A 72,089-nucleotide genomic window follows, 5' to 3' on the forward strand; every position below is an offset into this window, starting at 1 on the left:
TGCGTTATAGGATCTACCGCCAGCAGTCGATTTTGATATTCTAGGTATTATCAACTGGCCAGAATTTCGAGATCGCAATAGACGTGAAGGACTATAATGCGTTAAGAGCTCGCTCAAGTACTGGGGAGCTAACCATTTAGTGCTTTGTAAGTAATTAGCAATATTTTAAAATGTATACGATGTTTAATATGGAGCCAATTGCAGTGTTGACAGAACCGGGGTAATATGGTCATACTTCTTGATTCTAATAAGAACTCGAGCTGCTGCATTTTGGACCAGCTGTAGTTTGTTCATGAGTATCATCAGCATAACAGTGAAAGATAATGCCATGCTTCCTAATGATATCTCCTAAGGGTAGCATGTACATGGTGAAAAGCAATGGTCCTAGTACTGAGACTTGTGGTACTCCATACTGAACTTGTGATCGATAAGATATCTCTTCATTTACTGCTACAAACTGATAACACTCAGATAACTATGATTTACACCATGCCAATGCAATTCTGCTAATGCCAATGAATCTTTTGAGTCTATTGAAAAGAATGTTGTGGTCGAAAGTATCAAAGATCCAGTAACACTAATAGAGGGAAACAACCATGATCAGATGAGCAAATCATTTGTAACTCTAATGAGAGCGGTCTCAGTTCTATGACATAGTCTAAATCCTGACTGGAAATCCTCACAGATATAATTTCTTTCTAAAAAGGAACATAGTTGTGAGGATACTGCCTTTTCTAGTATTTTTGACAGAAGGGGTAGATTTGAGATTGGCTTGTAGTTGACTAATTCTTTAGAATCAAGTTGTGTGTTTTTTTTATAGAAGGTTTAATAACAGCCAGCTTAAAAGTTTTTGATACATATCCTAATGACAACGACAAATTAATAATATTTAAAAGAGGATCTATGACCTCTGGAAGCATCTATGTTAGTAGCTTGGTTGGTAAAGGGTCTAACATACATGTTGTTGATTTTGATGATTTAACAAGTTTAGACAATTCTTCATCTCCTACAGCAATTGAATGGAATTTTTCCTCAGGGGTCTATAGCACGACATCTGATGCAATACTGTAGTAGACGGTTGCTTGGTTATAATTTTTCCCCATAATATTATCAATCTTGCAAGTAAAGAACTTCATAAGGTCATTACTGCTGTGCTGTTCGGAAACGTCCAAAGTTTAAGCTTTATTTGTTGTTAATTTAATCACTGTATCAAATAAATACCTAGGGTTGTGTTTGTTCTCTTCTAAGAGAGTCGAAAAGTAAGCAGATCTAGCAGTTTTTAAGGCCTTTCTGTATGCAGTAACACTGTCCTTCCACGAAATGCAAAATACCTCTGGTTTTGCTCCATTTTTCAGGCTGCTCTCTTGAGGGCCCGAGTGTGCTCGTCGTACCATGGCATCAAATTATTTTCCTTAATTTTCTTTAAGCGCAAAGGAGCAACCATGTCTAAAGTGCTGGAAAAGAGAGTCAATAGTTTCTGTTGCAACATCGAGTTTTTCTAAGCTATCTGGTATGCCCTGCTGTGGGGGCTCTGCAACCAGAACCAAACAATGTATGGGGATCGCTAAGCTAGTCGCATCCAAAGCCATATCTATAGCCCTTGCATTCTTACTATCCTCGCTTAAAGTTTAGATGCGTGTCTCTCATTCTGAAATCTTCTCTGTCAGCCTAACTCAGGGGTAGGCAAGTTCGGTCCTAGAGAGACCGAAAAAAACCTCTCCTGCCTATAGCCTTAGTAATCCTGAAGACATTGATTAGCTTGTTCAGGTGTGTTTGATTAGGGTTGGAACTAAATTCTGCAGGACAGCAGCTCTCTAGGACCGAACTTGCATACCCCTTGCCTAACTATTTCCCTGCATTTATCACAAGTGAAACCCTCACCGCTGAAAGAGAAGGCGTGGCAGACAGTCCAAGTGACAATGACAGGAGAAAATGCCATGGCTCACTGTGTCTGTTTACTGATTCTGGCTTACCACAGTTATTTGATGGACCCAAAAAAAGAATGAGAGAGAAAAGAGACGGTAACCCGAAAGAAAAGTTAATAGTGTAATGCTAACGCATTGTGCTAGCGATAACAATTTAGAAATAATTCAAATGAATCAAAAATGATTTTTGTGAAGGCCTGTAAAACCTTTTTTACTTTCTCTGTCATGCCAAGTTGCCAACATTAAAGGTACACTTTGATGCACTATTCTTTACTAGTTATAATTAATAATAATACTGTAAAATGGACAGAAAATGTGTTTAGTGGTAATTTATGTGATACTGCATAGCAACATCATAGTTGCTGCTCTCAGCTGAATCCATTAGGACAAATTCTCCATTTGTTCAGAGCTCAGGTCTTGTCGCAGCAGTTCCTGGACTGCATGTGGGTGGAGTAACAGGCCTGATCGTTCTCTGATGTGTGAATCGGAGGGCTCAGCTGTCACTTCTGAGAGCCTAAAGTCACTCTCACACCCGAATGGCTACAACTGAGTAAGCGGAGAGGTTATATATAGCTTAGCAGCGCGGTGGAGCTGCACACAATCACTGATAGAGGAAGCATGCGCACCTCTTGTCCCTGGAATAGAATAACAGCTTCATTGTTTGTGACTCATTGATTTTACAGCCTAACGACTTGCATTCGGTCATGCTTTCTTTCACTTGTTGCCTCATGGTTTGAAGCACCTGATTCTCATAGCACTATCTTACAGAGGAAAGATCTTTGGATAATGGGTTTCACTTTTAGGAGAATCGTCTAACCTGGAGAACATACTGTAGGAATGTACTTTGGGACTATTGTGGGTAAGTGTTTAATTCATGTTTCATTCATGTGTTCTTGTTCTATGTGATCGCACCAATTTCTATCCACCACTTTATTAATAATTTACTAAAGATCGCCACATGAGAGTGGCATGCAGTGTGTTTTAGACTTTCACACATTTCAGGCAAATGCAACATTTGCACGTTTTTCTTAAATTTGGAAAGTTGTAAAATGCAAGTTAAAGCTATATATCATGTGACTGCATGGAAGAATCACATTTAATAGTTGAAATAGTTTAGGCATAAATTAACATAATATTGTGCACATTTGAAAAGTATGTCCTGCAGTTGTATACACTGAAAAAAAAGAAAAAAAAAAAAGATCTTTTGGTCTAACTTCTAATTTGTTACAGCCAAATGTATTAGTTTTTCTCAAATAATATCTTTTTATGATATATATATATAGCCTATTATATCATTATTTTATTAACCAAAAATATGAAAATGATTTATTATAAAGATCATACTTAATCAATATATTTTCTCAAATATACACAAAGCCAAAATGTTACTGAAAGGGATTGTTCACCTAAATGAAAATTCTGAACACATTGTTGAACATAAAAGAAGATATTTTGAAGAATGTTGGTAATCAAACAGTTGATGGTAACCATTGATTTCCATAGTTGGAAGTCAATGGGTGCCGTCACCTATCTGGTTAACAACATTCTTCACAATATCTTCTTTTGTGTTCAACAGAAGAAACGCATACAGGGTTGGAACGACATGAGGGTGAATAAATGATGATTTTTTGGGTGATCTATCCCTTTAATGTAGGTCAATATAATATGCTTTTGGCTTTTTACAATTTTAATTTTACCATAAAAAAATTGCTTTGGGTGACAGCATAAAAAAAGTGCTCATCAATTCTCAACAGCAGTGGACTGCTGCCTTTGGCCGTTTATTAATAGTTGTGATTGGAAAGTGAAGGAACGTTTTGCCTTGTTTTTAGGATATTATTGTTTTGAGGACCGTTGTGGTGTCGGTTCTTGGTGTGTGTGTTGCTGAGATTCTGGATGCGTGGTTGTCTCTGGTCAAGTTCATGTTCGGCCCATTGACTATTGACTATGTAGGCTACTGTATATTATCACCGCCTCATCCAGGTGTCGTTTACGGCTCCTATTAATACTGCGGCTCGCAGTTGAACTTCAAAATCACCCCCTTGGAATGGCTTTTTAAAGAGCTATCCAATGATGTCATGTAACCAGAGGTCTTGGTTTTGATTTACTTATGATGTTACAGTAGAATCTAACCTGTTAGAAAGGTATTAATGGGTATCATGTGTAGCAATGTAGGCACATTAGCCGATTTAAATTAACAATTTAAAAGAACTGTTTTCTATATTGTAAAATTAAATTTATTCCTGTGATCAAAGCTGAATTTTCAGCATCATTACTCTACTCTTCAGTGTCACATGATCCTTCAGAAATCACTCTAATATGATGATTTGATGATCAAGAAACATTTCTGATTATTATCAATGTTGAAAACGTATCCTTGTATCCTTGTGCACCACCGTTCATCGTTTATTGAAATAACATCACATTTTATTATTTAGTGATTTTATTACTGACAAACACATTTTGAATGTAATGGGTGTTGAATGATCGTTGCACAAAATAAGAAGTGAGATTTATAGAATCTTATAGAAATAAGAAATAATTTTTTAATAAGATCAGTTCGAGTATTTGTGAGTAACATACTACAAGCTGAAATCCAATAAGACAACTGCTCCGACTGAACATAAGATATGGATGGCTGATATAAATAGAAGCTGATGACTGTATACAGTAAGATGAACTGGGTAATATTTACTCATGCGTAATAGATACAGATCGCAAATTATAAAAATATATCAAAGAGAATCATAAAACGTACACGAGATTGTGTGCTCGTAATGTTTGTCTCTGTTTTACTGTTATCAGAGCGGATGATAAAACACTGTTACAGACTTTGACCTTCTTTCCTCCTCTCTAAACAAGTGTCCATCAAACAGGTCGTGTGTATTGTTACCTGCAAAGTTCATTTTCTTTTCTATATTGGTATTAGTTTGTTTATAGCGCTTATGGGCACCTTTTAAAGTGACCAGGAACGCAAATGTGAACCTTCAGTGTGAGGCCTTTAGTGTGCAGACTTCATGTCTTGCCAAAGCCACAAGCGCACATGCCATGACTCTCCTAGCCCTTATTTAGACACATTGGACCCATCATGTCCACTAAAACCTTTCATTTCTTTATTGGCAGCACAGGAATGTGGATTTTGGACAGCTGCTGGTACCAGCTGTGTCTCTTGGTTATCTTCAAAAGCAGACCAAATTAGGAGCCAATAACACCACCAGCTCAGCAAAAAAACAGGGATGTTCCCATGGGCACATTTGTCCCTTTAAAATCTGCAAACATCTGCAAACTATGTGGTTCCTCCCTAATGTTTGAAATGTTTTCCCCTACAAAATCTCACTTGATTTCCATCTACATGCCTGCGCATAAAACATAATAAGCATACTATAAGATATATTGTCTTTATATTTTAGTGTTACTTTTGATCAGCAAAGAATTATGATTTTTTTCTTGTGTGTTTTTATTGCTCTTTTCAAAAAGATTTATGCATTTGCTTTTATGTTTTTAACTGAAGATATACTGTATTAAACACAATACAGTAATAACAGCAATATTGTGTGTATTTAACAAACCAATGAATATATATAAAATCACATGGAAACCAAAAATATAATATGCTTTGATTATTGCAATCGCAATTGAGTTTGTTCCCGTTCAACCAGCAGACAGAGAACTTCACACAAGTTAAACGTTGCATGTCTTTGATATCAGAACATGAGGACGTGATTCCATCAAATATCTCTACAACCGGTGAAGGAACAACCCCTGGAAACCCAACTCAGACTATGTAGAAAACGCTCACGCTCACTCCAGTCTAGAGTCGATTTACCCTTATTAGCTGATCATTCTGATTATGTTCAAAATGGACACGTTTCTACGGTAGTTCTCCTCTCTGAGAAAACCTCAGACTGCAATCTATATTGATCTATTGATGTTTTCAGATTGTGGAAAAGATAGCGATCAGATGTTTTCAATCTCATCTGAAATGAGCAGTGTTGGGAGTAACGCATTACAAGTAACATGCATAATGTAATCAGATTACTTTCTGATGTAATGAGTAAAGTAACACTAAGTAATGTGCATAATGTAATCAGATTACTTTCTGATGTAATGAGTAAAGTAACACAAAGTAATGTGCATAATGTAATCAGATTACTTTCTGATGTAATGAGTAAAGTAACACAAAGTAATGTGCATACTGTAATCAGATTACTTTCTGATGTAATGAGTAAAGTAACACAAAGTAATGTGCATAATGTAATCAGATTACTTTCTGATGTAATGAGTAAAGTAACACAAAGTAATGTGCATACTGTAATCAGATTACTTTCTGATGTAATGAGTAAAGTAACACAAAGTAATGTGCATAATGTAATCAGATTACTTTCTGATGTAATGAGTAAAGTAACACAAAGTAATGTGCATTATGTAATCAGATTACTTTCTGATGTGATGAGTAAAGTAACATTAAAAGTAATGTGCATTATGTAATCAGATTACTTTCTGATGTAATGAGTAAAGTAACACATTAAAAGTAATGTGCATTATGTAATCAGATTACTTTATGATGTAATCAGTAAAGTAACACATTAAAAGTAATGTGCATTGTGTAATCAGATTACTTTATGATGTAATGAGTAAAGTAACACAAAGTAATGTGCATTATGTAATCAGATTACTTTCTGATGTAATGAGTAAAGTAACATTAAAAGTAATGTGCATTATGTAATCAGATTACTTTCTGATGTAATGAGTAAAGTAACACATTAAAAGTAATGTGCATTATGTAATCAGATTACTTTCTGATGTAATGAGTAAATGAACACATTAAAAGTAATGTGCATTGTGTAATCAGATTACTTTCTGATGTAATGAGTAAATTAACACATTAAAAGTAATGTGCATTGTGTAATCAGATTACTTTCTGATGTAATGAGTAAAGTAACACATTAAAAGTAATGTGCATTATGTAATCAGATTACTTTCTGATGTAATGAGTAAATGAACACATTAAAAGTAATGTGCATTGTGTAATCAGATTACTTTCTGATGTAATGAGTAAATGAACACATTAAAAGTAATGTGCATTATGTAATCAGATTACTTTCTGATGTAATGAGTAAATTAACATTAAAAGTAATGTGCATTATGTAATCAGATTACTTTCTGATGTAATGAGTAAAGTAACACATTAAAAGTAATGTGCATTATGTAATCAGATTACTTTCTGATGTAATGAGTAAATTAACATTAAAAGTAATGTGCATTATGTAATCAGATTACTTTCTGATGTAATGAGTAAAGTAACACATTAAAAGTAATGTGCATTATGTAATCAGATTACTTTATGATGTAATGAGTAAAGTAACACATTAAAAGTAATGTGCATTGTGTAATCAGATTACTTTATGATGTAATGAGTAAAGTAACACAAAGTAATGTGCATTATGTAATCAGATTACTTTCTGATGTAATGAGTAAAGTAACATTAAAAGTAATGTGCATTATGTAATCAGATTACTTTCTGATGTAATGAGTAAAGTAACACATTAAAAGTAATGTGCATTATGTAATCAGATTACTTTCTGATGTAATGAGTAAATGAACACATTAAAAGTAATGTGCATTGTGTAATCAGATTACTTTCTGATGTAATGAGTAAATTAACACATTAAAAGTAATGTGCATTGTGTAATCAGATTACTTTCTGATGTAATGAGTAAAGTAACACATTAAAAGTAATGTGCATTATGTAATCAGATTACTTTCTGATGTAATGAGTAAATGAACACATTAAAAGTAATGTGCATTGTGTAATCAGATTACTTTCTGATGTAATGAGTAAATGAACACATTAAAAGTAATGTGCATTATGTAATCAGATTACTTTCTGATGTAATGAGTAAATTAACATTAAAAGTAATGTGCATTATGTAATCAGATTACTTTCTGATGTAATGAGTAAAGTAACACATTAAAAGTAATGTGCATTATGTAATCAGATTACTTTATGATGTAATGAGTAAAGTAACACATTAAAAGTAATGTGCATTGTGTAATCAGATTACTTTATGATGTAATGAGTAAAGTAACACAAAGTAATGTGCATTATGTAATCAGATTACTTTCTGATGTAATGAGTAAAGTAACATTAAAAGTAATGTGCATTATGTAATCAGATTACTTTCTGATGTAATGAGTAAAGTAACACATTAAAAGTAATGTGCATTATGTAATCAGATTACTTTCTGATGTAATGAGTAAATGAACACATTAAAAGTAATGTGCATTGTGTAATCAGATTACTTTCTGATGTAATGAGTAAATTAACACATTAAAAGTAATGTGCATTGTGTAATCAGATTACTTTCTGATGTAATGAGTAAAGTAACACATTAAAAGTAATGTGCATTATGTAATCAGATTACTTTCTGATGTAATGAGTAAATGAACACATTAAAAGTAATGTGCATTGTGTAATCAGATTACTTTCTGATGTAATGAGTAAATGAACACATTAAAAGTAATGTGCATTATGTAATCAGATTACTTTCTGATGTAATGAGTAAATTAACACATTAAATGTAATGTGCATTATGTAATCAGATTAGTTTCTGATGTAATGAGTAAAGTAACACATTAAATGTAATGTGCATTATTACTTCAGATTAGTTTCTGATGTAATGAGTATAAAACATTAAATGTAATGTGCATTATGTAATCAGATTACTTTATGATGTAATGAGTAAAGTAACACATTAAATGTAATGTGCATTATGTAATCAGATTAGTTTCTGATGTAATGAGTAAAGTAACACATTAAAAGTAATGTGCATTATTACTTCAGATTAGTTTCTGATGTAATGAGTATAAAACATTAAATGTAATGTGCATTATGTAATCAGATTACTTTATGATGTAATGAGTAAAGTAACACATTAAATGTAATGTGCATTATGTAATCAGATTACTTTCTGATGTAATGAGTAAAGTATCACATTAAAAGTAATGTGCATTATGTAATCAGATTAGTTTCTGATGTAATGAGTAAAGTAACACATTAAAAGTAATGTGCATTGTGTAATCAGATTACTTTATGATGTAATGAGTAAAGTAACACATTAAAAGTAATGTGCATTATGTAATCAGATTACTTTATGATGTAATAAGTAACACATTAAAAGTAATGTGCATTATGTAATCAGATTACTTTATGATGTAATAAGTAACACATTAAAAGTAATGTGCATTATGTAATCAGATTACTTTATGATGTAATGAGTAAAGTAACACATTAAATGTAATGTGCATTATGTAATCAGATTACTTTATGATGTAATGAGTAAAGTAACACATTAAAAGTAATGTGCATTGTGTAATCAGATTACTTTATGATGTAATGAGTAAAGTAACACATTAAAATTAATGTGCATTATGTAATCAGATTACTTTATGATGTAATGAGTAAAGTAACACATTAAAAGTAATGTGCATTATGTAATCAGATTACTTTATGATGTAATGAGTAAAGTAACACATTAAAAGTAATGTGCATTGTGTAATCAGATTACTTTCTGATGTAATGAGTTAATTAACACATTAAAAGTAATGTGCATTGTGTAATCAGATTATTTTCTGATGTAATGAGTAAAGTAACACATTAAAAGTAATGTGCATTATGTAATCGGATTACTTTCTGATGTAATGAGTAAAGTAACACATTAAAAGTAATGAGCATTTTGTAATCAGATTACTTTCTGATGTAATGAGTAAAGTAACACATTAAAAGTAATGTGCATTATGTAATCAGATTACCTTCTGATGTAATGAGTAAATGAACACATTAAAAGTATTTGTGCATTATGTAATCAGATTACTTTCTGATGTAATGAGTAAAGTAACACATTAAAAGTAATGTGCATTATGTAATCAGATTACTTTCTGATGTAATGAGTAAATTAACACATTAAAATTAATGTGCATTATGTAATCAACTACTTTTTTGATGTAACTGCAAATTACATTCTAATACCACAAATACATTTATTTACAGCCAAAAAAGTGACTGCAGATAAAGTATTTTCAAGAACAACAGTCACAGTAATATTCACTGTAAAAAAACTTAACTCATTATTTTGTGTTATCTTTTTGCATGGGTTTTTTTTTCCGATAAGTTGAGGACAAGAAAACTTAAAATTTCTTGTTGTCTGGACAATCTAGTTATCTCTACACAAAAAAATAAGTTGAAATAACTAAATTGCTCAAATATTTTTTACAGTGTTGTTGCTGAAATATAGCAAGTGATGCATGATGTCCCATTTAGTGGACAGATGATCAATCAGATTTTCCTCCCAATCTAAAATCAATACTTGGAAAATGTAACAATGATATGACTCCTTAGATGCTAATTGAAGCTATAACATTTTATTTAACCTGCAAGAGTCTCCTAGGAAAGAAGGCATGGATGGATATTCCGGAGCAACTTGGCATTTCTGACATTTCATCTTGGTTTGGAGAAAAACATCCACATACAATAGCTTGACACTCTGTGGCCGTGTATAGGATGATGCTTGAGTCCACTGTAGAGGGTGATGTGCAACTGTGCATCAACCCCTGCATTCGCAAGAAAATGCTTTTTGAAATCAGCTGGCTGAGTTAATGTGTGGAATAAACATATGCAGGACTTTTACTTTCTGACCCCTGGACTTTACACCTCTGGTAGAAATGGCCTTTATTTCTATGTTACGACTGCTTTTGATGTACAAATCCTACTAACATTATAAGTGTATCTCAGGAAATATTCTAAAATAAAAAATTGTAATGCATTACCCCTTTAAGCCATGAAATAACAGTACCACACATGTATATAGTAAGACAACATAACATATAAGATAGTCTTTTCTCAACAAAACAGCTAAACTACTGATTCTGATGAAATTTCTGAACCAATTGTTCATAAATCCATTCTTCTAACATAATTTGTTCCACTGGATTGAATGCAACACTGTCACAAGAGACGGTTTACAAGCCATTTAGACAGACATTCGTTCTGCTTGTGCTTCGTGAATACGCCACGGTGTGGAATGGATTAAAAACGATGGAAATAAAAAACAGCTTGAATCGTTACTTTTAAGCCATTCTTTAAATACATTTCCACACATTAAAAATGACATGAACACTGGTTTGAAAACCATTTAGCTAGTCCTCTCATGACTTTGGAGGTTGATCCAGATATTTAATACACCAGCATTGTATAAACAGCACAGTTATTCTGAGCCTTGTCTACTTCTCAAATGGATCTAAACATGGAAAAGAGCACCAAAGCAGCATTTCTTACAACACCATTCAATTGTTTTTTTTTATTTTGTAGGTATGTTCCTCTTGGATAGAGTTTTAGTGTTCAGCTTAGAGTGTTTTTTCACTTACAGTTTTTATTTATCATTTATCAACAGGGGAGAGATATGGAGACTATAGTTATCACATGGTTTATCACAAGCGTTATATATCCACTATCAGGATTTGAGTCAAAAGTTCAATTGCACCCATGGATGTTGATTTCAAACTCTTACTAAAACAGTTAAAACCTGTATATGAGTATATGTACAGTATATGAGTATATTATATGAGCCATAAAAGCCGGATGTATTTGGATGTAAACACACAAGTAACTTTTTTGGGGATTTTTAAAAAATATATATTTTGTCTAAAGGTTCAATAAACTGGTCCATAAAAAAAAAAATCTGATTATTTCATATGTCAGACTTTACAGGGTTTAAATATAATATAGGTGTTATAGTTATGTCTGTTCTGTATCTGTTTCCCTGAGTTTTCCCCGTCATTGTGTATTTGGTTCAGTCCTGTTCCCAGTTTTCCCGCTCCTTGTTAGTGTTCAGTTTATTCACCTGTGTTCTGATTTGCCCCAGCTGTGTCTTGTTCCCTCATCCCGTCTGTGTATTTAATCCTGTCTGCTCTTTTGTTCATGGTCAGTTATTGAATGTATGTTTTAATGTGCGTACCACGAGTATCTTGTCTGTTCTGAGTCTGTATATAATTAAAGTCTACTGCTGCATTTAGATCCGCCTACTGCCTTTGCTTCCACGCAAATCGTAACAGAATAACTGACCCACTAGGATCTAGCAGCCATGCCTACCTGGAGTCCTGATGTCCAGATCCTCCGTCTTCGCCAGGAGAATCGCGCCATCGAGGATTATGTCGCAGAATTCCTCGAGCTGGCATATCTCGCGCAAATGAACACCCACGGCCTTCTTCCGCGGAGGATTATCGGAACCACTCCGGTCTTTGATGCCCGAACCGGGTCCGCACGGTTCTTTAGAGTGGTATATCGACTTGGCCCTGTTGTGGAGCGGCTCTTCGTTTACCGTGGGCGTGGAGGAGAAGCTGCCAGAGCCTGCACTTCACGTCAGCCCGGTCGCGCCCGCGCTTTACTTCAGCTCTGCCGAGACCACACTCCACAAGCCCGCGCTTCAGGTCTGCTCAGCCGAACCCGCGCTCCCTCAGACCGCGCTCTACGTCTTGCCAGCAATCAAGCCAGCCACCGGATCGGTCTATGGCCGTACGGGACCGATCTCCAGCGTGGCTGACCCTCCTATGAGGTCTGCACGTGCTGCCAGGAAGACCATCATTTCAGGGTCCCGCCATGTCGAACCCGCACGTCACTTCAGTCTCGACGAACCCAAGTCAAGTGAGTCAAATGCCGAGACAAGTGCCGTGTCAAGTGCCGAGTCAAGTGAATCGAGTGAGTCAAGTGAGTCTACCGAGTCAAGTGAGTCTACCGAGTCAAGTGAGTCTACCGAGTCAAGTGAGTCTACCGAGTCCAAGTGAGTCTACCGAGTCAAGTGAGTCTACCGAGTCAAGTGAGTCTACCGAGTCAAGTGAGTCTACCGAGTCAAGTGAGTCCAGTAGTGAATCAAGCCCAGTGAAGCGTCGTCGCAGAAGGAGGAGGAGGACTCGTTTGCTTCGCCAGGCTACGGAGGGCGTTCCCAGACTCCTCGCCCTGCCGGCCCCGCCTCTGCGCCTCGCCCTGCCGGCCCCGCCTCTGCGCCTCGCCCTGCCGGCCCCGCCTCTGCGCCTCGCCCTGCCGGCCCCGCCTCTGCGCCTCGCCCTGCCGGTCCCGCCTCTGCGCCTCGCCCTGCCGGCCCCGCCTCTGCGCCTCGTCCTGCCTGCGCCCTTCAAGCTCCGGGAGGCCTGCCCGGAACCCATTTACCACCTGGAGGTTCCTCCCGAGGATTTCCCCAAGTATTTTTTTGGGGGGGGGCAGAAGGTACTCCGTGAGGGCCATGGAGACGACGTCGACATGGTCCTCATCCTCGTCTGAGTCTGCTCCGACCTGGCCACCATCTCATCGTGCTCCGCCCTGGCCTTTGCCACGCCATGCTCCACCCTGGCCTTTGCCACGCCATGCTCCACCTTGGCCTTCGCCTCGTCCTGCTCCGCCCTGGCCTTCGCCTCATCCTGCTCCGCCCTGGCCGCCGTCACGTCCTGCTCCGCCCTGGAGGCTTCCTGTTCCGGGCAAGCCATGCCCTCGTCAGCCTCCAGGGCGCCCACCCTCCCGCCCCTTTTTGATGTTTATTCGGCGCGGGGACACGCCTTATGGAAGGGGGGGATAATGTTATAGTTATGTCTGTTCTGTATCTGTTTCCCTGAGTTTTCCCCGTCATTGTGTATTTGGTTCAGTCCTGTTCCCAGTTTTCCCGCTCCTTGTTAGTGTTCAGTTTATTCACCTGTGTTCTGATTTGCCCCAGCTGTGTCTTGTTCCCTCATCCCGTCTGTGTATTTAATCCTGTCTGCTCTTTTGTTCATGGTCAGTTATTGAATGTATGTTTTAATGTGCGTACCACGAGTATCTTGTCTGTTCTGAGTCTGTATATAATTAAAGTCTACTGCTGCATTTAGATCCGCCTACTGCCTTTGCTTCCACGCAAATCGTAACAATAGGCTGCTAAACAATTGTTTTATTTTTTCATATTTTCATATTTCAAAATGATCTTCATGCACTAGAGTTGCTAGAGTTGCCAACACTGGCAAGCAATAAAATCTGTTTCTTCCCTCAGGAGGAAAATGAGGTCCAAAGACAATACAGAGGATGATGACGGCACAGTTAATGAAGATCAGCTTGCCACGCAAACTTCACATGATGTCGAGGAAGAAGACGAGGGGAAAATACTGGAGACAGAAAAGACTATCAAGGTTAAACACGTGGATGATGACGAGAAAATCGAGCCAGATAATGATGATAAATCTGCACAGAATGACGACCAAATTTTTGGGCTGAGGGATCTGTCCAAAGACAACCTACTGAAGCTGCTCGGGATCATGGAAGGAGAGATTCAGGTGAAACGTTCATTTATTAAAGATGGATGATCATCTATCATCACAACCTGTCTGTGCTTATCAACTTTAACTTTGGTTCAGATGAGAGATGTTTATTATGTAGTTTATTATCCCAAGGCTCTGTGCTGGGCCCATTGCTTTTTCTGTTATACATTACTGATATATGTGAGGTTTCCAAAGTATTACAACTGATATTATTTGCTGATGATACAAACTTATTTTGTTCTGGTGACAATCTGAAACAACTTTTGGATACAATGGGAAAAGAAATGACACTGCTAAAAAATTGGTTTGATTCGAATAAACTAACGTTAAATATAAGTAAAAAAAAAAAGTATTGTGTTTGGCAATCGTTCATCAAATACAATAGGTAAATTAATGATTAATGAAGTTGAAATCGAAAGGGTGTCAGCTAATATATTTCTTGGAGGAATTATAGACAAAAACTTAAATTGGAAGCCCCATATATCTTAATATATCTATAACAAGATTTCAAAGTCAATTGCAATATTATATAAGGTTAAAGATTTCTTAAATGAAAAATCATTATATACTTTGTATTGTTCCCCTGTGCTTCCATAGATTATTTATTGTGTGGAAGTATGGGGAAATACATATAAAACAAATACCAATCCAATATTTATGCTTCAAAAGAGAGCCATACGAATAATAAAGAAAACCACCCATAGGGAGCCAACAAACTCCCTTTTTATTGAATTAAAGGCTTTAAAGTTTAAATAATTAGTAGAACTAAAAACACTACAAATCATGTATAAAGCAGAAAACCATCAATTGCCAGAAAGTATCCAAGGGTTGTTCACAGAAAGAGTATGCCAACATGACTTAAGGGGAACCTGTATTTTTAAAAAGAACCAAGTGAGGACCAATGCAAAATACCATTGTATTTCAGTTAAAGGTGTACATTTATGGAATAACTGTCATGAGGAACTAAAAATATGTGGGACACTTAGTAAGTTAAAGAAACTATTTAAAAATAATGCAATGAAACCATATGAAACAATTTAAAGAGTGATTAATGAATAAGCTGTTTGTGTTGTATTCTAGATTGTGAAATTGAATTGCATAGGAAATACTTAGGTTTTGTATTCTCTTTAGATGTGTTTGTCAACATTATATTGATCTAAGACAATACTTATTTTTATTTGTTTAAAATATGAGATGTTGTTCAAAAAGGGTAGGCATTATAAGCAAGAGCTTCAGCCTACAGCTGTTTCAGACAGAAGTAAATATGCTCTTATAGTCTGTCTGAAATAAACCGAACCAAATAAACCAATGTAAATGTTTTAATGTGTTAATACATGTAACATTGTTGCATAAGTGTGCTTCCTCATCCCACAATGAGCAAGTCATGTGTAACATCATTTTCATAGTTATACAGTTTTTTCCGTTGTTTTACTGTAAACAGAGAAGGGGATTATTGGTCATTTGGTCTTTTTCAGGTTGCAGTTTAACTAACACAGTCTCATCCCAAGCAAGACGTCATATGACTGACGCTTTTGACCATACGTCAACATCCGACGTTTTAGGGTACCCTTTAGCGTCAGTTAGATGACGATCCTAGGGCGTCATTTAACTGACGCTTTACCTTTAGCGTCAGTTAGATGACGCGGGTAGGTTATTCATTTAGCAAAAACACAAGTGTTCAGTTTTGAGTTGCTCGGTCTAGTCTGGTGTTCATGAGTCTGGCGCCATCTGGTGTGAGTCCAGCTAAATTATTTCGTTGTTTATATTTATTGAGGGGCCGTTCTCGCCTATGCCTGAGACTGAGTCCATCTTTGGCTATCGTTCTGATAACGTTCTCTCAAATTTATGAACAAACGTTTTCCAGTTTACATCTATTCTACGTCCAAAGTAGGTCCACTATTTGGACGTCCAACCATGACCCAACTTGGACGTCATGTTGAAGTTCAACATTTGACCTTTGAACTGGGTAACTTTTTTGGAGAGGTGCAGGAAATTTACATGATTAATATGCAATATATTTACAAATATCAGCATTGTTGTTATCAACATGATTAATACAGATTATTAATAATGCTGTGGCTCAAACAGTAGAGCGTTGGCGCTTGCAACGCCAAGATCATGGGTTCGATTCCCAGGGAAAGCAAGAACTGATAGAAATGTAAATGTGTAATGCAATGTAAGTCACTTCGGATAAAAGCGTCTGCCAAATGCATTAATGTAAATACATGGTGCAGAAAACATGTCCTCCACCCTTTTGAAACATGGGACTACAGTTATAGGAGAACAACGTCTAAAATTAGTCTAAATTTGATGTTGAAAAGACATCCACAAACGACCACATTTGGTCCCATGGACGTCAACATTAGACGTGTGGTAGACGTCGAAAAAAGACGTCGCCGGCGTTACAAAACAACCCCTTCAGTGGACCGAAATTGGACGTCCAAAAATTACATAGAAAAGACGTCACTCCGACGTCACATTGCGCAGTGGGAAGTGAAACGTTCTTAGAACATTTTTGTTAGCCGTGTTATAGGTAAAAGGAGGATTTAGAGTGAAATAACCTTGTTTTCAGTAAAAGAGAATCACCTAAGATTTAGGCGCGTTCTTATTTCAGCGTTGTTGTAAATGTTGTCGATATTTCAGTTATTCGTACATTGAGGAAACTTTATCATTCTACTGAACTGCACGTGCGTTGACACTTACGTTTTGTCGCCCTTCAGAGGGGATCAAGCATTTACACAAAAATATTTAGGCCTAAATTTTATTTAGCCCCCTTCCTGAAGGACGTCAAAACAAGATGTATGTGGGTCGAGAAATTAACGTAGCCTACTCGTAATATGAAAATTAAAGCTTTTTAACAAACAAACTAAACTTAATATTAAAATTATGCATATTCGTCAGTCACACAGAACATAAATTAAACGGTAAAAAGATTTATGTAATGGTCCTAATAAAATGAATGTTTTTTTTATGCACAATAACTAGGTTTATGTATATTTATTTAAAAAGAAAAAACTATTTGTTTCAATCTCATACATTCTAACTAAGTCAATATTGCTTGTTCCACAGCTAGCCATGTATGTTAATCATGTTCATACTTTTTTTAAACTAAATACATGTAATTGTTTTCACAGTGAACAGATTTATGCTGATTCTAAACCATTTGAATAAATGCATTTTGAGAATATGATACATAAATAAAGGAATTTTAGGCAGGTCAGACCCTCCTGTAATTCGCACCCTCAATAATATCCCAACGCATTTATGATTTTTACTTGCTACCCAGGCACGAGAAGATGTGATCCATCTACTGAGGTCTGCGCTGTTGAGTCGACCAGAGGAGCTGGAGTCCCGTTATGGCTCTTCGGGGCCGACCAGACCCCTGCAAGCCCTGCAGAGAGACCGGACGCTCAGCTACAACCACACACAACACGAGAATGTGTATGATAAGACAATGGCAGAGGTATACACCAGAGAAAAGAATAACAGTGACTAGTTCACCCAATAAGGACAATTCTGTCATGGTTTGGAACAAGGGTATGGAAGATGGTTTCCACCACAGAATAATAAAAAAAAAAAGGTAATTGTGACTTTTTATCTCACAATTCTGACTTTTTTTCTCACAATTGCATGATATAAAGTCGCAATTGCGAGTTATAAAGTCAGAATTGCATGATATAAACTCGCAATTGCGAGTTATAAAGTCAGAATTGCGTGATATAAACTCTCAATTGCGAGTTATAAAGTCAGAATTGCGTGATAAACTCACAGCTGTGTTATAAAGTCAGAACTGCGTGATAAAGTCGCAATTGCGAGTTATAAAGTCAGAATTGCATGATATAAACTCGCAATTGTGTGTTATAAAGTCAGAACTGCGTGATATAAAGTCGCAATTGCGAGTTATAAAGTCAGAATTGCGTGATAAACTCACAGCTGTGTTATAAAGTCAGAACTGCGTGATAAAGTCGCAATTGCGAGTTATAAAGTCAGAATTGCATGATATAAACTCGCAATTGTGTGTTATAAAGTCAGAACTGCGTGATATAAAGTCGCAATTGCGAGTTATAAAGTCAGAATTGAGTGATTTAAAACTCGCAATTGTGTGTTATAAAGTCAGAACTGCGTGATATTAAGTTGCAATTACGATTTATAAAGTCAGGAATGCGAGATGTAAACTCGCAATTGTGAGATAAAAAGTCGCAATTATCTTTTAAAATGTTTTATTCTGTGGCAAAATCAAGCTTCCATAATGGTGAGTAAATGATGACAGAATAATCTTTTTTGGATGATCTATCTCTTTAAATGCATAAAATTAGAAGGGTTTCCATGCTTTTATCTTTCTGTTGGCCAGTCTTAAAGTAATTGTGTTTTTGCTCTGTGTCTCAGCTGGACAGATTGCGGGATAAGCACAAGGACTCATACCGCCGTATGCTGGAACAGCTCTTGCTGGCAGAGAAAAGCCACCGTCGCACTGTCCAAGAGCTGGATAGTGAGAAACGCAAACATGTGGATTATATGAACAAGAGCGATGACTTCACCAACCTCCTGGAGCAGGAACGAGAGAGGTGAGAGAGGAGAGATATATGGCAGGGAACAAAACTGATGGTTGAATTCCACATGTAAAATAATAAAGTAAAATAAAATAAAATAATAAACACAATATTTGTTGACATTTGATTTTTAAATGACCAACCTACTACGATGTGTGCACTTTGAAGTTCAAAGTAATTATTTTGCAGAATACTTATTTGTTGAATAAAATTATTCTGATGAATGAAGTTGCAATGAAGTGGTAACACTTTACAATAAGGTTCGTAAGTTAACTACATCAGTTAGCATGAACTAACAATGAACTGCACTTATACAGCATTTATTAATCTTTGTTGATGTTAATTTCAACATTTATTAATACTTTATTAAAATCTTGTTAACATTATATGCACTGTGAACTGACATGAACAATGAACAGCTGTATTTTTATTAACTAACATTAACAAAAATGAACAAATATAGTAACAAATGTATTGCTAATGGTTAGTTCATGTTAGTTAATGCATTAACTAATCTTAACTAATAAACCCTATTGTAAAGTGTTAGCTATGAAGTAATTGAAATTGCAATGAAGTCAGTCATACTTATTGTTGATTTATCACTAGGTTAAAGCGGTTGCTGAAACAAGAAAAGGCATACCAAATACGGAAGGAAAAAGAATTTTCTAAACGTATGCAAAGAATATCTGGAGAGCTGGTCAAGCTGAAGTCCTTTGCACTGATGATGGTTGATGAGCGAGAACTTCACTTGGAGAAAATTGACAAACAGAGCCACAAAATACAAGATCTTCTTCAAAAACTCCAGGAAAAGGAGAAGAATCTAAATGAGGCAGAGAGAAAAGCAAAGGAAGACAACCAAAAGATCATGGATCTTGAGGTTGAGCTGGAGCTAAAAACTTCTAAGTTCACAAAAGAGCAAGAGGAGATGTCTGCGAAACTGTCCGTCCAAGAATCTCAACATCAGCAGCTTTCCCAGAAACAAATGGAATTGTTACACAAACTCAAGGAGCTTGAAGAGACGAATGAAGCTCTTCAGAAATCAGCAGAGGAGCTCCAGGCGTTGAGGGACAAGATCAGAAAGGGCGAGTGTGGCAACTCGAATTTGATTGCAGAACTTGAGACTTTACGCAAAAGAATTCTAGAAATGGAGGGTAAAGATGAAGAGATCACCAAAACTGAGAACAAGTGCAATGAGTTGAAGAAGATGCTTCTGGCTGAGGAGACTCACAATAAAGACCTGAGTCTAGAGGTGGAAAAACTGCAACAGAGAATGACACAGTTAGAAAAACTAGAGATGACCTTCAATATGGGCCGGACAGAATGTGGCCAGTTGCAGGCAGCTTTGGAAAAAGAGAAAAGCCTGACGAAAGAGCTAACAGATGAACTAGTGAGCGTTAAAATCCGCATGAAGGAGCTTGAGTCGTCCGAGCTGAAACTGGAAAAGGAGGAATTGGATTTAAAAGAGGATCTTTTGAAACTCAAATCAGTTACTGTAATAATGGTTAATGAGCACAAGAACATGGCAGACAGAATTAGGTGCGAGGAAAGGCTGAAAGATGAACTGAACCAACTCTATAAGGCAGAGCAGGAGAAAGTCATGGAGGTTACTGAGAGGTTAATAGAGGAGAGCAAGAAGCGTCTGAAACTAAAATCAGAGATGGAGTTGAAGATAGCAGCTCTTGTAAAGGAGAGAGATGAAATAACGGGAAAGCTTTCCAAAGCAGAAGAGAAATGTAAAGATCTGCATGGTATTATGAAGCACGGTACCATGAACGAAGAAGAAAGGGAATCTGCTCAAAAGGTGAAGGAACTGCAGAGTGTCTCAAATGCACATGGAAAAGATGAGAATAAAGTTAAGGAGTTGACATTGGAGATTGACCGGTTGAAGAACCGTCTTCAGCAGCTTGAAGCTATTGAGGGAGACCTGATCAAACCAGAGTACGAGTTCTTAGCAACTGAGAAAGAAAGGGTGCAATTTCTCCCACAGCAGGTACACGAAATAAGAAGTCAAACTGCGTTGAGTAAGGCAATCGAGCGAGGAGAGGTATGCTGTCAGGAGGCTGAACTGAGACATCGGTTCATGATGGAGGAGGCCAAATCCAGAGACCTTCAAGCAGATGTGCAAGCCCTGAAGGAGAAAATTCATGAGCTCATGAACAAAGAAGATGAGCTTTCCCAGCTACAGGTCGATTACTCTGTTCTGCAACAGAGGTTTCTGGAAGAGGAGGACAAGAAAAAGAGCATAAGCACTGAAGTTTTAAACCTCACCAAAGAATTAGAGGTCACCAAGCGCTACAGCCGAACTCTGCGGCCCATTACCAAAGGAAGCCGAATGATGGACGTTCCAGTGACATCGACTGGAATACAAACCGATTCGGTGGAAAATAGGACAGCTGACGTTGACACTCCTGCTGCATTCATCAAGAAGTCTGTCCAAGAAGAGAACCGGATCATGAGTAGTCTTCAGCAGAGGAGCTTAAAGAAGCCGGCGCAGAGACCGACAGTCCGTGAACTCTACCCTCCAACAGTCAGTGACTTTACTGTGAAGAAGTCCTGGATTCCTTGGATGAGGAAGAAGGACAGCAGTGCTTCCGAAATATCCTCGGATACCAGTGGGGAGGTTGCATCTTCTGAGGTCAACATGTCCCAAAAGCATAACCATCCATTGCACTCTCAGGTGATCCCAGATGTTCTCAACAACGAGGCAACTTTACAGATTTGCATTGCCAACTCAGAGGACTTGACCAAACAAGCTTCTGCCAAACCATCACAAGAAATTCAGACAACCATCATTCCTACAAATGAACGAACCAAAGAGACAAAGAACCCAGAAAGAGTTCGATCTCCAATGACCTTTGCAACCATCTCAAGAGTAAAGAGTGCAGAGATCATGAGGTCTCCTTCTATGGACAAATCACCCATATCCACTGCATCCAACAGCAGCTCCCAGGAGGACATGATAACAGGCCGAGCTGTGTTTAGGGAGACTCCTGAGAAACGGATGGTCCCCACACCCATCAAGAAGTCAAATGCTAATGTCATTTCCACAGAAGACAGTAAGATTCACATTCACTCAGGAGCACAGTTTAAGAAGACCAACGATCATGGCTCAGCTGTCATGGTCAAATCTATTTCTGTATCATCTGAGAGTAAGGAGGTTTCTACTGGAACTGTGCTACGCTCGCCACACCATGTGACTGCCAGCAAATCAACATCCAGCAAAGCGATAAGTAGCATCACCATCACCCAGGTCACTAAAGCACCAGCCAGACCTACACTCTCAGTGGTAAGTGTCTAATATAATATATGCAGGAATATGGCAAAACAATAAGCCAAGCCAAGAAAGACCTTATTCAGGGTTGACATATGTGACCCTGGGCCACAAAACCAGTCACATGGGTAAAAAACTTTAAATTTGAGATTTATACATCATCTGAAAGCTGAATTGCTTTCCATTGATGTATTTGTATGGTTTGTTAGGATAGGACAATATTTGGCCGAGATACAACTATTTGAAGATCTGGAATCTGAGGGTGCAAAAAAAAAAATCGAAACATTGAGAAAATCGCCTTTAAAGTTGTCCATTTATGTTCGCGATTGTGCTGCATACACTCACAAAAATAAATGTTTTATATATTTACGGTAGGAAATTTACAAAATATCTCGGTAACGCTTCCTTTTACAGTACAGTACTTACGTGTACTTACAGTGTACTTACCTAGAAAGTACTGGCTAATATAAGGTAAGTACATGGGTTAGGGGTAGGTTCAGGGTTAGTACCTAGTTATTACCCAGTAATTGTAATTACTATAATAAGTACATAGTATGTACATGGGTAACAGGACTGTAAAAGGAAGCGTTACCAATATCTTCATGGAACATGATCTTAATATCCTAATGATTTTTGGCATTAAAGAAAAGAAAAATCGATCATTTTGACTATTGGCTATTGCCACAAATATACCCGTGCGACTTGTCACTGGTTTTGTGATCCAGGGTCACAAATATGTTGCAGGTTCTTCGATTAAATCAGTCTGTGCGATGAATATATTTACCACTGTAGCACACGTGCAATACAGTTTAACATGCAAGACAGAACTTGTTTGTGTGAAGTGAGAATTAGTGTAGTGCATGTGTGAGGTTAGGGCTGCATGATTGACTGATATTAAACCAAATTAGCAATTTGGATTAGTGAGATTATGAAATTGCAAAGGCTTAAATGTTTAAATAAATAGATATATGTGCAGATGAAGCACAGCACTGTTCATAGCGGATCGATCGGTTCCCAGTAAATGTTGCTCCATCTCTGCAAGCGCTGTGTGTGAGATTGAGTCATTTACAGTATGACATGCATTTAAAAAAAGTAAGGCGCCAAACATCTTCACACACTTCTAATGAGAAGTGTTTACAAACCTTGTTGTCCAACAAAAGAGAACATTGAATAGAGTGTTTGAAATAACTTACTTTTGTGATCTGATGTGCTTCAGCTCACAGAATGAGGCAGCAATTATATTATTTTAGAATATTCTGTATAGTGATACAGGCTACGTCGATTAGCATTGCATTATAAATATACTTTCATGTTTCATCAGTCAAAACGTCTCTATGTGTTACAGTGCAAGCTTGATGCCTAAGTTTGTCCACATAAGAGATTTCCTGGAACATCATAAGATTTATTACTTCTATGAGTCTCACTTGTGGACTTTCTGCGCGAGGGCGCCATCTGGCTACGAGTGTGAATGAAACAGACATTACATTACGTGTTTACTCAGTAATGCTCTCAAAACCCTATTTTGGATTGAAAAATAGGAAAGACAGAATTGTTTCTCCAGTGTAGAGAAGTGTACAGTAGTTGTTGTCTCTCTCAGTGGATGCATATGATTTCCTGACCAAAATTAAGAAATTAAGTCACAGATATTTTCATTAAATCATGTTTCTTCTGTCTCTGTAACTCAACAGCAGCCTGTCATGGATGCCCCATCAGCGCGGTCGGGGTTCAGTCGTATTCCAATGTCCCGGGGGATGAAAACGGGTAAAGCTGTGCTTGGAGCTTTGGGAATCTCCACAGGAGTTAAAGTGGAAGCAAATGCAGAGAACCAGGCCATGAACATTGACCTTAAAAAATCCACTGTCAGTAATGGAGCGTTACAGGCTGGAGGGAAAGGCTGAGGGTACTGAACAAATTATAAACACGTTTAAATTTAAGTCTACTGCCAAAAAAAATGAATTATTTTCAATTACCACTTTCTGCAATTGGTACGTGTTGGTACGTAAGGAGGACACTGATTTTTCTTGCCCTCCATCTAGGAGGCATGTTTGCCAAAATGTTAGCCTTTACTGCAGGACAATGGAGCGCTGCAGTGATGATACGCAGGCCAACCTGGAAGTTAGTATCAGCACCCTACAAAAACACAATAGGACTCACTCCATTGGCTTTTGGATTACTACAGAAAATAAACTCTGTGACCAACAAAGGTTTATGATACCTGCATGTTTTTTGTAGTGACCAGATGAGTTTACCTGTTTGACGTGATGACATTTAATGTGCCTGACAACCTCTAGAGTCCCATTTAGCCACTTTTTAGCAACCGCCTATTAAAGTAAAAGTACAAGCTTTAAGAAAAATCACAAGGAGGCATTACTGATGTATTTTATATTGTAGATCATATCTTGAGCTTGTGTTCTCCACAGACCTTATTTCAGGCATTAAAAAAAAAAAACTTTGACTTTAGGACGATGGATCCGGAAGTGCTATAATGCTAACTTGTTTTTTGGGTTGTGCCCACACAAATATATATGTATCATCCCTGCAGCACTCTATATCCTGTATAGTATGGGGAAGTCAGTGGGTCAGTGTTTGGTCTTCTGATGAAGCTACTTACTGTATAAATTGCAAAAATGCAATATTATAATAATAGTTTTACCAGTGTCTTTTTTTTTTGGAGGCTCATAAATGCATTAACAGGAAAGTCACTAGTGAAATGTTTGGGACTTTACACAGTCAGCAAATATGTGCGGGAAGTTCATATTTTCGAGTCGTGTTTATGAAATCAGGTGCGTTCAAGTAACTTTCGTCAGAGCAAGATGGCGGTGTACTTTCTTTTAATTAACTACACAAAAATACTGCAAGTTTTTTTTACCTCTACTTCAGGAAATGAAGAACAAAGATTGTGCATCATGTGTGTTTTGCTTTTTTATGTTTTTAATTAATTTATGAAGCCACTGTAGATTTTAATGTTTCATATAATGTTGTGCAGGCAATTAGCTTATTTTGTTGTAAATAAAAAAAGCCTGAAAATATCACTGCTAAATAAGTATTGTGATATTCTGCCATGTTTCTCACTGACACGACCCCAACTTGTAAACTCAGGGCTTAAAGATAAACCTAAATTTCCTACTGGTATTTATGACTTTGTGGTGGCGTTCTTGTACGTTCAACTTGTAAATACGATCTTACCGACATGACTTGATCAAACCATGAGTGCCCATCATGAGCAAAGATGGCAGCATGGAGGTCATGTATGCTAACGATGCTAACAGACAAGCTATCGGTTCTCTTCGCAACAGATTGAAAGAATATTTATTAAGGAAAAAATACATATCAAATTAAATAAAGCTGTTATCAAATGAAAACGTGTGATATCTGCTAAACTATGTATCTTTATAGTGTTGTTTATGATTTAAATAGTGTTTACTTAGCATTCTCTGGAATGTTTATATCAGACCAATCACTCTGTCTTTAATGTTGTTGTGAATCGAAATGCATTGATAAGAGTTTCACCAAAAAGCACATCTGTAATGTAATATATTTTTATTATTGTTTCTAAGTAAAAATGTTTTGATATGATATGATATGATCAAATATGCCATGTATTTCTTTCGTTCCGCGTACTAGAAGTGAATGAAACACTTTGAATAAGAAAAAAATGCATAGGCTATATAAAAAAAAAAAAAAAACTTCAATTCTTATTATTAGAATGTTAATGCTGATTAAAATACTGTATCTAGATAAGACGATTGTTATTACTGTATTTCAGTGATGAGAAAGATAATATTTTTAATTTAGATATGATAAACTGAGGGGAGGGGTGTGGGTTGGTGACGTCACGACGGCACTCTCCGTCTATTGGCTGCTGTACTTCCGTGTTTACCGTCTTGTCCGTGTTCAATAAGCGCTAACGGAAATAATCATCATTGCTGTGTAATGACGCGTTCACTGTGCGATCAACTCAAGTGACAGCAGCGATATAATACACACAACTGTCCATCGAGGCAACATATTTGAGGTTATCGTGTAGTGCGCTCGCTATCCGCTCGTCTTTACCGGATTAAAGAGCGATGATGGCGTCCAGCTATAACGCAAAGGATGAGGACGGTCTCCATCCGGGATCGGTGGGCTCCGGGGGCCCGGGATCCGTCAAGAGCAAGAAGCCCGATAACACGGCCTTTAAACAGCAGCGTTTGCCCGCCTGGCAGCCCATCCTGACCGCGGGCACCGTCCTGCCAGCCTTCTTCATGATCGGACTCATCTTCATCCCCATCGGCATCGGACTCTTCGTCACCTCTAACAACATCAAAGAGTTCGAGGTGCGTAACGTCACCATAGCAACATCATCATGTTGATTGAAGAGGTTTATTAATGCTCTGTATTATTGATGTTGTCAGGTATCTGGTATCAGTGTTGTTTTGTACTGGTTCTGTGTGTTGTAGATCGACTACACTGGTGTCGACATGTCCAGTCCGTGTTATAACTGCGCGCAGAACTACAGCTGGAACAGCACTAGTGTGTGTACCTGCTCGGTGCCCTTCACCCTGGACCAGCACTTCGACGTAAATACCTTCTTCATCTCTCATCCTAACACTTAGAAAAAAAATTAGCAAAGCCTTAAAAGGATTAGTTCACTGTTATTGATACAGTTAATGATATGTTTCCACATGTGCACCGTAATAAATTAGAAGTATACATGATTATATGTAGAAATATATTGGTTTGTTGTGGACATACACGTGTTAAAGGGTTAGTTCACCCCAAAATGAAAATTATCCAATGATTTATTCACCCTCAAGCCTTCCTAGGTGTATGACATACTTATTTCAGCCGAACACAATCAGAGTTAATTAAAAGAATATCCTGGCTCTTCCAAGCTTTATAATGGGAGTGAATGGCACATCCATCCAAAGAAGCACATCCATCCATCATAAAAGTAATCCATACGATACCAGGGGGTTAATAAAGGCCTTCTGAAGCGAAGCCATGGGTTTTTTTAAGAAAAATAACTATAATCACCGGCGTCTGGTAACGGGCGTACGAGTCTACTTCAGACAGAAGAGTGACCTCTGACCCGACGCATGACATATTGGCAAAAGCGCAGAGGGTCGAGCAAAACAAAACACCGGTCAAGAATTAGAAGTCGAAAACGAGAATTTTTAAAGAGGAATCTAACCCTTTAAACACTTCCTGAAGATCAGATCTCTATTGAAGCTTGTTTCCGCAGATAATAAAAAAGAATAAAACAGAAAAAAGGTATTGCGACTTTTTCATCTCACAATTCTATTTTTTTCCTTACAATTGCGATTTTATATCTCACAGTCCTGACTTTTGACTCAGCAAGGTATACACTGAGTTGTTAACTTTCAGTTGTGAGATGTATTTGAAGGAAAAAAGTCATATTTGTGAGATGTAAATGTGCAATTGTGAGATTATAACTTGCAATTCTCAGGAAAAACAAGTTTATAACTTGTATGTAAACTCTAATGACGCACCGATTTGAACATTTTGGCAGATACCCATAACCAATAACTCTTTATATTTGAAAGCTGATAACAGATATATTGGCCGATAAATCTAAATTTAAATTTTTATATAATTTTGAGAGCCTGATAACAAAAAACAGACGCCTCACCTTTAAAAGCCATATTCCACACATTTCAACATAAATCAAACATATACAGTACAGTAGCCTAGTTTGACCCAGTGTAAGTTTTAAAATTAATTTATATATAACAAAAAATCTATTGCCTTAGAAATGAATGAAATAATGCCTAAATAATGCAAACAACTCATTGGACAACATTACTTGCTTATTAAGAATCAAAATGCCTCTGCCATGGATAAATAAAATGGAATCGCCTCCGCACGGACAATAATTAAATTATTTAAAAAATTTAATTAAACCATATTGTTGTTGATGAAAATAAAGCAAGAACAATAAAAGTTCTAGTTATTTTAATAATGCACCAATGTTTTTGAAAAAGAAACATCTACAATTTAATATAACTGTTTCAAGTAACAGAATTGCAATATTTTATTACAATAGTGTTCTCTTTATAATGTTATGCACATGACAGTCCAATCATAGTTATTAATGTTGTGCGATGCTGAACACCGGGAAACTCAAGGACTTGTTAGCGGGTTCATTAACTCAATGAAATGCATCCTTCATGAGATTATTCAGATATTTATGCCACATAAACAGTCCCAGCATTGCTGTTTGACCCACATGCACTGAAGCTAAAGATGATCACCATCCAATCATATTCAAGCCATTCAAAACTACCATGGCGAATTCGAAGCATCTCAGCTGAAGGAAATACTCCATTATTTATGGGCATTAATATATCGTCCTAAATTTCTTGACAGGTCGATAACATTAAAAATGAACATATCTCGGCTGACACCGCCGATATGGTGGCCGATATTATATTGTGCATCCCTAATAAACTCACAATTATGAGAAAAAAGCAATAATTGTGAGATAAAATTTCTTTCATTTTTTTATTTCCTGGTGGAAACAAGCTTCCATATATCTCAGTGCAAGAGCTATAACTAGATAAAGAACAACATTTTACAAATAACAAAAAAATCAAGAAGGAATGTCTTTGACTTCAGTTTCTGGTTTGACCAACTTGAGCAGCGATAACTTTAACCAAACGCTTCCTTAGACTGTGGATCAGTCCAGCTCGGCCTGGAGGAACTTTGGCTTATATTTAAGCCAATTTTTAATACATTAGGTACTTCGAATAAGCACTTTGCCTCGCTTATTCCGAAACTATTACATTTCTGCTCATTTCAGTGATGGCAAACCATCCTGCTTCATAACTACCAACACAGCCTTTATACTAGGGATGGGCGTATCGATACAAAGTATCGGTATATCGATACTGACGTCGAGTATCGAAAGTATCGATACTCAAATAAAAATATCGATACTACAGTTTTTTTTTTTTTTTTACCAGTGATTTTGTTTATTTGACAAGAAGTTTAATGTGTACAATATGCATTGAATTGTATGAATAACCTGTTTAGTAAATAATTGTGTAGTATAACTATTTTATAGCTTATCTGAACACACGCAAATGCTGCAAGTCAGAAGCAATCAATCACAGAGAGCGTTCACAACGCTAAACAGAAGACAAAAAACTACATAGTTTGCGCAAATAAATAATTTTTTGAACGTTAAAAGTTCATAGTTCTATTCTGTAACTAATTTTAATATAAATCATACACTGTCAGAATAAAAAGGTTACATTTTCATGGGTGCAACAACCGGTCACTGGCAGTCCCTTATGAAAATTAACATTACAGTGATCATAGTTCAACTTGGCCTATAATATTTGGCAGATTTCCATGGTTACCACTACAAGTAAACATTGTAACCACGTGTAAATAAAAATACAATCTAATAAGTTCCAATTAAGGCGTATTGAATGTTGAAATGCCTTTAAAATATAATGTTAAGTCGGTATCATTACCCATTTTAATCTTAGCAATTCAATAATTTAAGAAATTTTCGATATCGGCGATACTGGCCTTGAAAGTATCGGTATCGTATCGAAACCAAAATAAGTGGTATCGCCCATCCCTTCTTTATACTTCCAGCACTGTGCTTTACAATTCATGTGAGGGTCTCTTATGCTCACCAAGGCTGCATTTATTTAAAACTATTATTAGAAAATATTTTATTTGATATATCAAACCAAATTTGCCGCATACCTAAAATCCATACTGTTGGAACAGAGGCGGTTTGGATATATTTATCTGTAGGTCCATTAAGCTACAATATTTAGTGTCTGTGAACTGTATAGTGGTGAAATAAATGGCCTAAAGTGGCATTAGTTCTCATGTATTATGCATTTAGAGGACAGTTTATTGATCGTACCTTTGAATAGTTTAAAATAGAATAGTTTCCCGCTCCTAAAACAACAGGTTTCGGATCAATTACGTATAAAATGCCAGTGAATAACATTGAAATAGCCCTCGTACAAAAGGTGTCGTGGTTTGCCACTGTATGGCTTTATATCCTCTGACATCTTTTCTTTTGTAGAGTAATGTGTTCATGTACTACGGACTCTCCAACTTCTATCAAAACCATAGACGTTATGTCAAGTCCAGAGACGACAGTCAGCTGAACGGAGATAAAAGCTCTTTACTGGTGAGTGCTTCGAGAATCTTCTTGATGACTGATAAAAGTAAAGTATTTCCTGGCATTTAGCCTAGTTTTAAATGTTTATAAAGTAGTGCTGGGCAACGATTAGCCTAATCGCATCCAAAATAAAAGTTTGTGTTTACATAATTATGTTTGTGTACTGTGTATAATATAAATACACACACATGCATGTATATATTTAAGAAAAATGTGTTATTTATATAACATATTTATATTTATATATAATATATTTGATGTATAAATATATATACAGTATGCAAATAGTTCTGTGTAGAATTATTTTGTATATATAAATACACACATATGCATGTATATATTTAAGAAATATTTGCATGTACACAGGTGAAACTCGAAAAATTTGAATATTGTGCAAAAGTTCATTTATTTCAGTAATTAAAATAAATTAAAAGGTGAAACTAATATATAAGCGGACTCATTACATGCAAAGTGAGATATTTCAAGCCTTTATTTGTTATAATTTTGATGATTATGGCTTACAGCTTATGAAAACCCCATATTCAAAATTAGAATATTTCATGAAATCAATAAAAAAAAAAAATATTTAAATACAGAAATGTCGGCATATGTACTCAGTACTTGGTTTGGGCCGCTTTTGCGCTTTTCCATTGATGCTATCAGCAAAATATTCACATTTTTTGAGTTTCACCTGTATATACTGTATATTTATACATAATTTATATTCTATATAACTATGAATATTTGAAATATAAATAACACATTTTTCTTAAATGTATACATGCATGTGTGTGTATTTATAATATATACAAAATAATTATACACAGTACACACACATATATTATGTAAACACAAACTTTTATTTTGGATGCGATTAATCGTTGCCCAGCACTATTATAAAGATACAGTTCTGCTGAACTTCATGAATGTGCTTTTTATGAAAGGCTCAATATGTTATGTCTTTATTTGCTTTTAGTTTCATTAAACAGCCTTGATGCCAGACATGACAAGCGAATGCCTAATAATTAGAAACCTCCATGGAATGAAAGCACGGTATGTCATATAGGTTTATGCTATACTACTTTTAAGTGTTCAAGTCTTTGTTGTGCAGAACCCAAGTAAAGAGTGTGAACCGTATCGAACAAGCGAGAAGAAGCCCATTGCTCCCTGCGGTGCCATTGCGAACAGTCTCTTCAATGGTAAGACAGATTTGTGTGAGGTCAGTGACCACCAGTGATTAGCTTATGGCTCAAACAAATACACTTGTGTTTATTTTAAAACATGTACTTATAACACTGTGTACAAATGTGCAAACTGTTGATATTACAATTTTGATTTAGCCAGAGATTTGATATGTATTGCAAACATTTAGGCTCTTTATGCCCATGATGCTGATTTCTGTGTAAAATATTTGATCTCTGCAGCCTTGCACCATGTGCATATGAGCCTTGAAATAAATATTCACTGCTTACACAAGCTGCGTGAAACAGACCTGAGGGCTTTCTGACAGCTTTCTGTAATCCGTTTGATATTTGCAGATACTTTGGAGCTGTTTTACCTCCATCCCAACGGAAGCCGAATAGCTATTCATCTGGTGAAGACGGGCATTGCTTGGTGGACGGACAAACATGTGAAGTTCAGAAACCCAGGAGGAAGCAACAGCAACCTCTCCGTTGTGTTCCAAGGTACACAAAGCCCAACCCTATAAAGCCTACAACATGATCACAACTTTGCTGAAAAACCTGTTGCACACAATCTACTACAGTCCTTCTGTCTCTGATTGATAGTGTAGACTTTTTCAGCAAGTAAAAGGTCTTTTAGGGCGTTTTCACACTTGAAAGTCCGCACCAAGGTCCGAACCAAAGTTCACGTTTTGATACATTTTACTTTCAGAAAGTTTTGGTTTGGTTTCACACTGCAATTATGCGAGCGCACTAAAGAACTTTACGTGACTTACTTGCGTCCTGTCGTCATCATCTATGTGGGCTGCATCTTGACATTAATTGGTTTGTAAATGGACGTGCGTCTGACATCAGCGTGTTGTCAATTCGGCGGGTAACTTTGACAACATGAATGAACAGAGCATTTCATTGCAACTATATTGTTATTTTTATGGCATAATTACCTGCAGCACCAACTATACACAAGGCTAGTTCAAATTCGCCAAATGAACGTCCTCGTCGTGCGAACATTTCTCCTGCCACCTTCAGTTTTTTTCGGCTATGCGGGAACCACCGGAACTTCCAGTAAAAGGTCTGAAAGTCCGAACCATACAGAAATGCTTTCACACTAGAAACGAACCAAACCTTTGTTCAGTTTGATCCGGACCGAGGCTACCTCTTTTCGTCGGACCAAATTTCATCTGTTTGGTCCGGACCGTGGTCCGGGTTAGGTTTCACACCTGTAATTTTGATTCGGACCAAACTGAGAAGTCCGAAAGTCCGGACCAAACAAGGTAGGTGTGAAAGGGCCCTTAGTTTAATTGAATAAACTTTTCCCTTCAGCTCGTGTCTTTATGCTGTGAAATCTGCACTGATTTTTATAAAGTAAACATAACTTTTATATTGTTAGTAATTAGGGCTGTCAGTTAAACGCGTTATTAACGGCGTTAACGCAAACCCATTTTAACGGCGTCAATTTTTTTATCGCAGTCTTTTTGGCCTAGCAAACTTTGTCGTTTTTTTCACATGCTTTTGCAACAGGACGCGGCATGCGCGGCGCTGCGCTATGAAACCCGTTCATTTCAATGGCTTGCGCCGCGCGAGGACGTTTTGTTGCTTCGTCGACCAAAGCGCAAGCGGTTCTAGCTAGACCGGAAACAAAACAACAGGCACGACGCCGCACACACTCGTTTGGGCTTGCGACCCGGCCAAATAGTAGGCTAACGTTACGTTTTGAGTGGATGACGAGCGCGAGACGCCGAATGGATGCCAATAAGATTCTGAATGGAAAGTTTACTTTTAAAATGTTGCCAAATGGTTCCACTGACGAGACCAAAGTGATCTGTGTGTTTAGTCGTTGTGAACTGAGCTATCATCATCGCAGCACGTCCAGTCTGAAATACCACTTGATGATGGCCAAGCACACACACACACGCACACACACACACACACACACACACACAGCTGATGCGAATTCTCCGCCCCCTCGTCAATATCAGGACCTCGTCAGTATTTCTTTCACCCTTTTATTGATGGCCAGTGTTACATTGTGTGAGAGATTATTTGCTCCAAGTAAGAATGTTTTAGTGTGAAATTGAACACAGTATATGTCAATGTTGTTTTCAATAAAAAACATTTGCACAAAGCAAGCCGATCCACTTTTCCATGTTGATAAGAGCATTAAAATGAGAAAAAACTAATGGGACAAAAAGAAATCAAGAGACATTTAGAATAGATAAAATGTGCGATTAATTGCGATTAATCGCGAGTTAACTATGACATTAATCGTGATTAAATATTTTAATCGTTTGACAGCACTATTAGTAATGTTTCAAGACAAACACTTACTGGACTATTTTGCCTGGAAGGGAAAAAACACATTGCTGTGATCAGAGCAATATGACTATATCTCTACATCACTGGATGTTTGTAATGTTGGTATAAGCGGTCATTATAAAATGGCCTCTGTTTTTAAAGTTTCGCTGTATTCTTGCTAACCAGCGTTATTCGTCCTCACAGAAACAAGCAAACCCGTAAACTGGCGCAAACCCGTTTATGAGTTGGACCCGACGGACGCTGAGAACAACGGTTTCATCAATGAGGATTTCATCGTGTGGATGAGAACCGCTGCGCTCCCCACCTTCAGAAAACTGTACCGCATCATTCAGAAGAAGAAGGACAACATGACTCCAACATTACCGCCTGGAAACTACAGCCTGGAAGTCACCTACAGTATCCTTCAGAACTGGACAGGAAAATACTGTTTCAGTCTTTCAACCTCCAATTTGTTTTCATTGTACAGGGTCTGTGAGATTAAAACCAGCATTTGCATTCATAATTTGAAGGTAGGGTAGGCAATTGCAGAGAGATTAGCAATAGCAATTTAGCTTTGAAAGCATGAGATCCCACCCTCCCTTCAGAGCAGAGCCACGTCTCCTCCGAAACACAGCAGATTCTGCAAAGCATCACGAGAGACAGCGTTAAATCACCTCATGTCTCAAAGCACATAACAATAATAATGAACATAAACAACTCACAGAGCTCTTACTTGTACCACCTGACTGCTGCAGATTCATTTCGGCGTTGATAGTGAAACATAAATCCGAGTCTGAGGACGTGAACGGCTCCAGGTGGAACGTCACGTGTTTTGTAACGGTTACGACATGGCATGAACGCAGCATCAGCTCGTTGTTTTGGTTCAGGAGGAACTGTTATAGGTGGCTGTCTGTTTTGGACCGAATGCAATGATTGGACGAATGTTTTTTGGTCCTGAGTCGTCCACAGAAGATATATGTACATGTTTTAATATTTAGACCACTTCTATTATTGATTGCTATCAGGATGTGAAGAGAGTTTCAACCAGTATAACAAAAAGTGTTTATTAAAACAAATAGCCTACCTTTAAAGGGTTAGTTCACCCAAAAATGAAAATTCTGTCAGTAATTACTCACCCTCTTGTTGTTCCAACCCCAGTAAGACTTTCGTTCATCTTCGGAACACAAATTAAGATATTTTTGATTAAATCTGAGAGCTGGATCACTCCTCCATAGGCTTCTTAAGGGATCGAAACTGGCCGGCCCAAAAGTTATGAAAGACATCGTTAAAATAGTCCGAGTGACTACAGCGGCTCAAGCTTAAGTTTATCAAGCGACGAGAATACTTTTTTTGCGCAAAAAACAAACAAAAATACGACTTTATTCAACTAATCATTTCCTTCTCTGTGGGCCTCGAGTGAGTTCACGTAGTGATATTGCGCAAAGCTTCTGTGTTGCACGTCACACGCATGACCAGCGTCGGCCAATAGTGAGCCTACGTGTGACGTGCAAAACAAGAAGCGCTGCGCAATATCACTACGTGAACTGACTCGAGGCCCACAGAGAAGGAAATGATTAGTTCAATAAAGTCGTTATTTTTGTTTGTTTTTTGCGCACAAAAAGTATTCTCGTCGCTTGATAAACTTAAGATTGAGCCACTGTAGTCACTCGGACTATTTTAAATCTTCTCCAGTTCATTTCTTCTGTTTAGTCCGTCGAGGTCATGAACTAGTAGAAACTGAATTTGTAATTGTTATTCTGTAACACATATTTATGGGTGTATTCACACTTTTAGTGCTTGGTTCATTTGGTCCGGACAAAAAAAAACACAAAACATTTAACACCGGCATTTTTAACACCAAACCCTCAAGATACCGAACCGAAAGGCATTGGGATGCGTTCACAACCTGATTGGTCGGCTTTTATTACGTATATTTACTGACTGAACTTACCGAACATCCATAACAATCTTACATATTGCAGTAGCACCTAGATCCAGGGGGCGGAGTTGGATCCAGATCTAAGGGGTGGAGATGGGTAGGATTAGGGGTGGGGTTAGGGATCAGGGGGCGGAGATGGGTAGGTTTAGGTATATGTAAGGTGGGAGGAGTTGGATCTGGATCCAACTCCTCCCCCTGGATTTTGTGTTCTGCAGTGAGGACCATCTCACATATTGTAGCCACATATGATGCAGTGAGACCAGCTGAGAACTTGTGAAGAGCTTATAAAATAAGTAAAGGAGTCAAAACAGCGGCAGGAATCCCTCCGTCACACACACACACACACACACACACACACACACAGATCTGCTGCGAGGAGACGCGGTCATGATGCCTGTACCGAACTATGATGGACAACATCGCGACAATGATGAGAAAAAAACGGGGTATGCTTGAGCATTCTGTCCTTTTTAGGGGCGCATCTTGTGACATCATGTCCTGTTTTTGTTTCATTTACATGTCTTTGGTCCGTGTTGCATTCATATTTCATTTGAACTGCACTAGAGTTGGTTTGGGTCTCGGTTCGCTTGTTTGGTGTCTCCAGGGTTCAGATGGCACACATATTCAACTGAACCGCACTGACAGAGCAATCGCACCAGGGTTAGTTGTACCAAACATGCCGAGTGTGAACACAGCCTACGTGCCGCTCTCAGCAGTGTGGCCGTTGTTGGGATGTTCGCTTACAGTAAACCGCTGGTCAGTGGTCAGGTATTTTAAACGTCTTTTCACCCCAAAGCGAAGAATGAAAAAGAAAAACTTCACTGTGAGCACATCGTGAGTCTTTAAAGTTTCCTCTGTATGTAAGCAAATGTATTGTCGAAATACGGTAACGTTCTTTAATAATGTGAACCCAGATTACCCAGTGCGCAGCTTTGACGGCCGCAAGCGTATGATCCTCAGCACTATCTCCTGGATGGGTGGGAAGAACCCTTTCCTGGGAATCGCCTACATCACAGTGGGATCCGTGTGTTTCTTCCTGGGAGTGGTCCTGCTGATCATCCACCATAAATACGGCAACCGCAACAACAGCGCTGACATTCCCAATTAAACGCGGATCAGCACACTGACGTGAGACGCGCATATCATATGCAGGAAGATGCTCCTGTACACACAGGCGCCAGAAGGACTGCTTACAATGTTATTGTGTATGCACTGGCAGTTTTTAATGATCTGTTTTAAGCCTTTCTTTCATCCACACCAAAGCTTTACATTGGAAATCCTGATTCTGACACAGTTGATCTTTCTGCATTAGGTATTTTGTGGTGAGGAGGACAGTATGAAGGCACTGTGGAGTTACTGAAGGATGTGTAGTCGTACAGTAGGACTGTATCTGAGTGAATCCCACACACACATGTCCAGGTCATATTTTGCCCAAAAATCCAATGAAAAAGGTGGGGGAAAACATCATATGTTGCAAGACAAAGCACGTTGTATTGACTTTTTCCCCTAAAGATTCACCATGACATTTTACTTTGTAATTGTTATGTCATGATTTTGATTATATTCTCTTTACAACAATACAGTGATTTTATTAAGATCAGCATAACTACAGGCAAATTCTACCATGGTGCATTATTTATTTTTAATGACTTTTTTGCATTACAATAATGAGAACTTATTTGTCATGAATATACTATATTGTCAAAATGCAAAAAAAAAATATATATATATATTTACTTTTTTTTTTTTTTTTTTGAGGTTAAATATGACCAATCTTGACTGGCTTTGTGAGATTCATCCATTTGGATAAAGATATAATATACTACAATGATAATATGGTACAATCAAAACAGTATGGATTTTAATCAGTGATTTTTATACAAATTCAATATTAATGATAAGATAGTTTGTCATGCAGATCAGCAAGGATTGTTGCACTGTGTTATTTGAAATGCTAAACAGTAATGCTCAAAGCTAACGTGTTCAGTTTTTTAGTTTCTTCTCTGAAAAGCTTGTTCTGTGCAATGTGTATTTAAAAAGGAAATGTGTGTGTGTTTAGCAGCTGCTATGAAATCCTGTATCCAGCTCAGTTCTGTGTGTCTGTTGTTGGGCCAAAGTCGTGTCATTTACTGAAAAGAGTTGTGTGATAATAAACGACAAATGCATGAGAGATGTGCTGTGCTGCTTTTCCTGCCTCGGTCCTGTAAGCAAAGTACTGAGGAACTGATTACGTAATCAGATTCCAAATTTTTTTTTTTTTTTTACTCATAATCAGACTAGTTACTTTTTTTATTGATTAAATTAATACATATTATTCACAATAGCAGTAAATAAGAAAACTGAGAGGCCACACAGCATTTGACCACTGGATTTACATAAATCATTTCACTTTTGAGGAATGTTTTCTCATCACTGCATATCAAATCAACTCTTGAAACAGATTATTATTACTCAGTAAGTCATTTAACCATGTATTGCTATGTCTTTGGAAACATTTATTATAATTTTTGTTATTTTAAAATGATTTATTTAACATTCATTTGGGAAATCCTGACAATGTAATGTTTAATGCACTTCATGTTGCTGATACAAAGAATGGAATATATTTTCTTTCTCTTTGTATTTGTGTATCAATATGGTACTAACTCAATATGAGTTGGGTCAAAACAATTAATCTAAAAGTAGTAAATTACATTACCCAAAATGTGTAATGTAATAGAATACGTTACTAACTACAATTTTTGTCATGTAATTTGGAATCAGTAACTGACCATTAGTAAGTTATTTACCCAGCACTGCAAATTGGTGATCAAATGTCTGGTGTCTGGCCAGATTACAGTTTGCTGGATAATTGTTTTCTTTTGTCTTGATTTGGCAGTGACATGTACTTTACACCTGTGATTACTATACACTCTAAAAGAAAAAAAATACTGGGTTGTTCCAACCCAAATTTGGGTAAAATATGGACAAACCCAACCGTTAGAGGTTATGTTCGTCCTTATTTAAACCAAATTTGGGTTTAAACAACCAAGCATTCTTCTCCTAACGTTGTATACTGACTGAAGTGGGCGGAATAATGACAAAACAAAATCAGCAAGATGAGGTTTTATTCAATCAGAAGTGTAACAAACATACTTATCACTAATGGTAATAACGGTATTTAACCAAAAGCATTTTAATTGAACAACCAAAGGGTAAAAGGTCACTCGGCTACTCGAATCGTTTTTGAGTCATTTAATTGGAACAGACAGTCCGAACGAACCGATTCTCTAGAAAGAATCTAGCTAATTCGCTTCCTCGAATCGTTTTTGAGTCAATTGGAACGCATAGTCCGAACGAATCGATTCGACATAAAGAACCGGATCTCGTGGCTCTCCTGTCCAGCAGGAGGCAGTGATGCGCTGTTTATTCTGCGTCAGACGCGAGCTGAAGAAGGAAGTGACATTTTCAAGTGTCCTTGTGCTGGTGCGGCTTCCTGAACATTACGATCTGAAGGAGAAATCATTCATCACCATGTTTAGGCATTTAAGGGTGAGATTTAAGATCTTTATGTCATTTATCATTGCATTTATCTGGCGAAAGCGATTGAACATCTTCTCATAACACAGCCTGATTAGATTCGGCCAGAATTAGAAACACAGTTAGCCTAGTAGCAGCTCTCATGACCTCCTGCCCATTACTCAACATTATCAAGCATTTGTGGATATTTGAGTCTATTAACAAAATTACCGTGTAAGAAAAAAATACAAATACTGTATTAGTATATTGATATGTAAATCCATGTAATTACTTTCACCAATCTCTCTCAAACTCTATAAACCGGGAGTTTCCTGGAGAGATTTACGCTGTTGACGTTTATTATCATTATTAAATGATTAACTTATGTACGTGAGGGTTGTTATTGATATTTGAGACCTATGTGTGTGTAGTGTGTGTGTTTGAATTTTGAATCCTGGCAGATTTGTAACATCTTTAGTTGATTGGAACTTCTTAATTATTGCTATGATGTTAAAAATGGGGATTTCAATTCTTTAGCTATTTTCTTACCGCCACTTTCTATTTTGTGATGCTCAACAATCTTTTGATGCACATCAGAACTATATTCTTTGGTTTTACTCATTGTGATGGATGATTAAGGGATTTTGGCCTTTGTGTTTCCTCATATTTAAACTCATGTGAAACAAGAAGTCATGGCTAGACAATGTCATGTTCATCCTGGTGTGCTTAAATAAAGTAAATATTAATGGGAATATACTTCAGAGATGTTTTACCCGTAAAAAATTCTAGGGTTGCCAATAATTGTGGCCAGCGTGATTTGGAGAAAAACATTTATTTCATAATGTGATTTCCCCCACTTTCATTTCTTTTACTTCAATGAAAGGTTAGATTTTTTTTTGTGCAAATTCTTTGAATGAAAGATCAAAAGGATAAACAATGCAGATAATTTTTTTTCCAGCCATTTTTGATCATATTTATCAGGGGTGCCATTAATTCTGACCACAATTGTATTTGTGTGTATATGGATATGTACTATATACTGTATATGACCAGTGGGAACGGATGAACAGAGGTTTAGTGCGCAGAAGTGTTTTTCTCATTTATGGAAGCTTGTTTCCGCCATGTAATAATAATAAAACAAAAAAAAGGTAATTGTGACTTTTTAATCTCACAATTCTGGCTTTTTTTCTCAGAATTGAGGTTACATTTCTTGATGCAGTTTTTTCCCTTGAATTCTGAATTTCTAGGTATATTTATTTATAGATAGAAACATTATAGAAGTTTTTTTTGTGAGACAAAAACTTTAAATTTCACGGAAAAAGACATCTGAATTGTGAGATAAAGTCACTTTTATTTGTTATTCTGTGGTGGAAACGATCTTCTACGCTCTTTAGATAGTTGTCCCTTTGACATCCATCGCAGTAACACACGTTTGTTGTCGTCCTCCAGACCCTGCAGCAGTTCTCCAGGAGGACCGTGTCCAGTAGCGCACCCCGACAGGTGGAGAATAAAGTCCCGGGAAAGCAGAAGATGTTTCAAGTTAGTTCTGATCTAATCCAACTGGACATTTAGTCAAATCCTAAGATTTCACAGGTTTAGTTACTGCTTCTTTTTATTCCTCTCTGGCACTCGCTAATGGTAATGTAAAAGTTAAGATTGTAATTTGTTCCCAGGTTCTGGACTGATATTGTGGATGAACAGATAAGTACGAAATGATTCGCTAGTAGGGTTCACTTGTATAGTACGCTGTATATTACTAATCACTGCATGTGTCATAATACTGAAATATTATGAAGTGTCAAATTAAACGAGCAGTTTAAAGCTTCACTTATTCTATAACTGCGATTTCACTGGCTTTAATGCTGGATCATTCTGCTTACGGCAGTCTGGCGCTAAGTTGAGGGATGGCTGTTATATTATACTGATATATTATAATTCTTCTTCTTTAAATTGTTGCTATGTGACTGAGATCAATCTTGAATGTTCAGTTTGTGTTGGTGGTCTCGCTTACAGAAGTAAAATTGAGCAAAATAAGTTATTAAAGGAGATCTGTAGCATTATTCTTACTTCCTAAAGTGGAAAATCAGAATTAGGCTTTTCTTCTTTTAACTGTTTTTATGCTTTACACTTGTGTCCCCCTCTAAAGTAAGTGTTGACGTATCAAATGCTAATATGTAATTTCTGCTTCTTTCAGGAAGACAATGGCGTGCCGATTCATTTGAAGGGAGGCGTTACAGATGGTCTCTTGTACAGGGCGACTATGGCCCTTACTGTCTTTGGTAAGCTTTATATATTCGGCTGTTATTTGTGCTTTATTTTATTGTGTCTTTTATCTGGAAAACCATTGACATGGGACGAGGTCATAATGAAGGCACACAACATTAACGGTTTAATCTTTTAAAATATAATCAAATTAATTTAACATTTCCTTTCAATTTTTTTGGCAAGCAAAGTGCTACACAACTGAGGTTTACTGGTAAAATTTTAAAATGGAAGATGAATTGTGTAATATAAAAAAATATATATATATTTTTTTAAATAATTGTATTATTTTTGGAGAATGTTTTTGTGGGCCCTTCTTCCATACGTCTACATCATGATGGCTGTCATGCTCCAAAACGAAACCACATAAAAGTAGTTATTGCATATTGTGCTTTATCCCAGGTTATGTGATCTGAAGAAATGTGTATTAAACGATTTTAAATCACGACGTGGAGGCAAAGAACCACCTGACGTGAAGCGGAGTGCATTAAAATGGTTTAATGCACAGCTAGCTGTGGATTATCCCGCTTATCCCATGGCAATTTGCCAGCATTGACAATTTACAGCTGTATATGCAATATTTGACCGGAAGGATAAAACTGACGGTTATTTTGGTCAGTTTCGACTCGTTAGATCCAGCATTTTGCCCGCTTTGAATCAAACGCAAAGATAAAGTAGTGCGTAAGATTACATTTATTTAAATTAATGAATTATAGCATTTATTTGAATTCATTATCGCGAGAGTGAGATGAGAAATGTGTGTGTAAATTACCTGAGTCTGTTCAGCATCTCTCTCTATTAACAACAAAACTGTCAGTTTAAATAACTTCAAAACCAGCGATGTTGCCCTCGCTCAATGCTGAGAAATTAAATGTGGCGATTCAGCTATTTTATTAATAAATGTCGTGGGGCAGCGTTAAGTTTCTGTGCAGTACGATGATGATCTGAGTGACGTATGTGTGCGCTTCAATGAAAGCAGTGCATTAATATGGAACGGTGATCAAACTTGACTTTGAACTACCTGTGCATTAAACCTTTATTGCACACCTTCCAGCCAATCAGAATCGAGTATTCAGACAGTCCATGGTATATGTGAATATACACCCATGTTCGCATCCAGATTCCAAACTGGCAAGCCAGTGGCATAGTTATCATTGATGCTAAAATGACATTGGTTCTTATGATTATTTTTGAATTACAGAATGCTAATGCAAATGAGGCATAAGGGAAGATTATCAGTGAACGTTTTAATTTTGGTCTCTTCCTCACACAAAACCATCATATCACTTCATTAGACTTAGAATATAGCACACACAATGTTGAAAGGGCTGGGTTTTTTTTTTTTTTTTTTTAGTTGGTGAAAAATGACAGCATATTGGTTTGGAGACAATTTTTTTAAATGTATTTATTTATTCATTAAAGATGAGCTGTTCCGAGAGTACATATAGTTATCATTCTGATTTGTGTATATAATTGAGAAACATGATCAAATGGTCTAAGTATTCTATACTATTCATTGTCTGTCTTTACGGGTCGTTCAGGGTTGTTGGTTGTTTGTCATGATGTTTTGTACTTTGTACTCTTTCCAGTGTACAACATGAACTGAATATGTATTTGTTTTCCTCTATAAACAACAACTCTTCTTCTCTCCTCAGGGTGCGGTTATGTGGTGTATTCATTGCTCGACGCAGCACTGCCCAAGAAGAAGAATTGAACATGCCTCTCTATTCATGTGTCTGAGTTGTAAAGATCTCTAATCCTCAGAATTATGTCTTGTCATTTATTTTGAGTACATTGGATTCATATTTATTGATTGTACTATAAAGCACAATCATTATGTAATAAAACGTTCCACTGTACTGAGTCTTTGTGTTTTAAGTTCTGCTCTCAACTACATTTTCACTGCATTTCATTAGTTTTAAAGTCGGATAAAGCAGAATCTTTTCTTCCGTATCGTGACATACCCGAGTGTAACGGATTATCGAAAAAGAAAGCATGTTGGGTGGAGACTTGGTTCAATGAATCTGTTGTTGATTGGATGTTGACATGTGGGCTTGTCCCTTAAAAGTGGAGTCAGATGGAGGTGAGCTTGCAGGGGCAGAGTTTAACCGGACTAAATGATTGGAGAAGTCCTGCATACATCACCAGAAAGAAATCTGTCATTTTCAACGGAAGATCCAATGATATTTTAAGGTAAAAAGAAAAAAATGAAACCTATGCATGGACTATTTTGTTTACAATAAGATATATGGCATATATTTAGAAAATAGTGTGATTTTTAATATATATATATATATTATACATTTACATTGCGAAACTGTAATCTTGATCCCATTCTTTGCTGAACTGAAGCATAAGTGTTAAAAACACACTTCATAATATGTCTGATAATTAGCCATACACTAAAAAATGTTTTTTTTCATGATTTGTTGTCACAACTTTTTGTCTTTAGTCAAATCAACTTTAATAATGTGGTTCAGATAACAATATTTTGAATTTCTTTTTATTAAACCAATCTCCTTTCTTGTAATAACTCAAATTTTTCATTTAAATGAACTCAAAATTTTAAGGTAACCAAGTGATCTATTTAAGTTAAACCAACAATATTTTTTTTTACAGTATGTATGCTGTGTGTTATATGATAATTCTGTTATGTAGAAATATAGCATGCTAATAGTATGGATTGCAACAGTTCTCTATGGAAAATAGTAGCCAACAAATAAGCCAAAGCTTGCTTAAATGAACAGGCTGAGGTACATTCCTACAGTTTGGTGGATTTTGGACAGTGCTGGTTTGTTTAAAAAACAAGCTAAAATTTAATTATTTTTTTGTTTTGAGGGAGAAAATGTCTGTCCCATAAAAACACACTTGTCAAGCTTAGGCTAGCGGAAGATTAACATTTAGGAAGAATTTGAATAGATATACAAAATCTATTTAAAAAAAGAAATATTTTGACACCAATGCAACAGGGTGAATGTGTTGCTAACATAACTAAAAAAGGGCTAGAAAACAGGACTAAAAAGTATAAAAAAAGAAAATGTTTATATCTATCTTTGTTCTTGGAGTTGCTTTCCCTCCAAGGAATGGTCACTTCTAGCAAGTCATGTGATTTAAAGCATACGCTTAAATGTAGCGTGTAGGCAATGTTTTCCATAAACACTTTTTAAAAAATTCTGATTGAAACTCTTCAGATCCTGATAGCAATCAATAATAAAAGTGGTCTAATTATATATATATATATATATATATATATATATATATATATATATATATATATATATATATATATATATATATATATATAAATTTACATATATCTTCTGTGGACGTCTCTGGACCAAAAAAAATTTCATCCAATCATTGAATTCACTCTGAATGCAATGATAGGATGACCCGTCTGCAAACGTAAGTGTTTGCATAACTCCTTGCACTTGTTAATGTGTGGCTTTGAAGACGCTCTGAAGGGAGGGTGGGATCTCATGCTTTCGAAGCCAACTTGCTATTGCTAGCCTCTCCGAAATTGCCTACCTTAAAAGGGTTTGTTCACCCAAAAATAAAAATTCTGTCATCATTTACTCACCCACATCTCGTTTCTCAACCTTAAGACTTTTGTTCATCTTTGGAACTCAAATGAAGATCTTTTTAATGAAATCTGAGCGATTTCTTTCTCTCCATTTACAGTCTACGCAACTACCCTTCAATAAGTTCATAAATAAATCATAAAACGTACTCGGTTACTAACGTAACCTCGGTTCTCTCTAGAGAGGGAACGAGTACTGCGTAATAGCTTTACGCTAGGGGAAAAACTCTTTTCCACGAGATATTGAAGCCAAAAATTATCCTTAATTTTTTATTAATGTAAAACGCTTTGCAGCAGCAAGCAGACATAGGCGAAACAGCTCGCGCGCCTATTGGCTGCTCTTGCGGCAAATGCAGCACCCTATCGAGAGAGACTCTGCGTGACGTAATGACCAATGGGGGCAATTCGCGCCCATATCGTCACGTCCCGCCAGAAAGGGCGTGGTCTCACCCTATAAATATGCTCGTTAGGCTGGTACAAGCTGATTTTTATCGCTGAAGCGAACCAGAGTGTATTCCAAGCACGGCAAGATACGCAGTACTCGTTCCCTCTCTAGAGAGAACCGAGGTTACGTTAGTAACCGAGTACGTTCTCTTACGAGAGTATCTCTCGTACTGCGTAATAGCTTTACGCTAGGGGAACACAATGCAACATGCCGTGCGTACAGGGATCCAACACCAAAGTCCCAAAGGGCTCATGTAGTGCATAATCACCATAAACTCACATAGAGTGGAGGAAGAGAGGCTGGAAGCGTCATTCCCTATAAAAAAGCACCCAGCGGGGCTATCATATGACAATAAAACGCGCAGCCAGGGTGAAAGCTTTCAGCCTGATCTGGGTGGCCATACGTGTGTCAACACTCATGGGGCTGCAGTAAACTCAGCATCTGGGCCGCACAGCGGGGCAGATAGCACTGAATTTTAGACCGCCAAAAGCTTAGCTTGTAAGGCGGGTACCTCCAGGTTATAGTATTTTATAAATGTAGACGGCGAGGCCCAGCCCGCGGCCGTACAGATATCTTGCAGGGAAACCCCGCTCGACCAAGTCCACGAAGAGGCCACGCCTCTCGTGGAGTGCGCTCTGACACCCAAGGGGCACTGTAGGCCCTTTGCAGAGTAAGCGAGCGCAATGGCATCCACTATCCATCTGGATAGGCTCTGTTTTGAGGCGGCGAGTCCCTTGGAACGCCCGCCAAACAAAACGAAAAGCTGCTCCGTCTGTCTGAAAACAGACGAGCGTGACACATAAGCTCTCAATGCCCTGACGGGGCAAAGGAGACTCGCGTCCTCCTCCTCACTGAGAACCGGAAGGGCGGACAGGGAAATTACCTGGGCCCTAAACGGTGTATTGAGGGATTTCGGGACATACCCGTGCTTAGGTTTGAGAATGACCTTCGAGTCATTAGGCCCAAACTCCATACACGACGCGCTTACTGAAAGCGCCTGCAAGTCCCCTATGCGCTTCACTGAAGCGAGAGCCATGAGAAACACTGTTTTGAACGACAGGTGTTTCATGTCCACCAGCTGGATTGGCTCGAACGGGGCGCCTTTCATGGCCTCCAGGACCGTGGAAAGGTCCCACGTCGGGACTGAAGGGGGCCTGGGAGGGTTCAGCCTCCGAGCTCCCCCAAGGAAACGCACGACTAAGTCGTTTTTCCCCAGCGACTGGCCAGACACCGGTTTTGCAAACGTTGCTATGGCCGCCACATATACTTTGAGCGTGGATGGGGTCCTGCCCTTATCCAGTAGCTCTTGAAGGAAGGAAAGCACTTCCGAAACCCCGCATTCCACATGTGAAAAGCTCTGGGCTTGACACCATGCAGAGAAAACAGACCATTTCGAGGAGTAGAGCCGCCTGGTAGACGGAGCTCTAGCCTGCGCGATCGTGTTTAACACTCCTTCTGGGAGGCTAGCGGGTACCCGTTGATGGCCCTGCGTGCAGGGACCACAACTCCGGGCGAGGGTGCCAAATCGAGCCCTCCGCCTGAGAGAGGAGGTCTCTCCTCAATGGTACAGGCCATGGGGCAGTGCTGGTCAGCTGCATCAGGGCAGGGAACCACGTCTGGTTTGTCCAGAGCGGAGCTACGAGCAGCACTGGGCATCCGTTCTCCCTGATTCGTTCCAACACCTGAGGCAGGAGCGAGACAGGAAGAAAAGCATATAGGGGGCAGCGGGGCCAAACATGAGCCAGCGCGTCCTTGCTTTTCGAGAAAAACTCCGGGCAATGAGCGTTTTCGTGGGACGCGAATAGGTCCACCTGTGCTCTGCCGAACGTTTTCCACAGCAGCTGGACCGTCTGCGGGTGCAGCGACCATTCCCCTGCTGGAACATTGTTCCTGGACAGTCTGTCTGGTCCCACATTCAGGTGACCAGGCACGTGCGCTGCTCTCAGTGAGAGCAGGTTGTGCTGAGCCCAGACCAGGAGGCGTTCCGTCAGCCTGTGAAGGTTTCGTGACCTGACGCCGCCCTGGCGATTTATGTATGCCACCACTGACATGTTGTCCGACCGGACCAAGACGTGGTGGCCTGTTACCTGGGGACAAAAACGCCGTAGCGCTTTGTCGACTGCTATCATCTCCAAGCAGTTTATGTGAAGGAGCTTTTCCCGTTCTGACCACAGGCCAGCTAGCGGTCTGCCCTCGAGCAGCGCTCCCCACCCCGAGGTGGAGGCGTCCGTAGACACCACCTTCACACTCGAAGCGGTCCCCAGACTCACACCTGACTGATACCAGTCGGTTATTTTCCAAGGTTCCAGAGCTGAAACACACTGTAGGTTGACCCTGAGGCGAAACAGACCCGCTGTCCATGCCCTGGGTGGAACCCGCGCTTTCAGCCACATCTGCAGTGGGCGCATGCGAAGCAGGCCCCACTGGAGTACAGAGGCCGCTGAGGCCATCAGCCCCAGCATTTTCTGAAACCTTTTGAGCGGAACTATCGAGCCGTGGCGGAAGGATTTCGCGACGCGCTGAATATTTAGTCCGCGCTCTGGTGACAGGCGTGCCGTCATGGATAGCGAGTCTAACACTGTTCCCAGAAAGGAAATTTTCTGACTGGGAGACAGTGAGCTCTTCGCCCAATTGACTGTGAGGCCCAGCTCCTCGAGGTGCTCGAGTAATGCGGCCCTGTGTTCTATGAGCTCCGATCGTGATCGAGCTAGAATCAGCCAATCGTCCCAGTAGTTCAGGACTCGCATGCCCTGAAGTCTCAGGGGTGCGAGCGCCGCGTCCATGCACTTCGTGAATGTACGAGGTGCTAGGGACAGGCCGAATGGCAGGACTGTGTATTGATATGCCTGGCCCTCGAAAGCGAATCTCAAGAATCGCCTGTGACGGGACGCTATTTGTATTTGGAAATAGGCGTCTTTCAGATCTATTGACATAAACCAGTCCCCGTGGCGCACTTGCGCGAGGATTTTCCTGGTCGTAAGCATTCTGAACTGGCGCTTCACAAGCGCTCTGTTCAGCTGTCGCAGATCTAAAATGGGTCTGAGACCTCCATCTTTTTTCGGTACCAGAAAATATCTGCTGTGTAGGCCCCCTTTGCTCTGAGCTTGAGATAAAGGTTCTATAGCACCTTTGCTCAGTAGTTTCGCTATCTCGGCTCGAAGTAGATGAGATACTTCGTTTTCTACCGTCGTCTCGACGCGCGCCGTATAACGGCGGGGACGTCGAGCGAACTGTAGCGAATAGCCTCTTTTTATAGTGTTCAGCACCCATTCTGATACCCCAGGAAGCTGTGCCCACACTTTCGCGTGAATAGCTAGGGGTAGAATGAGATCTGGGCTCTGGCCGAGACATAGTGACGGCAAGGGAGCTCCGGCGTGCTGTAACGCAGACACTGTGTTTACAGTGTGTTTGAGGCGGGGGGCGCGCCGACGCGGCGGGCAGCCTGGCCGCGCTCAAAACCCTTATAGCAGTTTGCTGAGGGAGAGAGAGCGGGGCGAGCCCCGTGGGGCTTAACATGTCTGTGAGTGAATGTGGGCGCAGGACAGCAGGCACATTTACTGCACTGAAAAACACCGTCGGCCTGAGCTGACTGAATGTGTGTTGGTTTCGTTTTCACAGAACCCGTGGGACATGTGGTGTGTAGTGTTTGTGGGCACTGAGACGTAGGCACATTCACTACATTTAGTGCACAATCGACATGAGGCGATTTTGTTTGTGCGAGCCCTGCATTTTTGCGGGCTGTGTTTGTGTGTAGAAATGAGCCCTGGGTTGTAGGCATTTTCAATACACTCATAACACCATCGGCTGCGGCTGGAATACCAGAAAATACACCATTTATGTGATTTATCTGGGTCGCCGTGGGAACAGCATTTGTGTGCAGGCAAGCGGGCATGGTACTGGCTCGCTTACTGCAAAATACACTGGAACAGTCACATTTTCTGGAACTGAACGAGCGAAAATTTCAGTGGAAGTCTGGCCACGGCGAGACTGAAACATCGTCGATTTCCTAGGAGGCTAGGAAGACTTGTGTTGGTTTCGTTTTACAGAAACCGTGGTAGTGTTTGTGGGCACTGGGTTGTGGGCACATTCACTACATTTAATGCACAATTGACATGCGTCGATTTCATTTGTGCGAGCCCTGTACCGTGGCGGGCTGTGTTTGTGTGTAGAAATGAACACTGGGCTGTGAGCATTTTATTACACTTATAACACCATCGGCTGTGGCCGGAAAACCAGAAATACAATGATTACATGATTTTTCTGGGTCGCCATGGAAACGGCCTTTATGTGCAGGCAAGCGGGCCGTGGTACCAGCTTGTTTACTGCAAAATACACTGGAACAGTCGCATTTTCTGGAACTGAACGAGCGAAAAGTTTCGGTGGAAGTCTGGCCGCGGCGAGACTAAATTTTTATCTGCTGCGAGAGCCGGGATCGAACACGGGTCTCTCGCGTGAAAGCTTCGGGTTCCATCACTGGGCCACAGGGAGAACTACACTAGCGCAAGCAGATAAGAGAGCGTCATCACAGTTTTGTGTTTGTCGGCGTTATACAACAGGTGTGCGTTATACAACAGGCTCATTGCTGCAATAATGACATTTTCAGCCGCTCAAACTAGGAGCTGAGAAATGTTTGAGAAATGGAGATTAGTCCGGCCTCGGCGGGGACTAAAACACACTCTTTTCTCATTTGCCGGTGACGCACGCCCATGGGGGGGCGGGGTAGATTTCTTATAACGTAAAGAAAGCTAGCCGCGGTTTTTAGGGCTTGCGGTCTTGATGCTGGCCCGTTTCCTTGACGACTCGCGGACAGAAGGCGGAGGTCCACAGAGCTCGCCTGTTGCGCGGCGGTTGCGCAGGCGCCTCCCAATCGAGGCCGATGCTTTCCACGGCCTGAGAGAGCAGACGCATCAGCTCAGTCTCAATGCCGGTTCTCTTACCAGTGGTCTGGCGGGAAACGCTAGCGGAGGGGAGGTCCACGGAGCTCGCCCAATCCTCGCTATCGGATGCCAGAAGAGAACACACCTCGGTGGGTTCGTCGAACTCGTGGACGGACGCGGCGGCAGGCGGCGGCCGTTGTCCGTCAGTGAGCGACTCGAGCGAAGCCGGCGAAGCTGGCGGGCGAACCGGCGAGCTTTGGCGGGCTGGAGAAAGCTCGGGAGCGCGCTGGGCGCGGCGCGTTTCGTGCGGCGCGGCACCACGGCGGGCTGTGGTGAAGGCTCGGAGAATGACGCCAGGCGAGTCCTCAGAGTCACCATAGGCAAAAGCTCGCAATGAGGGCATCCTCCGTCAGCGAGCGCGAGAGCCGCGTGATCCTCACCCAGGCAGGAAACACAGATGACGTGCCGGTCTCCGTCGCTGAGCGGGGCGCGGCACGAGCCACAGGATGGCATCTTTAAAAAGACGCAGCTCTTTTGTGAAGAGAAGTGTGAGTCGCGTCAAGTAAGCGAGCAAACACTCTCAGCAGAGTAAAGATACACAGAGTATAAAAAGGATATAGAACGCCGGAAAGCGCAGCAGGTACGGCAGTTGAAGGCGGCGTGGCCAGCGACTCCAGAGCTCGTCCCGCTGAAAGGCTTGCTTCGACGGCGCGGCTTCTCACTCAGGATCCAGCGATGCGTGTGCGTCGCTGAAGAGATAAAAATCAGCTTGTACCAGCCTAACGAGCATATTTATAGGGTGAGACCACGCCCTTTCTGGCGGGACGTGACGATATGGGCGCGAATTGCCCCCATTGGTCATTACGTCACGCAGAGTCTCTCTCGATAGGCTGCTGCATTTGCCGCAAGAGCAACCAATAGGCGCGCAAGCTGTTTCGCCTATGTCTGCTTGCTGCTGCAAAGCGTTTTACATTAATAAAAAATTAAGGATAATTTTTGGCTTCAATATCTCGTGGAAAAGAGTTTTTCCCCTAGCGTAAAGCTATTACGCAGTACGAGAGATACTCTCGTAAGAGAACTAATTCATATGAATTGAGCGGTTTAGTGTAGTTTAGTTTATTTTCTTTAGAGACGATCGTTTTATATGATGAATATATTTAGGCTTTTATTCTCATCAGTGCAGCAGACTTGTTCAGTGCAGCAGTTCTTGAAGCTCAAACCTGCTGTGTAACACGAGAATGAACCTCATTGGTTCTTGAAGCTCAAACCTGGGGCATGTTCAAGATCACAACGGTGCGCAACGTTTTGCTACGGTTTCCGGGTTGAACGTCATGTTTCCTGGAAACGGCGTGCAACACGAGAATGAACCTCATTGGTTCTTGAAGCTCAAACGTGCTGCGTAACACGAGAATGAACCTCATTGGTTCTAGCTGAAGCTCAAACGTGCCGCGTAACACGAGAATGAACCTCATTGGTTCTTGAAGCTCAAACGTGCTGCGTAACACGAGAATGAACCTCATTGGTTCTTGAAGCTCAAACGTGCTGCGTAACACGAGAATGAACCTCATTGGTTTTTGCTAAAGCTCAAACGTGCTGCGTAACACGAGGATGAACCTCATTGGTTTTTGCTGAAGCTCAAACGTGCTGCGTAACACGAGAATGAACCTCATTGGTTCTTGCTGAAGCTCAAACGTGCTGCGTAACACGAGAATGAACCTCATTGGTTTTTGCTGAAGCTCAAACGTGCTGCGTAACACGAGGATGAACCTCATTGGTTTTTGCTGAAGCTCAAACGTGCTGCGTAACACGAGGATGAACCTCATTGGTTTTTGCTGAAGCTCAAACGTGCTGCGTAACACGAGAATGAACATCATTGGTTCTTGCTGAAGCTCAAGCGTGCTGCGTAACACGAGAATGAACCTCATTGGTTCTTGCTGAAGCTCAAACGTGCTGCGTAACACGAGAATGAACCTCATTGGTTCTTGAAGCTCAAACGTGCTGCGTAACACGAGAATGAACCTCATTGGTTCTTGCTGAAGCTCAAACGTGCTGCGTAACACGAGAATGAACCTCATTGGTTCTTGAAGCTCAAACGTGCTGCGTAACACGAGAATGAACCTCATTGGTTCTTGAAGCTCAAACGTGCTGCGTAACACGAGAATGAACCTCATTGGTTCTTGAAGCTCAAACGTGCTGCGTAACACGAGAATGAACCTCATTGGTTCTTGAAGCTCAAACGTGCTGCGTAACATGAGAATGAACCTCATTGGCTCTTGCAGAAGCTCAAACGTGCTGCGTAACACGAGAATGAACCTCATTGGTTCTTACAGAAGCTCAAACGTGCTGCGTAACACGAGAATGAACCTCATTGGTTCTTGAAGCTCAAACGTGCTGCGTAACACGAGAATGAACCTCATTGGCTCTTGCAGAAGTGTAAACGTGCTGCGTAACACGAGAATGAACCTCATTGGCTCTTGCAGAAGCTCAAACGTGCTGCGTAACACGAGAATGAACCTCATTGGTTCTTGAAGCTCAAACGTGCTGCGTAACACGAGAATGAACCTCATTGGCTCTTGCAGAAGCTCAAACGTGCTGCGTAACACGAGAATGAACCTCATTGGTTCTTGCAGAAGCTCAAACGTGCTGCGTAACACGAGAATGAACCTCATTGGTTCTTGCTGAAGCTCAAACGTGCTGCGTAACACGAGAATGAACCTCATTGGCTCTTGCAGAAGCTCAAACGTGCTGCGTAACACGAGAATGTACCTCATTGGTTCTTGCAGAAGCTCATACGTGGTGCGTAACACGAGAATGAACCTCATTGGCTCTTGCAGAAGCTCAAACGTGCTGCGTAACACGAGAATGAACCTCATTGGCTCTTGCAGAAGCTCAAACGTGCTGCGTAACACGAGAATGAACCTCATTGGTTCTTGAAGCTCAAACGTGCTGCGTAACACGAGAATGAACCTCATTGGTTTTTGCTGAAGCTCAAACGTGCTGCGTAACACGAGAATGAACCTCATTGGTTCTTGAAGCTCAAACGTGCTGCGTAACACGAGAATGAACCTCATTGGTTCTTGAAGCTCAAACGTGCTGCGTAACACGAGAATGAACCTCATTGGTTCTTGAAGCTCAAACGTGCTGCGTAACACGAGAATGAACCTCATTGGTTCTTGAAGCTCAAACGTGCTGCGTAACACGAAAATTAACCTCATTGGTTCTTGAAGCTCAAACGTGCTGTGTAACACGAGAATGAACCTCATTGGTTTTTGCTGAAGCTCAAACGTGCTGCGTAACACGAGAATGAACCTCATTGGTTCTTGCTGAAGCTCAAACGTGCTGCGTAACACGAGAATGAACCTCATTGGTTTTTGCTGAAGCTCAAACGTGCTGCGTAACACGAGAATGAACCTCATTGGCTCTTGCAGAAGCTCAAACGTGCTGCCTAACACGAGAATGAACCTCATTGGTTCTTGAAGCTCAAATGTGCTGCGTAACACGAGAATGAACCTCATTGGCTCTTGCAGAAGCTCAAACGTGCTGCCTAACACGAGAATGAACCTCATTGGTTCTTGAAGCTCAAATGTGCTGCGTAACACGAGAATGAAGCTCATTGGTTCTTGAAGCTCAAACGTGCTGCGTAACACGAGAATGAACCTCATTGGTTCTTGCTGAAGCTCAAACGTGCTGCGTAACACGAGAATGAACCTCATTGGTTCTTGCTGAAGCTCAAACGTGCTGCGTAACACGAGAATGAACCTCATTGGTTCTTGAAGCTCAAATGTGCTGCGTAACACGAGAATGAACCTCATTGGTTCTTGCTGAAGCTCAAACGTGCTGCGTAACATGAGAATGAAGCTCATTGGTTCTTGAAGCTCAAACGTGCTGCGTAACACGAGAATGAACCTCATTGGCTCTTGCAGAAGCTCAAACGTGCTGCGTAACACGAGAATGAACCTCATTGGTTCTTGCTGAAGCTCAAACGTGCTGCGTAACACGAGAATGAACCTCATTGGCTCTTGCAGAAGTTTAAACGTGCTGCGTAACACGAGAATTAACCTCATTGGTTCTTGAAGCTCAAACGTGCTGCGTAACACGAGAATGAACCTCATTGGCTCTTGCAGAAGCTCAAACGTGCTGCGTAACACGAGAATGAACCTCATTGGTTCTTGCAGAAGCTCAAACGTGCTGCGTAACACGAGAATGAACCTCATTGGTTCTTGCAGAAGCTCAAACGTGCTGCGTAACACGAGAATGAACCTCATTGGCTCTTGCAGAAGCTCAAACGTGCTGCGTAACACGAGAATGAACCTCATTGGCTCTTGCAGAAGCTCAAACGTGCTGCGTAACACGAGAATGAACCTCATTGGCTCTTGCAGAAGCTCAAACGTGCTGCGTAACACGAGAATGAACCTCATTGGTTCTTGCTGAAGCTCAAACGTACTGCGTAACACGAGAATGAACCTCATTGGTTCTTGAAGCTCAAACGTGCTGCGTAACACGAGAATGAACCTCATTGGTTCTTGAAGCTCAAACGTGCTGCGTAACACGAGAATGAACCTCATTGGTTCTTGAAGCTCAAACGTGCTGCGTAACACGAAAATTAACCTCATTGGTTCTTGAAGCTCAAACGTGCTGCGTAACACGAGAATGAACCTCATTGGTTTTTGCTGAAGCTCAAACGTGCTGCGTAACACGAGAATGAACCTCATTGGTTTTTGCTGAAGCTCAAACGTGCTGCGTAACACGAGAATGAACCTCATTGGTTTTTGCTGAAGCTCAAACGTGCTGCGTAACACGAGAATGAACCTCATTGGCTCTTGCAGAAGCTCAAACGTGCTGCGTAACACGAGAATGAACCTCATTGGTTCTTGAAGCTCAAACGTGCTGCGTAACACGAGAATGAACCTCATTGGTTCTTGAAGCTCAAACGTGCTGTGTAACACGAGAATGAACCTCATTGGTTCTTGCAGAAGCTCAAACGTGCTGCGTAACACGAGAATGAACCTCATTGGCTCTTGCAGAAGCTCAAACGTGCTGCGTAACACGAGAATGAACCTCATTGGTTCTTGCTGAAGCTCAAACGTACTGCGTAACACGAGAATGAACCTCATTGGTTCTTGAAGCTCAAACGTGCTGCGTAACACGAGAATGAACCTCATTGGTTCTTGAAGCTCAAACGTGCTGCGTAACACGAGAATGAACCTCATTGGTTCTTGAAGCTCAAACGTGCTGCGTAACACGAAAATTAACCTCATTGGTTCTTGAAGCTCAAACGTGCTGTGTAACACGAGAATGAACCTCATTGGTTTTTGCTGAAGCTCAAACGTGCTGCGTAACACGAGAATGAACCTCATTGGCTCTTGCAGAAGCTCAAACGTGCTGCGTAACACGAGAATGAACCTCATTGGTTCTTGAAGCTCAAACGTGCTGCGTAACACGAAAATTAACCTCATTGGTTCTTGAAGCTCAAACGTGCTGTGTAACACGAGAATGAACCTCATTGGTTCTTGATGAAGCTCAAACGTGCTGCGTAACACGAGAATGAACCTCATTGGTTTTTGCAGAAGCTCAAACGTGCTGCGTAACACGAGAATGAACCTCATTGGTTCTTGAAGCTCAAACGTGCTGCGTAACACGAGAATGAACCTCATTGGTTCTTGCTGAAGCTCAAACGTGCTGCGTAACACGAGAATGAACCTCATTGGTTCTTGCTGAAGCTCAAACGTGCTGCGTAACACGAGAATGAACCTCATTGGTTCTTGAAGCTCAAATGTGCTGCGTAACACGAGAATGAACCTCATTGGTTCTTGCTGAAGCTCAAACGTGCTGCGTAACATGAGAATGAAGCTCATTGGTTCTTGCTGAAGCTCAAACGTGCTGCGTAACACGAGAATGAACCTCATTGGTTCTTGCAGAAGCTCAAACGTGCTGCGTAACACGAGAATGAACCTCATTGGTTCTTGAAGCTCAAACGTGCTGTGTAACACGAGAATGAACCTCATTGGTTCTTGCTGAAGCTCAAACGTGCTGTGTAACACGAGAATGAACCTCATTGGTTCTTGCAGAAGCTCAAACGTGCTGCGTAACACGAGAATGAACCTCATTGGTTCTTGAAGCTCAAACGTGCTGCGTAACACGAGAATGAACCTCATTGGTTCTTGAAGCTCAAACGTGCTGTGTAACACAAGAATGAACCTCATTGGTTCTTGCTGAAGCTCAAACGTGCTGTGTAACACGAGAATGAACCTCATTGGTTCTTGCAGAAGCTCAAACGTGCTGTGTAACACGAGAATGAACCTCATTGGTTCTTGAAGCTCAAACGTGCTGCGTAACACGAGAATGAACCTCATTGGTTCTTGAAGCTCAAACGTGCTGTGTAACACAAGAATGAACCTCATTGGTTCTTGCTGAAGCTCAAACGTGCTGTGTAACACAAGAATGAACCTCATTGGTTCTTGCTGAAGCTCAAACGTGCTGTGTAACACGAGAATGAACCTCATTGGTTCTTGAAGCTCAAACGTGCTGCGTAACACGAGAATGAACCTCATTCGTTCTTGAAGCTCAAACGTGCTGCGTAACACGAGAATGAACCTCATTGGTTCTTGCTGAAGCTCAAACGTGCTGTGTAACACGAGAATGAACCTCATTGGTTCTTGCAGAAGCTCAAACGTGCTGCGTAACACGAGAATGAACCTCATTGGTTCTTGCAGAAGCTCAAACGTGCTGCGTAACACGAGAATGAACCTCATTGGCTCTTGCAGAAGCTCAAACGTGCTGCGTAACACGAGAATGAACCTCATTGGCTCTTGCAGAAGCTCAAACGTGCTGCGTAACACGAGAATGAACCTCATTGGTTCTTGCTGAAGCTCAAACGTACTGCGTAACACGAGAATGAACCTCATTGGTTCTTGAAGCTCAAACGTGCTGCGTAACACGAGAATGAACCTTATTGGTTCTTGAAGCTCAAACGTGCTGCGTAACACGAGAATGAACCTCATTGGTTCTTGAAGCTCAAACGTGCTGCGTAACACGAGAATGAACCTCATTCGTTCTTGAAGCTCAAACGTGCTGCGTAACACGAGAATGAACCTCATTGGTTCTTGCTGAAGCTCAAACGTGCTGCGTAACACGAGAATGAACCTCATTGGTTCTTGCTGAAGCTCAAACGTGCTGCGTAACACGAGAATGAACCTCATTGGTTCTTGAAGCTCAAATGTGCTGCGTAACACGAGAATGAACCTCATTGGTTCTTGCTGAAGCTCAAACGTGCTGCGTAACATGAGAATGAAGCTCATTGGTTCTTGCTGAAGCTCAAACGTGCTGCGTAACACGAGAATGAACCTCATTGGTTCTTGCAGAAGCTCAAACGTGCTGCGTAACACGAGAATGAACCTCATTGGTTCTTGAAGCTCAAACGTGCTGTGTAACACGAGAATGAACCTCATTGGTTCTTGCTGAAGCTCAAACGTGCTGTGTAACACGAGAATGAACCTCATTGGTTCTTGCAGAAGCTCAAACGTGCTGCGTAACACGAGAATGAACCTCATTGGTTCTTGAAGCTCAAACGTGCTGCGTAACACGAGAATGAACCTCATTGGTTCTTGAAGCTCAAACGTGCTGTGTAACACAAGAATGAACCTCATTGGTTCTTGCTGAAGCTCAAACGTGCTGTGTAACACGAGAATGAACCTCATTGGTTCTTGCAGAAGCTCAAACGTGCTGTGTAACACGAGAATGAACCTCATTGGTTCTTGAAGCTCAAACGTGCTGCGTAACACGAGAATGAACCTCATTGGTTCTTGAAGCTCAAACGTGCTGTGTAACACAAGAATGAACCTCATTGGTTCTTGCTGAAGCTCAAACGTGCTGTGTAACACAAGAATGAACCTCATTGGTTCTTGCTGAAGCTCAAACGTGCTGTGTAACACGAGAATGAACCTCATTGGTTCTTGAAGCTCAAACTTGCTGCGTAACACGAGAATGAACCTCATTCGTTCTTGAAGCTCAAACGTGCTGCGTAACACGAGAATGAACCTCATTGGTTCTTGAAGCTCAAACGTGCTGCGTAACACGAGAATGAACCTCATTGGTTCTTGCTGAAGCTCAAACGTGCTGCGTAACACGAGAATGAACCTCATTGGTTCTTGCTGAAGCTCAAACGTGCTGCGTAACACGAGAATGAACCTCATTGGTTCTTGAAACCTGCTGCGTAACACGAGAATGAACCTCATTGGTTCTTGAAGCTCAAACGTGCTGCGTAACACGAGAATGAACCTCATTGGTTCTTGCTGAAGCTCAAACGTGCTGCGTAACACGAGAATGAACCTCATTGGTTCTTGCTGAAGCTCAAACGTGCTGCGTAACACGAGAATGAACCTCATTGGTTCTTGCTGAAGCTCAAACGTGCTGCATAACACGAGAATGAACCTTATTGGTTCTTGCTGAAGCTCATACGTGCTGTGTAAAGCGAGAATGAACCTTATTGGTTCTTGCTGAAGCTCAAACGTGCTGCATAACACGAGAATGAACCTTATTGGTTCTTGCTGAAGCTCAAACGTGCTACGTAACACGAGAATGAACCTCATTGGTTCTTGCTGAAGCTCAAACGTGCTGTGTAACACGAGAATGAACCTTATTGGTTCTTGCTGAAGCTCAAACGTGCTGTGTAACACGAGAATGAACCTCATTGGTTCTTGCTGAAGCTCAAACGTGCTGCATAACACGAGAATGAACCTTATTGGTTCTTGCTGAAGCTCAAACGTGCTGCATAACACGAGAATGAACCTCATTGGTTCTTGATGAAGCTCAAATGTGCTGCGTAACACGAGAATGAACCTCATTGGTTCTTGAAGCTCAAACGTGCTGCGTAACACGAGAATGAACCTCATTGGCTCTTGCAGAAGCTCAAACGTGCTGCGTAACACGAGAATGAACCTCATTGGTTCTTGCAGAAGCTCAAACGTGCTGCGTAACACGAGAATGAACCTCATTGGTTCTTGCAGAAGCTCAAACGTGCTGCGTAACACGAGAATGAACCTCATTGGCTCTTGCAGAAGCTCAAACGTGCTGCGTAACACGAGAATGAACCTCATTGGCTCTTGCAGAAGCTCAAACGTGCTGCGTAACACGAGAATGAACCTCATTGGTTCTTGCTGAAGCTCAAACGTACTGCGTAACACGAGAATGAACCTCATTGGTTCTTGAAGCTCAAACGTGCTGCGTAACACGAGAATGAACCTTATTGGTTCTTGAAGCTCAAACGTGCTGCGTAACACGAGAATGAACCTCATTGGTTCTTGAAGCTCAAACGTGCTGCGTAACACGAAAATTAACCTCATTGGTTCTTGAAGCTCAAACGTGCTGCGTAACACGAGAATGAACCTCATTGGTTTTTGCTGAAGCTCAAACGTGCTGCGTAACACGAGAATGAACCTCATTGGCTCTTGCAGAAGCTCAAACGTGCTGCGTAACACGAGAATGAACCTCATTGGTTCTTGAAGCTCAAACGTGCTGCGTAACACAAGAATGAACCTCATTGGTTCTTGAAGCTCAAACGTGCTGTGTAACACGAGAATGAACCTCATTGGTTCTTGCAGAAGCTCAAACGTGCTGCGTAACACGAGAATGAACCTCATTGGCTCTTGCAGAAGCTCAAACGTGCTGCGTAACACGAGAATGAACCTCATTGGTTCTTGCTGAAGCTCAAACGTACTGCGTAACACGAGAATGAACCTCATTGGTTCTTGCAGAAGCTCAAACGTGCTGCGTAACACGAGAATGAACCTCATTGGTTCTTGAAGCTCAAACGTGCTGCGTAACACGAGAATGAACCTCATTGGTTCTTGAAGCTCAAACGTGCTGCGTAACACGAAAATTAACCTCATTGGTTCTTGAAGCTCAAACGTGCTGTGTAACACGAGAATGAACCTCATTGGTTTTTGCTGAAGCTCAAACGTGCTGCGTAACACGAGAATGAACCTCATTGGCTCTTGCAGAAGCTCAAACGTGCTGCGTAACACGAGAATGAACCTCATTGGTTCTTGAAGCTCAAACGTGCTGCGTAACACGAAAATTAACCTCATTGGTTCTTGAAGCTCAAACGTGCTGTGTAACACGAGAATGAACCTCATTGGTTCTTGATGAAGCTCAAACGTGCTGCGTAACACGAGAATGAACCTCATTGGTTTTTGCAGAAGCTCAAACGTGCTGCGTAACACGAGAATGAACCTCATTGGTTCTTGAAGCTCAAACGTGCTGCGTAACACGAGAATGAACCTCATTGGTTCTTGCTGAAGCTCAAACGTGCTGCGTAACACGAGAATGAACCTCATTGGTTCTTGCTGAAGCTCAAACGTGCTGCGTAACACGAGAATGAACCTCATTGGTTCTTGAAGCTCAAATGTGCTGCGTAACACGAGAATGAACCTCATTGGTTCTTGCTGAAGCTCAAACGTGCTGCGTAACATGAGAATGAAGCTCATTGGTTCTTGCTGAAGCTCAAACGTGCTGCGTAACACGAGAATGAACCTCATTGGTTCTTGCAGAAGCTCAAACGTGCTGCGTAACACGAGAATGAACCTCATTGGTTCTTGAAGCTCAAACGTGCTGTGTAACACGAGAATGAACCTCATTGGTTCTTGCTGAAGCTCAAACGTGCTGTGTAACACGAGAATGAACCTCATTGGTTCTTGCAGAAGCTCAAACGTGCTGCGTAACACGAGAATGAACCTCATTGGTTCTTGAAGCTCAAACGTGCTGCGTAACACGAGAATGAACCTCATTGGTTCTTGAAGCTCAAACGTGCTGTGTAACACAAGAATGAACCTCATTGGTTCTTGCTGAAGCTCAAACGTGCTGTGTAACACGAGAATGAACCTCATTGGTTCTTGCAGAAGCTCAAACGTGCTGTGTAACACGAGAATGAACCTCATTGGTTCTTGAAGCTCAAACGTGCTGCGTAACACGAGAATGAACCTCATTGGTTCTTGAAGCTCAAACGTGCTGTGTAACACAAGAATGAACCTCATTGGTTCTTGCTGAAGCTCAAACGTGCTGTGTAACACAAGAATGAACCTCATTGGTTCTTGCTGAAGCTCAAACGTGCTGTGTAACACGAGAATGAACCTCATTGGTTCTTGAAGCTCAAACGTGCTGCGTAACACGAGAATGAACCTCATTCGTTCTTGAAACCTGCTGCGTAACACGAGAATGAACCTCATTGGTTCTTGAAGCTCAAACGTGCTGCGTAACACGAGAATGAACCTCATTGGTTCTTGCTGAAGCTCAAACGTGCTGCGTAACACGAGAATGAACCTCATTGGTTCTTGCTGAAGCTCAAACGTGCTGCGTAACACGAGAATGAACCTCATTGGTTCTTGAAACCTGCTGCGTAACACGAGAATGAACCTCATTGGTTCTTGAAGCTCAAACGTGCTGCGTAACACGAGAATGAACCTCATTGGTTCTTGCTGAAGCTCAAACGTGCTGCGTAACACGAGAATGAACCTCATTGGTTCTTGCTGAAGCTCAAACGTGCTGCGTAACACGAGAATGAACCTCATTGGTTCTTGCTGAAGCTCAAACGTGCTGCATAACACGAGAATGAACCTTATTGGTTCTTGCTGAAGCTCAAACGTGCTACGTAACACGAGAATGAACCTCATTGGTTCTTGCTGAAGCTCAAACGTGCTGTGTAACACGAGAATGAACCTCATTGGTTCTCACACATCAAGCGAACATGCTTGAGGTTCCGTTTACCACAACTGAAGTGTGAGTTGATAAAAGTTCATATGTGAATAACAGGCTAATTTAAACCTGCTTATCATATAAAACGATCATCTCTCTTCAGAAAATTTGGACTAAACCGCAAAGTGGTAGTTGCGTAGCTGTCAATGGAGGGACAGAAAGCTCTCAGATTTCATCAAAAAGATCTTCATTTGTGTTCCGAAGATGAACGAAAGTCTTACGGGTTTGTAATGACATGAGGGTGAGTAAATAATGACTGAATTTTAATTTTTTGGTGAACTATTTCTTTTAGATTTTAAAAGCCAAATGCTCCAATGTCACTGGAATTCGGGGGATATAATTGTTCTGCGCAATAAAAATAGGTATTAAAACAAATTGTGTCTTATGTCAAAGAGAATACTAATACTCAAGATGGCTTATTTAGAAATATATGTAACCTTTATTTCAAAGTGTATAGTTTGATTGGGGACATATGGGAATTTGCCTGTCAAGTGGTTCAAAAAGTTTATTATAATTATTATTATTATGAAATAATCATTATGAATTTGTGTCAATTTGTTTATGTGGTTGAAAAACCATGTGGCATAAAACTTGATTAACATTTCACGTAAGTAGTTTAATGGAGACATAAAATCCACCAAACTAGGAATGACCCATAAACATAAAAGTAATAACTTCACAAGTTGGTAGTTATACTTAGTATTTATGAGAAAATGGATATGTGGTAAAACAAACAAACAAACAAACTCAATTTTAATTTGTATGACTTGATAATATCTCCCTCTACCGGCAGTTTACGTCACACTTAAAATACTGCATTACCATCCGCAGCGAAGAATGTGTTTGAGTACACAGCTGTAGTATGTGATTTATCAAGCAGCCTGACAGTCAATCTGACTCATCTGAGATATCTACTACTGGGTCTCTCAGCACAGCAATCAACGCGACAACTAACCCGAACACCGTGAAAACGTTCACTGATATATTCGCATACTTCGTTTGAAGTCAGCTTCGTTATTAACAAAGCGTTCGCGTGCTTGTAGTGCAGATGTGCGACGACGACACTCAATAAAACTGCCAAAACTACCAAATGACAACAGTTGGCTACTGAGGTACTGAAAGATTGTGCTTAATTATTAAATTAGGTAGGCTTATGTCAATAAGACGATTTCATTTCACAAATAAGTATAGTCTATTTCATTCTGATATTTTTTTCCTCGAGTGGCCAACTTTTCTGAGCAGAATCTGAGACATTATTAAGGAAGCTTGATAAAAATTCGCAATTACATTTTTTTCTTCTAATTTTTAACTCATTTACGCTAATAGCCTATTAAAACTGAAATCCCACCCCATTCTTCCGTCGTTCCCGTATCTCAGATTTAGAAGTGGGGGCTCCATTCTTGAGGACTTTCGTCAGGGAGTAAAGTTTGGGAACAGCCCCCTATTTAGTGTCAGGTTGTGCTGAGACACCTCCCATTCTCACAGAGGTTTCCCTCAGAGCTGGAGGAGCGAGAGGAGAGGATCTCATTCTGGACTTCACTTTCCTACCCCTGACACTGACGGACTTCACAGGTCTTTATCAGGTCTATTTCCTTACTTCAATCAGTCATCTCTTTACATTCGCATGGGATTTGTAATTTAGCCTACGTCTTCAGTGAATGAAATAAACGTGAAACAAATATTACTCGTATTTAATGTAAATATTCAAATATTTAATGTCTGAAAATTCCTAGTGAATTGTGATTTGTTTTGGATGTGACACGTTTAGTGGATTTATTCACAATTCATAAAAGTATTGCATGTTTCTTTAGCACTGCTGCGTCTTCTTTGTGGAATGTGAGCAAATAGGCTACTAAAGGAAAACTGTTTTTTTTTATGTATAATTGTTTAGCAGAAATCATTCTGAGATTATTAATTTACGTTGGGCATGTATAGGCTGTTAATGTAAATGCACTTGTGTAAATCTCCACGTGGTGGCGCTCATGATCCGCAATGCAAATCTCAGGATCATTGAGAAGTAATTCTGCACTGTAATTCTGTCTAAATGTCATTTACATGTTCATTGTTTAAATGAGTGTTTAGTGCAGAATAAAAATACTAAGCACACTGAGAATGAATTAAAATAATGTACTGTGCAATACAGAAATAAGGTTGATTTCTTTTCTTTCTTCTTCTCTTTGTAGATTAATGAATGAGCTGCTGACTGTGTGTGTATAAACATGAAGATCAGGCTGTCTCTGGCTGCCGCTGCTCTCTTTACTCTATTACTGAACTCAGTAGAGGCTCAAGGTATGGTCCATGCGCTCTATCTCTCTCTCTCTCTCTCTTTTTACAGTGAAATATGTGTGTGGACACAAGTATAAACACCATTTACTTTTTGAATATCTTATATTAAGCTGTATTAATACTTAGACCATAGGCTACTTAAGTTATAGAATTGACTTCTACATAGTTATGTACAATACAATAGTATAGCCTATAGTCATAGATTTATAGAAAGATAGATATAGTTTAAAAGCTAAATCTGTTTAAAATGTTACTCTTCATGTTAAGTGTGATTTCAGTGCTCCTAAAGACACACACACACACACACACACACACACACACACACACACACACACACACACACACACACACACACACACACACACACACACACACACACACACACACACACACACACACACACACACACCTTTATTTATATGTAAAACGTTTAGGATGAAAAATAGTCCTGTAATCTGCCATTTGTTGCGAGGCGTTCCTCTACGGTCTGGTCTTCACCTCCTCTATGAGTCAGTTATTGTCCAATGAATTATCACAATAATTACATGAAGAGCTGCAATGAAAACATTACTACCAAAGCATCATTATTAAACAGCAGAAAAAGGTTAAACTGCAGACATTTTATTGATTTTTAGGCTACTATATTTTTAGGCAGTATAAGTTAGGCTACTATAGGCTATTTTTAAAAGCTCAAAAGATTTCTTATGGCAGAATTCAGTCTAATAGACCGGTTTTGTTTTCTTACTCGGACTCAATTATCTTAAGTCAACCTCAAATGTGCAGTAATCATAAGTTAAAAGATATGCCAAAAAATCTCTTGGTTTTGAACTTTTTCACTGCACACTGTGTAGAAGGATCAGGGTTGCCAGATCCAGAGAAAATCCAGCCAGAAAAGCGACTCGGAAGGAATGAAAACGAGCCCTTTTTTCCCTCCAGCGTCCAATCACAGTTGACAGCGGCGGGGTTCCCATAAAGGGCCTTAAAATAAACATTTTAATAATATTTATTTTATGCTTTCTTTTCTTTTAAAATGTATAGCTAGACTACTTTATATGTACCAGGGCAATTATTTAACCTGTATTTTATACCTATATATATTACATTTTTATTTTTTACTTTATCATTTTTAAGCGCTTTGCATGATAGATTATTTCAAATGTGAGACATAAATCTGAATAACAGTGTCACAACATGTGATACGGTGACATAGCAATCCATCAATTTCTGTCTAGAAGCTAAACTCATTTTGTCCTTTCGCTCGCCCAATTCTTTATACAATTCCTCTAATGTTAAATTCAAATCCTCTCTGATATTTTCTGACTTTGGCATTTTCAAAACAGCCCAACTGTGCAGGACTGGCATCACTGAGCTGGAAATACATGTACGATCGATGTACTTCAAATATAAACATACATATTACTTTAGTTATGCTTTACTAAATCAGCCACAGTAGTAAAATGGATGTGTTTTCTCCCACATGATTTGAAGTTGTTTCAGTTTAAGTGGGATATGTAATTAAAGTCACCACACAGCATCAGTTCAGCCCAGCGACGGCTGTCTCGGGATAACCTGAGGATGGAGTCTGATTCAGCTGGAAAATCAAATGGAAACTTCTTCTTTTTTTTTTCGTTGCTGTAACAGAATGGAAAGATGTAACATGAGAGGGCTGAACTAGTCCTCAGACAGCACAAAGACAAAGAGCCTTTTTTAGGTTTCCTGCAGCCGCTCACGAAAACGCTGAGTTGCAATCCATACGGAAAGTTAATACGCAGTAATGTTTAATGTCAGCACATGTTGCGGAATTACTTTGGCATCTGTTCGGCTTCTCCGGGAGACTCCAACCTGGCAACGGCACAAGCCCGAGAGAAATGCCTGACTGGCTGGAGGTTACTGACGCGGGGCAGACTTTCTCTCATGAGAGAAACACTCTCCCGACGGGCCTCCTCAACCTGAAGTTTCCCGAAACTCAACACGAGCAGACGTTTGTGTCCCTTTCGTTATTAAACTGTCAACGGTCTCAACAAAGCTGTCCGACTGCATTATTTCCCAGTCCACTGAGCTGGTGTTTAAGCTGGCGTCTGAAGCACATGGTAGGTGGTGTTTGAGGCACGGTTTGCGCGGCACGTCCCGTAAGATGCCTCGGCTTGACCAATCAGTGAAGACTCGTGGGTTCGGAGAAGGGCAGAGGCCTGTTCGGACACAGACCGTTTGAGTTTGATGCGTCAGGTTGGTGAGCCTTCTTTCTCCAGCAGGTCGTGTTCTTTGTCGTTTTCCTGGTGTGTTTCCTCCATTGTTTATTTTAAAATGATATTCTGCTTGCTCTGGCCTCCATCCACGCACACGTGTCTTTCCACCCTTCTTTTTCTTCGTGCATGTGACATTTTGCCACGTCCTCATCATTATCCAGCTGGCCGATAGGTAGAATTAAGAACAGAAGTGCATGGGAAAAAGATGATCTAGGTTTCTACAGGAACGATCTGGTCTTATAGATGATAATAAATCTATAGCAGACTCTGTGGATCTTCATCACCTTGTTGATGAAGAGTGGTAATAAATGCACTAGTTTGATAATCTTAAAAATAAAGGTTCCAATTAGAAACAAATGTAATTCTCTACACGAAAAAAAAAAATTGTCTTGTTTTTTTCTCTACAAATATCTAAACATTCTTAAATCAAGATTAAAATTGACTTGAGAAGCAAAATGACTAAATAGGCTATATTAAGTCTAGCTTTCTGAAAAATGTATTAAAATTAAGTGAGTTTTTATACTACGGGGCTGTTGAATGCTTGAATCTGATTGGTTTACGAACGTTCTAAGGTGTACTTAGAAAACGCACACAGGTCTTGACCGCACCGCACTACAGTTCCACATCACTTTGCCAAATGATTTCAGAAATTTCAGAGTACAGCAGCAAAGGAACCAAAACCCACAACGACGCTGATCAAGAAAATAAATATAGTAAACAATAGAATAAAAACGACAAATCATTTCCATGTTTTTTGCCACAAAATTACATTTTATTATGTACAGAAAGCTCATACTCTCTTTTTCTCCAGCTCTCTCCCCCACTCAAACACACACACACACACATAGGGTACGGACACACACTCGCACAGAAAAGTGTTGTCAGTGCTGCTCTGACAAATTTGTAAGTAAAATAGTTTAACAACTCAAAAGCTACATGAATTTCTCATTAGCGAGGTAATAACGGCGCTGTTCTTGGAGCAGATAAACTTACAGTTTCGCTATTAGTAGAGACGCTTCTGCCGAACACTGTTGAGAGATGCACAGACTCAGGTAATTCACACACACTCTCTGTAACTCAATAACTGCATTAATAACGGCATTATTCTGCTATCAGTGGCTGATGTCTCCATCACAAGCTCTAAAATTAAGTTTTGGAAGTAACAATGGAGGCGTGGGATGAGACGCGTAAGAAATTAGTCCTACACACAAGAGTGTTTTAAGGATAAAAACCTGACAAACGTCTTGAAATACATCATCTGAACAATGTTTTGAGGTCTGGGAACCATAGTACAAGTGGAATAATTGACTCCCGGCACCCGAGTCGTGCATTATTTTTCTAATAATTCAATGGCATGTTGTCAATAATTTCTTACTTATGCTTAAAACAAGAAAAAATGCCAACGGTGTGAAAAAAATAATCATGTTTTTCAGGAAATGTTTTCTTGTTTTAAGCATAAACTCACTTAACTTTGATAAAAAATTTCAGAAAACAAGACATAATATCTTGTCATTTTGCTTCTCAAGAAAATTCATGTTGATTTAAGAATGTTTAGATATTTATACAGAAAAGCAAGACAAAACACTAAGTCAGAAAACACATTTGTCTTAAAAAGCATGTTCTGGTGCTCTAAAAACAAAACATTGATCCGAAGAAACTAATCAATAAGAACTTTCTCCCAAAAAAGTTTCAATCAACCTTTATTTTTAAGTGTGCTGAACACTATTGTAATATTGCACTCTGCCGGTAAAATATACTAACTCCTTTCCGTGAAATGAAGCATGTTTAATATCCTCTATTGGTTACATTTTGGATGAGATCCGCTGTTTTTCCTCTGCATTCTTTGCATTCAAGGCATTATCCCGACAGCAGAGATTTACATCAGCATTCATGCATGCGGTTGTAACATGGATGTTGAGTGCGTACTGTAAGTGGACATCTCATCATCGCAGAGATGAGATCCACCACGGTTTGATGTAGATCGCATGTCAATAATGTCTATGACAGAATATCATTTTGAAATACATTTGTAGCCTCTCTATGTGTTGTCCTTTGTGTACATGGAAACAGTGTAATAAGCAACTTTCTCATGTACATGTGCATGACACTTCGACAATCAGACGAATGTGGATATATTTCCTCCTCATATATGCGTGATTGTACGTTTTCCTTCAAACCTCTCAATTAGGAGTGTTGTCTTGTCACGTACACCTTCTGTATGAAAAGGAACTACACACAAGTCTGTCACGACAAGTTGTGTATTCTTTTTATGAGATTTGCAATGGATGTGTGGCTTTAGTAAAACTCGTTAGCCTTGTTGGAATATATGTATATATACAAAGCGTATATATGTATATTTTTGTGTCTTACTTTTGACAGAGCCATCTGGACTTCTTTGACATCTCGAAAACTCGATTCCATTGTATAATCAATATCTTGGGAATGGATATGATTTATTTTTGTCACCAGAGTTCTGTTGAACGGGCATGCCTTGTATTGACTGCATTCAGCATGTATTGGATGGTTGTCTGCACATGGATTGGCGTGGATGACGTTTTGTTTTGTAATAGGTCTTGAAATGTGTTTAGTTCTTCTCTGCTTGAGCTGCAGACCGTGAGATTCCAGGTTATGCAACTCAAGAAAAGGCCATTTGATCCGAAATGGCTTCCGTCACCCTCTTATGTTGTGTTTTGTCATCTCTTTACTCTTGGTTGTGTTTGTCTTGCCCAACAATAAACAAGTCAACTTCAGTCCTGAAGTGTTTGTCGTTGGGGTTGTTAAAAAAAATCATCTTCAAAATTCAGATATCGCAGTTTCTCGTGATCTTGACTCTTTTATCCTCTTGTTTGCAGTGGAGCCTCCTTCCGACTTGAAATTTAAAATCCTAAATGAAAACACAGTGCAAATGTCATGGAGGAGGCCTGCGTCTCAGATACAGGGCTACAGAATACAAGTCATATCAGATACAGGTGCGTGATGTCAGCAGCGTCACATGTTACAGTCTTTTGACCAGCTTTGACTGACTTATCTTCTGACTTGATATCTCATTACCTGTTCCAGATGATTCTAAAGATTTGACTCTTCCTGCCTCGGCCACAAACACATCAATCACGGATCTAACTCCAGATGTAGACTATTCGGTGTCAATCAATTCATTTGATGGTGCGGAAGAAAGCATCCCTATTCTTGGACAGTTAACAAGTAAGTGCACACCCAACACCCTTTCTCTTATTAGTTGTGTTTGTTAAGGTAAGCAACTATTAATATTTCACATATTCATGGTAAGAGATTCGTTCATGTATTGAACTTTGGCATGAAACTCGTAACCCTCACCTTTACGGACATTGTAGGTTAATAACATAGTGTCTATGATAAAGAACTTTTAAAGATGTAGCTTAGGGTATATTTGAAATGGTTTTAATCATTTTCAAGAAAAGTTTCAATTTATTTACTTAAGAAAGGCCATGTGACGTGTTTCCATCAAGTAAAAATTAATAACATGTTTTCCTTACATCTTGAATACACGTGAGAGTATTGTCACGAGAGAAATGTATTTTTCAAAGTAAATTTTTTTTTCAAGTGTAATCAATTAAGTATGGAGTCATATGGAAGTTTGTTTCTGCCACAGAATAAAGCAATTTAAAAGATAATTTCGACTTTTTATCTCACAATTCTGACTTTTTTAATTCTGACTTTTTTCTCGTAATTTGACTTTTTTTATCACAATTGTGAGTTTATATCTTGCAATTCTAACTTATTTTTTCAGCATTGTGAGATGCAGTAAACTTGCGAGTTAAAAAGTCCAATTCTGAGGAAAAAAATATTATTATTTTTTTCTCCAGAATTGTGAGTTTAATTCTCACAATTCTGAATTTATAACTTGAAATTTGACTTATATCGTACAATTCTAAGAAAAAAATTCAGAATTGTGAGATAAAATGTCGCAATTACCTTTTCTATTTTTTATCCAGTGGTGGAAACAATGTTCCATAGAGCCCTTCACGTGACATAATTATATATCATATCACATATGTATCATATATATACCTATCATGGCCACAAAATGTATTTTGAATTAATTATTACTGAAGACCCAGACAACAAATGAGCATCAAGTCATTGACCTTTGTTGAGGACAGTTTTGATATTGCTACAAGCGAAGAATATCTCATAAACTGTCATTGAAGGAGATACCTGAATCATTTAGAGACCAAAATATAATTTTGAGATTTAGGAGTGGAGCCATAATGCAACTACCCACAATACTCTAGGAATCGCATAGCAATACACTTAAAACATTCAGAATACTGTAGTAAATGTATAGCAATACCCATTCAACCACCCACAAAACACTAGCATTGTGATGGTTTGGAGGTTTTGCATGGGCAAATCATTTTCTTCAGGAAGAAAGAGATCTACTGAGCTAAATTACAGAACAAAGTATTGTTGATAATTAGTTGTGATAAATCCATTTGCCAAAATGAATCACAAGCTTTCAAGACACAGACCTAACTTCTTCTCCTATTACAGTTCAATCCAGCAACACAAGTGGAACAAGGAAGCCACAGTCAGAGGCTGTCAGTGAGTATATTCAATCAAACCATTTCTTCATCACTCCTTGTCACCTATGAAATGGAACTCCATATGCAATGTATTAGATCACATTTTTCCTTTAGACTTTTTTTCTTCTGACCCTTTGTGAACTTGTTACAGCTCGCAAAGAAAGATTGCTCAAGGCTGTGGTTGGCAATGTAAAAATTGCCTTTAATTAAAAGCATTTAAATAGAATCAGAGCTTATGAAACGTTTTGCTTTGTGCTGTTAGAAGTGGCTGTTATAACACAGAGGAGGGTTGAGGTTCCTTCTAGCCTCATTCATTTACTCTCACACACTCAGACATCATGTTTTAAACTAGGGGAAAGGATTACGGTCCTGACCCAATTCCACTCCTTTTCTTGTGAGGCCAAATCATGAGTACAGGAGCCAAAAAAATCCCACTGAAATGCCAGAGAACCAGTTCTCAAGATGTACATTTCACATTAAAGTTAGAAATGTCTAAATAAACAGAAATAATTTTATTGAAAGTATTCATTGCATTGCAAAAGCAATTTTTTTTTACTGTGGAAATGCTGGAGGTCACTCCCAGAGTCATTAATAAGTGTAAGTGTAGCTGCAAAATAAACATGCGTAAAACAGACAGCTTTTTTAAACAACAACAACATTTATTGCTCATTAATGTGTCAAAACTAATAAGCGAAATGATGAAGATTGTAGCTGATAGTTTGTTCTCATATTATTATTTGGCTTTCTCTCATGGCTTTCCCTTCGTTCCCTCGTCATGCAGAGTGTTCAGTAAGTGCTATCACAGATCTGGTTTTCCTGGTGGATGGCTCTTGGAGTGTGGGAAGAGAAAACTTTAAATTTATCCGGAGTTTCATTGGGGCCATGGCGGGAGCCTTCGACATTGGAGAGGATAAGACCCGAGTGGCTGTGGTACAGTACAGC

The 72,089-nt window shown here is 39.6% G+C and overlaps 4 protein-coding genes across 8 annotated transcripts in view; all 4 read left to right on the forward strand.

Moving 5' to 3' along the window:
* The first annotated feature begins 2,436 nt into the window (after positions 1–2,436).
* Positions 2,437–24,017, forward strand: LOC130088887 (filamin-A-interacting protein 1). Its single transcript, XM_056255872.1, has 6 exons — positions 2,437–2,784; positions 13,991–14,270; positions 17,542–17,718; positions 18,642–18,820; positions 19,412–22,091; positions 23,765–24,017. The coding sequence occupies exons 2-6, from the start codon at positions 13,998–14,000 to the stop codon at positions 23,972–23,974; spliced, it is 3,519 nt and encodes a 1,172-aa protein (XP_056111847.1). The 5' UTR covers positions 2,437–2,784; positions 13,991–13,997; the 3' UTR covers positions 23,975–24,017.
* Positions 24,018–26,013: 1,996 nt separating this feature from the next.
* tmem30aa (transmembrane protein 30Aa) lies at positions 26,014–36,751 on the forward strand. Its single transcript, XM_056255873.1, has 7 exons — positions 26,014–26,392; positions 26,516–26,635; positions 30,130–30,237; positions 31,340–31,427; positions 31,767–31,913; positions 33,909–34,121; positions 36,558–36,751. The coding sequence occupies exons 1-7, from the start codon at positions 26,144–26,146 to the stop codon at positions 36,749–36,751; spliced, it is 1,119 nt and encodes a 372-aa protein (XP_056111848.1). The 5' UTR covers positions 26,014–26,143.
* A 2,320-nt stretch (positions 36,752–39,071) lies between these two features.
* LOC130088894 (cytochrome c oxidase subunit 7A2, mitochondrial) lies at positions 39,072–43,262 on the forward strand. The gene is made up of 4 exons (XM_056255884.1): positions 39,072–39,174; positions 40,591–40,680; positions 41,336–41,420; positions 43,059–43,262. Exons 1-4 carry the CDS (start codon positions 39,157–39,159, stop codon positions 43,115–43,117), a joined length of 252 nt encoding a protein of 83 aa, XP_056111859.1. The 5' UTR covers positions 39,072–39,156; the 3' UTR covers positions 43,118–43,262.
* A 20,208-nt stretch (positions 43,263–63,470) lies between these two features.
* col12a1a (collagen, type XII, alpha 1a) overlaps positions 63,471–72,089 on the forward strand; it is a 101,713-nt gene continuing 93,094 nt past the window's right edge. For 2 of the 5 annotated variants that reach the window (XM_056255874.1, XM_056255876.1), the window contains exons 1-6: positions 63,471–63,625; positions 64,237–64,342; positions 69,438–69,554; positions 69,646–69,786; positions 71,116–71,166; positions 71,929–72,089. The exon at positions 71,929–72,089 is cut by the window's right edge and continues 103 nt beyond it. In XM_056255874.1, coding sequence (XP_056111849.1) covers positions 64,273–64,342; positions 69,438–69,554; positions 69,646–69,786; positions 71,116–71,166; positions 71,929–72,089 — 540 coding nt within the window. In that variant the 5' untranslated portion in view covers positions 63,471–63,625; positions 64,237–64,272. Of the gene's footprint in view, positions 63,637–64,236; positions 64,343–69,437; positions 69,555–69,645; positions 69,787–71,115; positions 71,167–71,928 lie in introns of all 5 variants that reach the window. The other 3 variants (XM_056255875.1, XM_056255877.1, XM_056255878.1) reach the window with 3 other exon arrangements.

This window comes from Rhinichthys klamathensis, unplaced genomic scaffold (assembly GCF_029890125.1).
Source record: "Rhinichthys klamathensis goyatoka isolate OS25496 unplaced genomic scaffold, OSU_Roscu_1.1 h1tg000123l_1, whole genome shotgun sequence".
NCBI classification, from domain to species: domain Eukaryota; kingdom Metazoa; phylum Chordata; class Actinopteri; order Cypriniformes; family Leuciscidae; genus Rhinichthys; species Rhinichthys klamathensis.

Coding starts and splice junctions, on each gene's coding strand:
- LOC130088887 (XM_056255872.1), top strand. CDS start 13,998: ATGAGGTCCAAAGACAATACAGAGGATGATGACGGCACAGTTAATGAA. Junction 18,821..19,411: donor CTGGAGCAGGAACGAGAGAG/GTGAGAGAGGAG, acceptor ATTTATCACTAG/GTTAAAGCGGTTGCTGAAAC. Junction 22,092..23,764: donor CCAGACCTACACTCTCAGTG/GTAAGTGTCTAA, acceptor GTAACTCAACAG/CAGCCTGTCATGGATGCCCC.
- tmem30aa (XM_056255873.1), top strand. CDS start 26,144: ATGATGGCGTCCAGCTATAACGCAAAGGATGAGGACGGTCTCCATCCG. Junction 31,428..31,766: donor TGCGAACAGTCTCTTCAATG/GTAAGACAGATT, acceptor TGATATTTGCAG/ATACTTTGGAGCTGTTTTAC. Junction 34,122..36,557: donor CAGCCTGGAAGTCACCTACA/GTATCCTTCAGA, acceptor ATGTGAACCCAG/ATTACCCAGTGCGCAGCTTT.
- LOC130088894 (XM_056255884.1), top strand. Junction 40,681..41,335: donor GAAAGCAGAAGATGTTTCAA/GTTAGTTCTGAT, acceptor TGCTTCTTTCAG/GAAGACAATGGCGTGCCGAT. Junction 41,421..43,058: donor TATGGCCCTTACTGTCTTTG/GTAAGCTTTATA, acceptor TTCTCTCCTCAG/GGTGCGGTTATGTGGTGTAT.